Below are 72,089 nucleotides of genomic sequence, written 5' to 3'. Positions count from 1 at the left end.
CACACAAATCTTAGTAAATTCTTAAAATTTATGAAAGCTTAATAATCCAAAGGATTATAAATACACTACCTTGCTGATTGAATCCCAAAATAAAGCTCATTTAGCAAGAAATCATCCTCTACCATGACTTGGATGATAAAATGTAACACCCGTCTCCCGTATATGTTTCCGTACATAAGTAACAATATCACATAACTTTTAAAACATTCGCTTTTAAAAAAATAGTAAAATTTTGTTTCTATTCATAAAATATTTTAATTTAATAATAATAAAGCATTCATTAACTTTTAATATGTAAACAAATCTTAAAGTTCAAACATATTAAATATTACCTCATCGTAAGTCAAATACTTTTCAGAGCATTATCATAAGTACATTACATGCCAGCTAATAAAATAAAAGTAGACATAGTTGTCGTACAATTACTGATGAGGTGACCTTTGATTGACAATGTCAGCTACACTCCTTACTCCGCTCGTACTAATACCTACGCGTGAAATCAACACACACTAAGTAATCACTTAGTGAGGCATAATAATAATGAGGTGAATTTAAAACATAAGTATATCATAACTATCAAAATAAGAATTGAATATTACAACTCATTATAAATTCTGTGGGTTGCACATAGTGCCGATACGGTAATTTACAAACTCATTATGAATTACGTGAGTTGCACATATAGTGCTGATACGGTAATTCACAAAATCATTTTGAATTACGTGGGTTACACACATAGTGATACGGTAATTCACAAACTCATTATGAATTACGTGGGTTGCACACATAGTGCCGATACGGTAATTCACAAATTCATTATGAATTACGTGGGTTGCACACATAGTGCCGATACGGTAATTCACAAATTCATTATGAATTACGTGGGTTGCACACATAGTGGCGATACGGTAATTCACAAACTCATTATGAATTACGTGGGTTGCACACATAGTGTCGATATGGTAATTCACAAACTTATTATGAATTACGTGGGTTGCACATATAGTGCCGATACGGTAATTCAAAAACTCATTATGAATTATGTGGGTTGCACACATAGTGTCGATACGGTAAAATGAAATATATACATTAAACAAAATGCATCTATGACTATCATAACATATAAGTACATAATAAATGCACTCACCTGGTTAGCCTCACTATTATGCCCAAAATGTAGTCCGACTATTCGGCGACTTTATCCTTGCCTTTCTATTTTCTTGACTCAGGAGCTTGATTATGATCTGCACAAGCATCCATAATCACACATTAAAATATGATGTTAGTATACTTACTAACATTTATTTAAAGTAATAATACCCAAAAGTACTATAAATTTTGAAATCTACTAAAATTCACCCTAACTTAACATTTCAAACTGAATAGTACTGATATCCCTCATATGGTATCGATACTTCTCTTCTATGGTATCAATACCCACTTCAGTATCAATACCATTTTAGCATTATGGAATTTTATTTCTAATTACGATATCGATACCTTACTCTTGGTATCGATACCTACACTTCAATATTGATACTTCTTTAAATCAGTATCGATACTGTTCATCTAAATCCTCCGATTTAACTAATAATATCGACACTATTCTTCCAGTACCGGTACTATTGCCCAGATTTTACCACTTTTACTTTGAATTTTACATAAATTTCACCTAAATCTCTTACTTTTATCTCCAACCATACCATTAAACTCATTATCACTTGTCCCAACTAACTTACTTCCATAAATTTCTTTATAACATCTAAAATCTCCAAAGAACACTCAAAACTAAGAATCACACCCAAATTTCAAACATTTTTCAAACACTTCTCAGCCTCAAAATCTCTTATTTACCTCTTTGATAAGTCAAATATGCCTTAAACTTCAATAATTGACCCTATTTTATCAAATCACTTAAAACCCCATTTTATTAGTTCTCTAATAAATCATTATTCTCATAGTTTTATTCACTCTTAAGCTTTTCTTAAGCTTCTATATCACGTAAAGTTTCAAAATCATACCATAACTGAAAGGAAAAACCAACTTGAAGGAAATATTACCTTTGCTATGGAGGGCACAAGGACGACGGGAAGAAGAAGAAGAGAACAAAGTTTCAGTTTTTACCATTTTCCCCTTATCCCCTTAATAAATATCCCAAGAAAAAATTAAATATTATATTCATTTTCTTCTAAAAGACCATAATGCCCCTCAATTTATTTTATTCTTAGTAATAGGTTTTAAACAAACTTTCTTAAATAAATCCTTGTACTTTTCAATTTATTCAAATTAACCCACCAAATTTTAAATCATTTCACGATAGTCACTGACTCGATGTTTGGAGTATTACATAAAACCTCTTTTTTTCTTGCAAAATAAAACCAAAACTTGAATCTTTACAACTACGCTGCTGGGGTTTAATTAGGACAAATTTGAAATATAAAAGAGGCTCAAAAACCTTACTTTTGCTATTGCTTGGGGAGGAAGAAAAGGGAAAAAAGAAAGAGGAGAAATGAAGAGAATGAGAAGATGAAGAAATAAAAATGTTCATCTTTTTAAAAATGGGCTAATTACTCTACTTGTAACACCTACGACCCATATACTTATACCAATATAGGTTATAGATGTCACATGAGTATTTAAAACGTTTACCAACTAAAAAGTGATTAATTTTTTTTCCAAATTGTAGTTAACAACACAAAATCTTAAATCACAAAAAACTGTTGCATAATAATTTAAAACTTATATTATCGTAAAATACATCCATTTATAAAAGTAATACTGGTTAATATCATCCATTATGAAATAGAGTAAAACAATTGAGTTTAGCCAGTACAATCTGTTTCCAAAATATTTCAACAAATCAAATAAGACAATTATAAGTACATGCCACTAAGTTAAAATCACATCAAAGGATGTCTTACTAATATTGTAATATACTCCTCGATTTTCTTGGTGTTTCTTAGTACTCCTTACTCCTACTCCTGATCTTTACCTATACGTGAAAATCATCACACGCTAAATATATACTTAGTGAGGTCATTAAAATAATAAACAATGTAATACAACTCATGCATGAAATTAAATGTCTTTTTCCATTTTCAATAAGATCACCTTACTAGAATGACTAATATTTTACCATAATCACAAGATAATAATATCATTATAATCATTTATACCAATAACCATAGCCCAAATGTAAACCCATGAAGACTCTAGGTATTCGAGTAAAATATATAAACCGTAGTGCTAAACCTGCACTAAGTTTACGCTCTAGTGCAAATCTGGATATGATACGTAGGGTTGTACCCACCACCTACACTAGGTTTATACTCTAGTGCTAATCCAGATATGACACATAAGGTCGTGCCTACCACCTGCACTTAGTGTCCTTAGACACTAGTGCTAATATAAACCTGCAACTGCTATACTTTATGGCATGCCAACTATACCTTGTCCTTCAATGAATTACTTAGGCATATAGTATAATTTATTTCATCCATGGTATCACATATCCATATAATTAACATTAGTGTAGTTCATACCCAAAATAAATTCATGGAAAATATCATATTTGTTAGTGATCAATGCATTATGATTCCACACTTTGACATATCAAGGTCATTTCGATATTATGAATAATGACATAATATCATGCTGATATAAACAAGGTAGACTCATCACAAGTCTTCCTGATGATGTATAAAACATCCATGTACAATGTTATACATGCATTGCACTCATCTTGACACTTTATAATTTTCAAAAGATTTGCTCCACTATGCTCCAAACTTAATCCTTTTTATATTCAATTTACTTCGAACGCAAAGTCAGTTACGATCTGTACAAAACCATAAATTTATATTGATACATATGTTAGTATTGTACTAACATAAATACATTTTCAAAACCAAATCCGTAATCATACTTGAAACTTATTCACCACCAAATACTTCAACACTTATTAATTCTTTTAATTTTGGCATAAACTTTCCAACTCATATAAAATTATCCTTCACTATTTTACCACTTAAGTTTCAATACCAAAATTCAAGCATTGAAATAATTACCATCCAAGTACATTTACAAACTTATAATTACATATGAACACCCCAAACTATTCGAATATCATATAATTCACTGAACTTTACAAACTTCCATAATGATCCAATTTCATATCCTAACACTCATTTCAATTCCCAAATAACAATATCCAGTATAGTACATCAATTAAAGAACAATTACACAACAACTCATCATTTCCAAAAAATATTGATTTGGTCCTCAACTTTTTAAAAATTACATAATGATCCCCAAATTCTAAAGATTGTAGAATACTTCCTACATCATTTCTAGTTTTCACATAATTTTTCTCACACATTTAAGCCATGATCGTACTTCAAAGTTCCAAAACTAGGGTTTTCATGATTTTGCTCTTTTTTATTCGATTCAAGCATGAAATCAACCTCCATCCAACCTTACAACATCTCTACAATCAAAGACCTAATTAAATTTCATCAAAACACTAAGTTTATAACTCAATAATTTGGCCGAATTTTAAAGAACAATTTTTAGGAAGATTGAACATGTTTTAATCATCATGAAAGCTTGAAAATAAATCTACAACTTCAAAAACATCAAGATTCATCTTCAATTCCATAAACCCTAATATGAACACAAACCCTAGAATTTTGGATCTTTGAAATCAAGCAGGATTAGCAAGCATAAATGGTACCAAAATATAGCATTTTTCGCGTAGAAAAAAAAATTCTATTTCATGGCATAACCCGAAACACAAAGGAAATTACTCAAAAATTAAAAAAAAACAAATTCTCACATTTGTAGGAGCTCACAGCTTGGGAGGTGGAAAATGAACAAAATAACATGAAATTTTAGATTAATTTCATGTTAATTTACCTTTAATTTAAGCTTAAATAAATAGTTTATTCATTTAATGGAGAAAAGACCAATTTACCCTTAATGAAACTTCATGTTTACCATGAAACCAAGACACCTCAACCTTATCATATTCCAAAAGTCAAAGATGAACAAAATATTTCCCACTTTACCATTTTGCCCTTGAATCTTCCCAAAAATTACAATCATGCCACTTTTATCCAACGATCTAGATTTAACATGTAATTAAATCCTCAAACCCAATGGTTTATATTATTTTCCAACATTTAAAAATGTGAAAATAAATTTTTAAGCCTAATTTATCATCCTTCAATTTTTCTTGAAATTTCTATTCGATTCGATTTACTAAATTTTTTTCTCAAACTTTATCACTTTTAATACAAAATCCGTACAAAAAATATGACTCCCAGAGAAATGTCATTCTTGTGGTAAACTATTTATTTACGGGGACGGATTGTAATTTTCTAAAATTACCATTTTAGTCCCTAAACATTTCTAAAGTTTATACTTTGATCAATTAACTTTTAAAATTTACATTTTGGTCACTATCTAAAATTTGGGGTATTACACTGCTGGTCTCTCCTCATCTTTCTACTATGAAAAAAATCCCCTTTTTATGGTTAATTGTCTAATATCCCATATATCAGGTCAATGACTTTATTAGAAAGATTTAAAATTTGAGGATTTATTTGAATAAATGATAAAAAGTAAGGACTGATTGGGAATAGTTTTCAAGACCAATTAGTAACAATAGATGAATAAAGAGGGCATTTTGGTCTATAAAGGAGAAATGAATTTAAAATTCATTTCTATTAGGGTATAAAAGTATAGGAAAAAGGGGGAAAGTGAAAAACACTAGTTATCTTCTTTCCTTCTTTCCCGTGAAAGAGCTCTCTTGCATAGCCAAATGTAAGGTTTCATTTGCCTAGATTATCCTTTTGTTTTTGGTTGGTTTTTGAAACATTGAGTATTATAGAGGCTTAAGGAAAGGTTAAATAATATTAAAACTAAGAGATGAATGAATTATTTGAGATTAAAGAAATGGGTTTTTAAATGATTTGTTGGAATATGAGTTTTTACTGATGTTTGTTAGTATATTTGACTTGTCAAAGAAGTAAATAAGACATTATAAACTTTAGGTATGATTAAAAACATGTTGGATAAAGTAGTATGATTCTTGGTTTGAATGTTCTTGGGAGATTTTAGACGTTTAAGAAGCTAAATGAAGGGAAGTTAGTTGGGATAAGTAAAGAAGAGTTTAATAGTATTGTTGGGGGTAAACATAAGGAAATTTGACCAAATTTGGGTAAAAATCGGGCTGAAAAATGGAAAATCTGGGTAAGGGTATCGTACTATAAGAACAATACCCATACTATAGATTTAATTTGGGGAAATTAGATGAATGGTATCGATACTGAAAGAGAGTATCAATACCAAAATATAGAAGTATCAGTACTAGAAGAAAGGTATCGATACCTGGATCCAGAATGTAAAAATGGTATAGATACTGAAAGGGAGTATCGATACCATGATAAGGGTACCGATACTATTGAGACAAGAGTTATAGGATAGACTAAAATTGTTATAGAGATTTAAATAATAGTACTTGTGGGTATTATTAAAGTATACTAACATTGGGTATGGTATGTGTATATCCTAAATATCAGATCAGGGACTATATCAAAAAGATTTGAAAATTTAAGATTTAATTGAAAAGTGGTAAAAGATGAGAAAAATGATTTGGAATAGTGTTTAAATTAATTTGTACCAATAGATAAGTTAAGATGGAACGTTGGTCTTTTAAGAGGGAAAATGAATTTAAAAATATATTAGAGATTTTAAATAGTAGGAAAGAGGAAAGTAAAGCATTTCCTACTATTCTTCTTCTTCTTCATGTTGGTGTTTCTCTCCATTCCAGCATAAGGTAAACTTCCATTAGCTAGTGTTTCCTTTAAATTATAGGTTGTGTAATACCCCAAAAATTCAGATAATGACCAAAATGAAATTTTTGAAAGTTTGATGGTCAAAGTAGAAAATTGGGAAAAGTTTGAGGAATTAAGTGATAATTTCCTAAAAGGAATGTTATTCCATTAATAGATAGTTTACTTTTGAGAGTGGAGTTTTATAGAAATCATATTTTTGGATTTGAAATTTTGGTAAAGAAAAATTATAAAGGGGTAAAGCCGGTAAAGAATCGGTAATTCAGATCGAATTGGAATTTTACAAAAATTGGAAGGATGTTATAAAATGGTTGGAAATATTATTCTAATATTTTAGATCATATAAATTTGGTTTAGAAATGTGCAATTTTTCATATGTAACCAAAACAGTGGAATTTAGTGACTAAAATGCAATATTTGAAATATTTAAGGGAAATTTTGAAAATTAAAGTCAAATTAATTCGTATTTGACTTTGGAAGATGATATGGATGAGTTTTCATGGTTTTATGGTGAATAGGAAGATTCATTAAGGGTTATTTGGTCTTATCTCAATTAAATGAATATTTTACTCATTTATAGTGGAATTTATTGGAAACTAAGATGAAATGCACCCAACATTTCATCCAAATTGTTCATCTTCTTCTCCAAGCTGCGTGGGTTTTCTCCAAAGGTGAGAGAAAGCTTCAATTCAATTTTTAATCAAATTCCTTTAGATTTTGAGTATGCCGTAAAAGAGAAAATGTTATATGTGAAAAACGCTATCATTTGGTACCAATATTGCATGATAATCTTGTTGGTGTACAAATATCCCAAATTTTACAGTTTGTGTTCATATAAGGGATCATGAAATTAATGATGGATCTTGATGTTTGTGAGGTAGTTGATTCATATTCAAGCATGAATGATGATTAGAACATGTTTAATCTTTCTAGAACTCATTCTTTAAGTTTCGTCCATGAATTATTTAAGTGAAAAAAATTATGCAAAAATTATATATGGGTTGGAAATGATGAAGGAATTATTCTACAAGCCTTAGAAAAATTGTGGACCATTTCATAAATTTTAAAAAGTTGGGAGATCAATCGGTAATTTTGGAAAATTGATGGGTTGTTGTGTAATTGTTATATAATTGATGTACTAGCTGGAAATTGTTGTTTGAGAATTAAAATGAGTGTTAGAATGTGAAATTTGATTATTTTGGGAAGTTTAGAAAGTTGGTTATTCTAATGCAAATTTCGAATTGTTGGGAGTTTTTATTGTAATTATGTGTTTGTATGGGTAATTGTTTGATAATAATTTCAATACTGGAATTTTTGTATTGAAATATTAAGTGGTAAAATGGTAAAGGACTATTTTATATAAATTGGAAAAGTTGGTTCCAATGTTAAAAGGAATTATTAAGTATTGAGTATTTTGATAGAAAATGAGTTTCAAGTATATTTGGAGTTATTTTGGGATAGGTTTATGTTAGTACAATACTAACATATGTATCATTATGAAATTTGTGATTTATACAGATCGTGGTTGAATTGTGATCGAAGCAAGTCAAATAGAAAAGGGTTTATTGTGGACAATAGTGAGGCACATATTTTTGGAGACATAAAGTGTCAAGGTGAGTGCAATACATGCATGACATTATACATGGATGTTTTATACATCATCAAGAAGACTTGTGATAAGTTGACCTTGTTTATATCAGCATGATATTAGGTCATATTTTTATAAACCGACATGACATTGATATGTCAAAGTATGAAATTATAATGCATTGATTATAGAAAATGTGATAATTTACCATGAATATTATTTCGGGTATGAACTGCCTAATGTTAAATGATATTGATATACTTTGCCATGGATGGATCAAATAAAAAAATAAACTATATACCCAAGTAGGTTATTGAGGATCAGTGGTATTAATGGCATGCTATAGAGTCTAGCAGCTGCATATTAGGTAGTACTAGAGTGTCTAGAAAAGGCACATAGTGCAGGCCTCAAAGTGTCTAGCGAAGAAACAATACAAAAATCTACGGTGTACAAGGTGGGTAAAGCCCGACCTCAGCACTACGGTGCATTATTAGGTGAGCAAAGCTCGACCTCTTCACTTCGGTGCAGTATTTGACTCTTATATCGGGTTCCTCATACAGTTATACTTTGGGTTATGGTTTATTGGTTAATAAATGGTAAACATGAAAATAAGCTTATGAGCTTATGGAATAATGGCAAGTATATTGGTAAAATAAGCTTACGAGCTTATGGAGTAAATGGTAAGTATATTGGTAAAATAAGCAAAATAAGCTTACAAGCTTATGGAATAAATGGTAAGTATATTGGATATATTGGTAACATGATTTTATGGCATTTTGAAATTGACATTGAAATTCATGCATGAATTGTATTGCACTGTTTATTGTTTTAATTGCCTCACTAAGTATATATTTAGCGTGTGATGATTTTCACGCGTAGGTAAAAAAACCAGTAGTGGAATAAAGAGTTTAAAGCGACATCAAGAATAGAAGAGTATATTTCGATATCAGTAAGACATTCTATGATGTAATGTTAACTTTGTTAGTGGCACGTACTTATTAATGTTTTATTTGTTTTGTTGAATAAATTTGGAAACAAAATGGAAATTTTATGAGTTTTATATAATTTGCTAAAATTACTGTAGCAGGGAATAGTAAATGTCTCATTTACTATAGCAGTGAATAGTAATGAACAATACACATGTTTAAAAATTTCCAGAATGCTATAGGGGTACCGATACCCTCACTGTTCACTGTTCATGGTACTATTAATAAAAAATCTTTTGAATTAAATTGGTTATAAAGAAACATAATTCATATGATATGATATTTTTTTTACTATCAGTTACCATTTTAAGAAAATAAATTTTGAATCACTTTTGAATTGAGAAATGGTTTTAGAAATTCGGGTGACATCTATAATCTGTATAGATATAATTATTCGAGTTATGGGTGTTACAGGTTGCTTTGGTAACATTAAGTGATATATTTGCTTAATAAAGGAGTAAAGAAGATTAAAACTAAGTGGTGTATGTTTTATAGGAGATTTAAAGAAATGGGTTTTTGAATGATATCTTGATATATGTGTTTTTATTAAGGATTATTGGTAGAATTGACTTGTCAAAAGATTGAATACGAGATTTGAAGCATGAGATATGAATAAAAACATGTTTAGAAAAATGGTATGATTATTGAGTTGGGATGTTCTATGAAGATGTTAGATGTAAAGGTGGCAAAATGAAGTAAAGTTAGTTGGGTTAAGTAAAGAGGAGTAAAATAATATTGTTGGAGGTAAAGTATAATATTAGAGGGGAATTTAGTGAAATTCGAGTTGAAAAATGGTAATTTTGGGCAATAGTATCGGTACTGATGGAACAATACCGATACTATAGGCGTAAATAGGTAGAAATAAGAAGAACAATATCAGTACCGATGCAAGGGGTATCAATAATGATAAGGTATCGATATTATCAAATAGAAGTATCGATACCATGGATCCAAAATGTCAAAATGGTATCGATACTGAAAAGGAGTATCGATACCATAGTATAGTAGTATCGATACTAAGAGAAGGGTATCGATACCAGGCGACACAGAATATAGAAATGGTATCGATACTGAAAGGGGGTATCGATATCATAGTATAGAAGTATCAGTACCAGGGTAGTAGTATCGATACTATTAAGCTTGGAACGACAAAATAGATTGAAATTCTTGTAGAAATTGAAATTATGATATTTTGAACATTCTGAAAGTATAATGATAAGGAGTATACTAACATTGGTATGTTATGTGTATGCATTGGATATTTGTGTAGATCGTAATCAAGCTCCAGAATCTACCCAAAAAAGGGGAAAAATATAAAGTTGTTGATTAGCCATAAGTCTTTACACTTTATTAGGGGGATTACCAGGTGAGTACATTTATTGTATTCAATCTAGATGAAGATGATTCACAACTAGTCAAGTTAGAATATTTAAATTTTAATGTATGTTTTGCAGTAGTTAATATGTTTTTATTTAATGTATGGAAATGATATTGTGAATGAGTTTTAGAGTATGAACTGCTCTAAAATGAATGAACAAAATAATAATGCATATGGGTGCATTATCAGCATGAAAGGATTCCAAAATAATAATGCATATGGGTGCATTATTGGTATGCAATTATGCCAAAATAATAATACATATGGGTGCATTATCGGCATGAAAGGATGCCATAGTTGAAATGCACATAGGTGCATTACCAGCATAAAAGTATGATGTAATTGAAAATGTATAATGTTAAATTATAAACATGAATGATGTTATTAATGAAAATAAAGAATAATGTTATAATAATTTCAAATGGAATACAGTTTTATTGAGAAGGATTATAGAATCCTTAAAGAATATACAATTTGATGTGAACTAAATAATATGACATACTTATGTATACATAAAGTTACTTTACAATATTATGTATCACTAAGTAAATACTTAACGTGTGTTTCTTTCACGCATAGGTAAAAGTAAAGACTAATCAAGTAAGGAGTGCAGCTGTTGCAGCATATATCATCCATTAAGGTTGACTCATCAGTAACATTAGGACAATAGTGATCATTTTGGAAACTTATATGGCATGTAATTAAATTTAACAAAATATTTTGTAATGTGTCTTCAACGAATACTTACTTATTATGTTAATTCCGGTGGAATTAAGTTTGAAACAAAAATTTAAAGGGTTTCAATTGAGTAAACATTTTTAAAGTGATGTGACATCTGTACTTCATATACGGAAACATATACGGGATATGGGTGTTATATTTATTTATATCAGAGCTACAGGTTTAGCCGATTCTTAGCCAAAACTAGTTCTATTTTAAAATGCAAAACATATTACATACCATTAATATTGTGAATGTTACTGATATGGTGCTATTAGAGGGTGATTGATGACACTCCTTACTAATTGTATTGTTATTATTATGTATGTTTTAATAGATGTTAGAATCCTGGAACTCGCGAAAAGTGGGGAAACAAGGAATGAAAGAAGAAACGAGTTGTGAAAATTATGAGGATAATAGTGCACAACCACTTCCCTATGAAAATGCAAGTGCACTTATACCTCAAGGGATTCTGGTGGCTGAGTTTGGAACTTTCATGCAAGCCCTTGATGCCATACTGACTCAGTTTCAACCTCCTCCTACTCCTCCAGTACCTAGAATGTTGATCCCAAAAGATCTAAAGAGTTTGGGGGCTCCAGAGTTCCAGGGCGATAAGGGTGAGGGTCCTATGGAGGTCGATATGTGGTTAAATGATATTATGTTAATGCTCAAAAGTCTGTAATGCTTGCACCAGAAAAGTTGGGAGGAGTTGTATATTTGCTTAGAGGATCATCTCGAGTATGGTGGTCAATACTACAATGTATGCACCCCTAGAACAAGTGACCTAACAAATCTTCATGGAAGAATTCAAGAACAAGTATGTGGGTGAACAATTGAGACGAACAATGCTGTTAAAGTTCCTTAATCTGAAGCAATGTGATCGAGTTTACATGAGTTTGAGGTTAAGTATAACAAGTTGAGCCGTTTTGCTATACAAGTAGTTCCAAATAATAAAGGAAGACGTGATTGGTTTATAGAGGGTTTAAGACCAAAATTGAAAGAGATGATGTTGGATTTGAACCTGTCGAGTTTACAAAAAGTCATAAATCGAGCCAAAGCTATTGAAAGAGATCAAATGAGATATTAGCTGCAAAGCAGAGTTTACAGATGGGGAAAATAATATAAATGCCTTCAACTCCTCATTATGGTAAAAGAGGAAAGAGCTCGAGTTCTATATATTTGATAGAGATAGTTCTGCAGTAGCTTCACAAAAAATAGACAATCCCATTCTTTTTCTTTTAGCTCAGGTAAAACATCTGGGGAAAGTACTCTATATCAAACCTGTGGAAAATTGCACCGTGGAGTATGTAGATTTATCGGTGGAGCTTGTTTTCAAAGTGGTGATATTGGTCACTTTGCCCGAAAGTTCCCTAAGAAATCTGGGGATAAATTGACACAGTCTGAAAAATCGATGGCAGCCTCAAATAGAAGTAGAGAAAGATGTAGATCCAGGCGACAATCAGATTTAATGTAGAGACAAAAGACTCAGGGAGTCACTAGAATTTATAACATTAAAATTAATGAAGATCGAGAAGACCATGAAATCATAACAGGTATTTTCCATCTTTTTGATGAGCATGCATTTGTTTTAGTTGACCCTGGTTCTACATATTCATACATTAGTAAAAATTTGGTTAGAGCTAGAGGAATTCCTTTAGAACTAATTTTGTGTGAGATGATAGTAGTAAACCCTATGGGTCACAGTGCGAGAGTAACTAGAGTATATAGCAAATGCTCTATAAAGATCCAGGAGATTGTGTTTTTGGCAAACTTGATGGAATTGCCCTTCGATGAATTTGAAATCATTATAGGAATGGATTGGTTGTATTCATATCATGGATGTGTCGATTTTCATAAGAAGTGTTTGTTTTTAAAGGATGTTGAAGGGTCAGAAATTATTGTAATCGATGAAAGAGCGAAATCACCATAAAATGTGATATCAACTATGACTGCAAAGAAGATGGTGTCGAAAGGATGTATAGCCTTTTCTCTCTAATGTGATAGATAATCGGATTTCGGAAGTTAGAGTAAATGATATTCCCATGGTTAGAGAAGTTCCGAATGTTTTTCCTGATGAGTTACCAGGATTGCCTCCAGATCGTGAGGTAGAATTTAGGATTGAGATTTACCCGGGTACAAAACCTGTTTTTATGTCTCCATATCATATGGCTCTGACTGAATTGAGAGAATTAAAAACCCAATTGAAAGAATTACTCGATAAGGGGTTTGTAAGACTTGGTGTTTCTCTTTGGGGAGCACCTGTGTTGTTTGTGAAAAAGAAGGATGAGTCAATGCGATTATGTATCGATTACCTCCAGTTGAATAAGGTAACAATAAAGAACAAGTATCCTCTTTGGAGAATTGATGATCTATTTGACCATTTGAAAGGAGCAACGGTGTTTTCTAAGATAGATCTAGAGTTGGGGTACCATCAGTTAAAGATCAAAGAGGATGATATCTCAAAGATAACTTTTCAAACTCGGTATGGGCATTATGAATTTGTAATGATGCCATTTGGGTTGACTAATGCGAATGCAACATTCATGGACCTGACGAACTGAATATTTCAACCGTATTTAGATTAATTTGTAGTGGTATTTATAGATGATATTTTGGTATATTCCAAGTCAAAAGAGGAACATGCTCATCGTCGAATAGTTCTTCAATCACTTCGCGAAAAGAAATTGTATGCTAAATTGTTCAAGTGAGAATTTTGGTTAGCTGAGATTTCTTTCCTTGGCCATATCGTCTCCACACAAGACATAAGAGTAGATCCTAGGAAGATCCAATCCATAGTGGATTGGCAACCCCCCAAGAATGTTTCTGAAGTTCAAAGTTTCTTGGGGCTTGTTGGTTATTATAGATGATTTGTGAAAAGCTTTTCACTGTTAGCGTTGCCGCTAACCAAGTTGTTACGAAATGATGTACATTTTGTATGGACAGAGAAATGCCAAGAAAGTTTTGAAAGGCTCAAGAGAATATTGACAGAGGCCCCTGTACTTGTACAATCTGAGTCAGGAAAAGACTATGTTGTGATTAGTGATGCATCCCATCAAGGACTGGGTGTGTGCGGATGTAAGATGGAAAGGTTGTGGCTTATGCTTCAAGACAGTTGAAGAATCATGAGAAAAATTATTTGATGCACAATTTAGAATTGGCAGCAGTTGTGTTTACATTGAAAATCTGGCGTCATTATCTGTATGGTGAGCGGTGCAAATTTATACAGATCACAAGAGTTTAAAGTATTTATTAACTCAAAAAAATTGAAGTTGAGGCAAATAAGATGGATTGAGCTTCTAAAGGATTACGATCTAATTATCGATATCATCCCATAAAGGTAAATGTGGTAGCAGATGCACTGAGCCAAAAGATTTTTGCCTCTTTACGATCCTTGGATGTGAGTATGTCATTAAAGGAAGATGGTGCCTTAAGTGTTGAGCTTAAGTTAAAGCCGATGTTTTTGGATCAGATTAAAGAGCTACAACATCAAGATGAGAAATTCTTGGCGAGAATGGCAAAGTCAAAAAGAATGAGACTAAAGACTTCGAAATAAGAGTGGAAGGATGCTTATATTATAGGGGAAGACTTTGCATTCCCGATAATGATGACTTGAAGAAAGATATTCTCTATGAAGCGCATTATAGCCCATTGACGATGCATCTAGGAGGTAATAAGTTTTATCAAGATTTAAAAAGTCGTTATTGGTGGCTTGGTATGAAAAAGCTGTATTAGAGTTTATGGCAAAATGTTTGATATGTCAATAAGTGAAAGCTTAACATCAAATACCCTATGGATTACTTCAACCGATATCCATTCCGAAGTGGAAGTGGGAGTGAGTTACCATGAATTTTGTTTTGGGGCTACTTTTATTGCCAGGTAAAAAGGACTACATAGGGGTTATTGTAGATCGATTGACCAAGACATCTCATTTTATTCCAATTCGAGTAGATTACTCGATAGATAAGTATGCAGAGTTGTATATTAAAGAAATAGTCAGACTTCATGGAGTGCCTATATCAATAATGTTTGATCTAGACCCAAGGTTTACTTTAAGATTTTGGAAGTCGTTGCATGAGACATTGGGTACTCGATTGAACTTCAACACAACTTTTCATAAAAAAATACATGGGAAGTCAGAGCGAGCCATCCAAATACTTGAGGATATACTAAGGGCATGTGTGATTGAGTTTAAAGAATCATAGGAAAGTTATTTTCCTTTAGCCGAATTTGCGTATGATAATGGTTACCTGTCGAGTATTAAGATGACCCCGTATAAAGCTTTACATGGGAGAAAATACCGTACACCATTAAATTGGTTTGAATTGAAAGACCGAGACCTAATTGGGCCGGATTTGATTAAAAAATGGAGGAGAAAGTAAAGATTATTCAGGGAAATCTCAAGATAGCCTCTGATTGGTAAAAATCTTATGCTGATTTGGAAAGAAAAGAAATCGAATTTCAAGTGGGATATAAAGTGTTCCCAAAGGTGTCGCCTTGGAAAAAAGTCTTCAGATTTGGGCGCAAGGAAAAGATGAGTCCGAGATTCATTAGACCTTATGAAATCTTGAAAAGAGTCGGACCAGTAGCATATCAGTTAGCTTTGTCTCCAGATATGGACAAAATCCACAATGTTTTTCATGTATCGATGCTCCAAAGATGTCGATCAGATCCATCCCACATTATTAAACCAAAAGAAATAGAGGTCTGAACCAATTTAACTTATTAAGAAGAACAGTGCATATTCTGGCTAGAGAATTCAAGGAATTTCGTAATAAAAAGTTTCCTTTAGTTAAAGTACTTTGGCAAAATCATAAGGTTGAAGAAGCTACTTGGGAAAGGGATGAGGACATGAGAATGCAATTTCCATACCTTTTCGCTCCAGGTATTTATTTAAATTCGAGGATGAATTTTCTTAAGGGGGAAGAATCGTAATATCCCAAATATCAAATCAGGGACCATATCAAAAAGATTTGAAAATTTAAGATTTAATTGAATAAGTGGTAAAAGATGAGAAAAATGATTTGGAATAGTTTTTAGTTTAATTTGTACCAATAGATAAGTTAAGAGGACACTTTGGTCTTTTAAGAGGGAAAATGAATTTAAAAATATATTAGGGATTTTAAATTGTAGGAAAGAGGAAAGTAAAACATTTCCTACTATTCTTCTTCTTCTCTTCTTCACGTTGGTGTTGTTCTCATCTCCAACATAAGGTAAACTTCTATTAACTAGTGTTTCCTTTAAATTATAGGTTGCTTTGTTAACATTGAGTGATATATATGCTTAATGAATGAGTAAAGAAGATTAAAACTAAGTGGTGGATGTTTTATAGGAGATTTAAAGAAATGAGTTTTTGAATTATATATTGATATATGTGTTTTTATTAAGGATTATTGGTAGAATTGACTTGTCAAAGGATTGAATAAGAGGTTTAAAGCATGAGATATGAATAAAAACATGTTTAGAAAAATGGTATGATTCTTGAGTTGAGATATTCCATGAAGATGTTAGATGTTAAAAGTGGCAAAATGAAGTAAAGTTAGTTGGGTTAAGTAAAGAGGAGTTAAATAGTATGTTGGAGGTAAAGTATAAGATTAGAGGGCAAAATTTAGTAAAATTCGAGCTGAAAAATGGTAATTCTGGGCAATAGTATCGGTACTGATGGAACAATACCGATACTATAGGTGTAAATAGGTAGAAATGGGAAGAACAGTATTGGTATCGATGCAAAGGGTATCGATACTGATAAGGTATCGATACTATCAATGGAAGTATCAATACCATGGATCTAGAATGTCAAAATGGTATCAATACTAAAAAAGAGTATCAGTACCATAGTATAATAGTATCGATACTGAGAGAAGGGTATCTATACCAGACGACACATAATATAGAAATGGTATCAATACCGAAAGGGGGTATCAGTATCATAGTATATAAGTATTGGTACCATGATAGTAGTACCAATACTATTAAGCTTGGAACATCAAAATAGATTGAAATTGTTGTAGAAATTGAAATAATGATATTTTAAACATTCTTAAAGTATAATGATAAGGAGTATACTAAAATTGGTATGTTATGTGTATGTATTGGATATTTGTGTAGATCGTAATCAAGCTCCAGAATCTAGCCAGAAAAGGCATAAAGATAAAGTTGTTGATTAGCCATACGTCTCTACACTTTATTAGCGGGGATTACATTTAATTTATGCAATCTAGATGAAGATGATTCATAATTAGTCAAGTTAGAATATTTAATTTTTAATATATGTTTTGCAGTAGTTACTATGTTTTTATTTAATGTATGGAAATGATATTGTGAATGAGTTTTAGAGTATGAAATGGTCTAGAACGAATGAACAAAATAATAATGCATATGGGTGCATTATCGGCATGAAAGGATGCCAAAATAATAAATCATATGGGTGCATTATCGGCATGAAAGGATGCCAAAATAATAATGCATATGGGTGCATTATTGGCATGAAAGGATGCCATAGTTGAAATGCACATGGGTGCATTACCAGCATAAAAGTATGCTATAATTGAAAATGCATAATGGTACATTATAAACATGAATGGATGTTATTAATGAAAACAAAGAATAGTAGCAAATGATTATGATAATTGCGAATGGAATACATTTTAACTGAGAATGATTATGGAATCCTTAAAGAATATACAATTTGATGTGAAATAAATAATATAACATACTTATGTATACATAAAGTTACTTTACAATATTATGTCTCACTAAGTAAATACTTAACGTGTGTTGCTTTCACGCGTAGGTAAAAGCGGAGACTAACCAAGCAAGGAGTGCAGCCGTAGCAGCAGATATCATCCATTAAGGCTGACTCATCAGTAATTCTAGGACAATAGTGATCATTTTGGAAACTTATATGGCATGTAATTAAATTTAACAAAAATATTTTGTAATGTGTCTTCAACGAATACTTACTTATTATGTTAATTCCGATGGAATTAAGTTTGAAACAAAAATTTAAAGGGTTTTCAAATGAGTAAACATTTTTAAAGTGATGTGACATATATACTTCGTATATGAAAACGTATATGAGATATGAGTGTTATAGTAGGTGTCTTTAATGGATGCTTATGTAGATCGTAATCAAGCTTCCGAGTCAAGCAAACCAAAAAGGAAAAGATAAGGTTGCTACATTGTTGGATTTGCATTTTGGATATATTATTGAGGCAGGCCAGGCGAGTGCATTTATATGTACATTAAGAGTTATATATTGCATGTGGTTAAATGCATATGTTGCATGGTTACATCAATACTAAGTGTGCAACCCACGAAATTTATCATATGTTGATGAATGACCATACATGCACTATGTGTACAACCCACATAATTCAGCATATGTTCATGAACAACCGTATATGTACTATGTGTGCAACCCATGAAATTCATCATATATTCATGAACAACATTATAGGTACTATGTGTGCAACCCATGAAATTCATCATATGTTGATGAATGATCGTATAGACACTATGTGAGCAACCCAGGGAATTCATCATATGTTGATGAACGACTGTATAGGCATGCAACCCACGGAATTCATCATATGTTGATGAACGACCATATAGGCACTAAGTGTACAACCTACGAAATTCATCATATGTTGATGAACGACCGTATAGGCACTAAGTGTGCAACCCACAGAATTCATCATATGTTGATGAACAACCGTATAGGCACTAAGTGTGCAACCCAAGGAATTCATCATATGTTGATGAACGACCATATATGCACTATGTGTGCAACCCACATAATTCATCATATATTGATGAACGACTGTATAGGTACTAAGTGTGCAACCCACGTAATTTATAATAAGTTGTGAATTACCGTATTGGCACTAAGTGTGCAAACTATAGAGTTTATAACGAATTGAAAGAGTTAATTAATATTATGAATAATTATTAGAGTAGAAACTGATCTAAAATAAAAGACTAAATGTCTAGCTGTTCATTTGGCAGAAAGGTGCCAATAATGCCAGTTAGATGAAAGGTTAAAAGCCTTTAGGATAAAAGACTAAATCCCTAGCTGTGCATTTGGCAGAAAGGTGCAAATAATACCACTTAGATGAAAGGTTAAATGCCTTTGGAAATAAAGAATAAATGCCTAGCTGTGCATTTTTGGCAGAAAGGTGTCATTAATGCAAGTTAGATGTCTACTGTGCATTTTTGGTAGAAAGGTACCACTAATGCAGGTTAGATGAGGATCAGTGCATAGATGCCTGAAAGGATGCCACAGATGAAATACATAACGGTGTATTAATAGGATATAAGGTATCAATCATGATAATCATAAAAGATAAAGACCATTTGACACTTTGGTGCAATCCACTTACATTACTTTATCATTTAACGTACATAGAGAAAATAAAGAATAATTGGGAAAATATACAGAAGGATAGGTATGCTGGGCCTACTAAGAGTAATTTTGATGATTGTATGAAAGAAATCTAGTTTAACTGAGAAGGATTTATTTGATCGTTATGGAGTATGTGATTAAATTCATTTTTAAATAGTCATGAGATACTTATGTATAAATTGAAAATTCTTTACAATATTATGTCTCACTAAGTAACTACTTAACGTGTGTTGATTTCACACGTAGGTAAAATCAAAGACTAGCTGGGTAAGGGGTGCAGTAGTAGCTATCACCAATCTAGGATCGACTCTCATCAGTAACGGAATGACAATCATGTTTCTTTTGAAAATTTGCTGGCATGTAATTAAAATTAAGAAAAATGCTCTGGAATGTATTTAAAGTGATAATTTTGGTAATATGTTTCAACGACTGTTTTATTATTGGACTAAAATATTTTGTTTTAAACTTTGAAACAAAATTTTATGGTTTTTACAAAAGGGTGAAAGTTTTTAAAAGTAATGTGATACCTATGACTTGTGTACGGAAACATATACGGGAAATGGGTGTTACAATTATTGGCATCAGAGCTACATGTTTAACTGATTCTCGGCCAAAACCAGGTTTAAATTGAATTGAGAAAAAAAATTTAATGCCATTTAGATTTTCAAAGTTACTGATATGGTGTCAATTAGACTGTGATTGATGATACTCCTTATTAACTTGAGTGCTATTATTATGTATGTTCTAATAGATGTTGGAAACTAAGGATAAAGGTAAGAAAATATATAATATTGAAAAGAAGGTCGAGATCAAGATAGACCCCGAGAGAAGTTGAATCGGATGAGGATCCAGAGGAGATTTTTGAATTTAGTGATGATTCCGAAGGTAAGCTTAAATAATTGAGAAATATTAGTGAAGCATTAAATGTTTTAAAGTAGTGTTAATTTGAATAATAGAAAATGAGCAAGCGGTAAATACATTGACCGCTAAAAACTTATAGAAAGATGAGTTATTAGTGGATCAACTTATTATGAGTTTGTTTTAGAATAAATGTTAAGTTTTATGGACCTAATGAGTTACTTTTTAAAGGTAAATTGTGAAAATGATATTCTACTCATTTCATACTTCAATGAATTATTATTTAAAATTGAGATTAATTCTTGGGAACTTGAAAAAGTGTCAAGTTCGTAATGATATGAAAAAGAGTAAAAATTTGGTTACTAGTGTAATTTTAGCATTAACTGCTATGAGGTTATTGCTACAAAGTTGTCAAGTCTTCTTATTAAATGATTTGGATAATTGGACTTTCATAGTTGAGATAGAAAATGTTTCAATTGCTCGAGAATATTTTATATAGATCCTGAAAAATGACATGGATTACCTCAAGAAAGAAATGAAAGATTTTAAAATAAAAGTATTCTATTCAACTTAATCTCGAGCGAGATAATAACGGTAAACCCTAATGGGTCATGGTACAAGTGTGAGTTGGTCAGGTAGTAAACATTTAATAAAGATTCCAGAGGCTATGTTCCCGGTAAATCTGATGGAATTATCATTTGATGAGTTAATATCATATTGGGTACAGTTTTTTGTCTTTAGAGATGATTAGATCAGAAAGATACAGAGGGTTTGGAAATTATAGTTTTTGAGAGAAAGTATAATCATTGCTCAAGGTGACATTGATAATGATTGTGAAGAAATGATGTTAGAAAGATATTTTATGGCTAATGTGATAGATACTCAAATAATTAAAATAGAATTATTTGATAATTTCATAAAATTGGGAATTTATAGATGTCTTTTCAGGTAAATTTATTGAGTACCTCTAGATCGAGAGGTGGAATTCAAGGTTGATGGTTATTACGGTATTGAACTTGTTTCTATTATTTAGTATCAAATGATTTAAGTGAGTCAAGAGAATTAGGGGCTCAATTATAAGAGTTAATTGATCAAAGTTTTTTCAGTCCGAGTATTTCATATTGGGAAATATTTGTATTATTAGTAAAAGAAAAATAAATCTATATGGTTATGCATAGATTTTAACAGTCATCTTCTTTCATTCTTTCCCGTGAAAGAGCTCTCCTCTATAGCCAAAAGTAAGGTTTCATTTGGCTAGCTTTTCCGTTCGTTTTTGGTTGGTTTTTTGAAACATTGAGTATTATAGATGCTTAGGAATGGTTAAATAAGATTAAAACTAAAAGATGGATGAATTATTTGAGATTAATGAAATGGGTTTTTGAATGATATGTTGGAATATGAGTTTTTACTGATGTTTATTAGTATATTTGACTTGTCAAAGAAGTAAATAAGAGATTAGAAGCTTAAGGTATTATTAAAAACATGTTAGAAAAAATGGTATGATTCTTGGTTTGAGATGTTCTTGGGAGATTTTAGATGTTATAATGAGCTAAATGAAGGGAAGTTAGTTGGGATAAGTAAAGAAGAGTTTAATAGTATTGTTGGGGGTAAACATAAAGAAATTTGACAAAAATTTGACCAAATTTGGTTAAGAATCGGGCTGAAAAATGGAAAATCTGGGTAAGGGTATCAGTACTGTAAGAAAAGTACCGATACTATAGATTTAAATTTGGGGAAATCATATGAATGGTATCGATACTGAAAGGGAGTATCAGTACCATAGTATAGAAGTATCAGTACTAGAAGAAAGGTATCAATACCATGGATCCATAATGTAGAAATGGTATCGATACTGAAAGGGAGTATCAATACCATAGTATAAAGTATCGATACCATGGTAAGGGTACCAATACTATTGAGACATGAATTATAGGATAGGCTGAAATTGTTATAGAGATTTAAATAATAGTACTTGTGGGTATTATTAAAGTGTAAATGTTAGGGAATAGACTAACATTGGGTATGGTATGTGTCTTTAATGGATGCTTCTATAAATCGTAATCAAGCTTCGAGTCAAGCAAACCAAAAAGGCAAAGATAAGGTTGTTGAGTAGTTGGATTTGCATTTTGGATATAATACCGAGGCAAGCCAGGTGAGTGCATTTATATGTACATTAAGAGTTATATATTGTATGTGGTTAAATGCATATGTTGCATGGTTACATCAATACTAAGTGTGCAACCCATGGAATTCATCATATGTTGATGAACGGTCGTATAGGCACTATGTGTGCAACACACATAATTCATCATATGTTGATGAACGACCGTATAGGCACTATGTGTGCAACCCACATAATTCATCATATTTTGATGAACGACCGTATAGGCACTATGTGTGCAACCCACATAATTCATCATATGTTGATGAATGACCGTATAGGCACTATGTGTGCAACCCATGAAATTCATCATATATTGATGAACGACCCTATAGGCACTATGTGTGCAACCCACGAACTTCATCATATGTTGATGAACGACCATATAGGCACTATGTGCAACCCACATAATTCATCATATGTTGATGAACAACCGTATAGGCTCTATGTGTGCAACCCATAAAATTCATCATGTGTTGAGAACGACTGTATAGGCACTAAGTGTTTAACCCACATAATTCATCATATGTTAATGAATGACGTATAGGCACTAAGTGTTCAACCCACGAATTCATCATATGTTGATGAACCACAACATAGGCACTGAGTGTGCAACCCATGGAATTCATCATATGTTGATGAACGTTGGTATAGGCACTATACATGCAACCTACGGAATTCATCATATGTTGATGAACACCGTATAGGCACTAAGTGTGCAACCTACAGAATTCATAATAAGTTGTGAATTACCATATTGGCACTATGTGACTATAGAGTTTACAATGAATTAAAAGAGTTAATTGATATTATGAATAATTATTAGAGTATAAATTGTTCTAAAATAAATAACTAAATGTCTAGCTGTGCATTTAGAAGAAATGTGCCAGTTAGATGAAAGGTTAAATGCCTTTAGGATAAAAGACTAAATGCCTAGCCGTGCATTTGGCAGAAAGGTGCCAATAATGACAGTTAGATTAAAGGTTAAATGCTTTTGGGAATAAAGACTAAATGCCTAGCTGTGCATTTTTGGCAGTAAGGTGTCATTATTGCAAGTTAGATGTCTAACGGTGCACTTTTGGTTGAAAGGTGCCACTAATGGAGGTTAGATGAGGATTAGTGCATAGATGACATAAAATGATGCCACAAATGAAAATACATTATGGTGTATTAACGGGATATAAGTATCGCTCATGATAATTATAAAAGATAAAAGACCATTTGGCACTTTGGTACAATACATGTACATTACTTTCTCATTTAACATACATAGAAAAAATAAAGAATAATTGGGAAAATATACAGAAAGATAGGTATGTTGGGTCTACTAAGAAAAATTTTGATGATTGTATGAAAGAAATCTAGTTTAACTGAGAAGGATTTATCTGATCCTTATGGAGTTTGCGATTAAATTCGTCTTTAAATAGTCATGAGATACTTATGTATAAATTGCAAATTCTTTACAATATTATGTCTCGCTAAGTAAATACTTAACATGTGTTGATTTCACACTTAGTTAAAAGAAAGACTAGCCAGGTAAGGGGTGCAATAGCAACTATCATCAATCTAGGGTCGACTCTCATCATGTAATCGAAATTAAGAAAAATGTTCTCGAATGTATTTAAAGTGATAATTCTGGTAATATGTTTCAAAAACTGTTTTATTGTTGGACTAAAATGTTTTGTTTTAAATTTTGAAACAAAATCTTATTGTTTTTACAAATGGGTGAAATATTTTAAAAGTAATGTGACACCTATGGCTTGTGTACAGAAAAGTAAACATGAAATGGGTGTTACAAATTGGGCCCAAGTCCAACCAAATTATGCCCAACTACTTGAATTATAAATTATGGTGTCCACTTACCTCTCGGGTAAAATCGAAACTACGAGTCTGGATTTTGGGGTGTTACAATACATCTTAGGCATGCCTAAGAGCATTAGATTCATCATTTTAGACAAGAATACATAATTTTTTCTCTTTAGAGTCATGGTTTGAATTCATGGCGAAAGATACTTGATTCTAAAATCCATTCAGGATCAACTATAATTTAGCTAAACTCAGTAGCTAAAAGCTATCTTCCAATCAAGATTTATTCAACACCAATTTTAACTCCACAGCGAAGGATGTTGGATTTAGAAGAACATTCAAATTGACTGCATTCTAGTTGAACAAAATAGCAAGAAGCTAGTTTTCAGTTAAAACGTTAGAGCTCAATTTCAACTTCATGACAAATGATACACAACTTGAGAGCATATTGATTGCATTCTAGTTGAACTCAGTAGTGAAGTACTATCTTCCGGTCAACATTTTTGAAGTCAATTTCAACTCCATAATGGAGGATATTAGATTTGAAAGCATATTTAGAATCAATTGCTATTTAGCTAAACTCGTCGACAATGAGCTAGTTTCCAATTGAAGCTTTCAGGCCAAGTTTCAACTTCACAACAAAAGATATTTGACCCAAGAGCATTTACGAACTGACATAATCTGGCTAAACTCAATGGCGAAGAGCTAGTTTCCAGTCAGAGACTTTCTAACCAAATTTTGAATTATCGATAAAGGATATTTGGATCTAAGGGTAAATTCAAAATTGAATCAGTTCATATCGAAAGTGTAGTCTACAATCTAGCTAAACTCAGCAGGAAGGAGCTAGATTCCATTCAAAACGTTGAGGCCAAGTTTCAACTCCACGATGAAGGATACTTGACCTGAGAACACTTCGACTACAATTTAGCTAAATTCAACAGCGATGAGCAATTTTCTAGTCAAAATTTTTTAAGTCAATTTCAACTCCACAATGGAGGATATTGGGTTCAAAAGCAAATTCAGAAGCAATTGCATTCTAGCTAAACTTAGCATCGAGGAGCTAGTTTCTTAAATTCTTCAAACCAGTTTCCAACTCCACAACGGAGGATATACGACCTGAAGAACATAATACATGGCTTAACACGCATATGGGGGTCATCCAAAGAACATTTCACCTAGCTTAACTTGCAATGGGGAGTCATCTGAAGAACATTTCACCTAGCTTAACCTGAGGAGGGGAGTCATTTGAAGTTTGATCCGTTTCTTAAAGAAATCATATATGCTTCGACATCACATGAGCAGGCTTGCTTTTGGAATCTTTCTATATTAAATACATAACAAAATTTGTGTTTTTTTATCTTTATTCTATTTCGTTACATGAAAATCGACGAAGAGGGACAACTATACACACCTATTTTCGTTTGAGGATTTATTGATTTTATTATATAATATATATTATTTTTATTATATACAATATATATAATTATATATTTTTTGAAAAAATATATAATTATATATATAGTATATATCATTATGTAGTATAAATACAAATATATATTATATATTTGAAAATATATGTAGTTTTCTAAGTATATATATTATATAGTATATTATATATTATATTTGAAAAATATATAATTTTTTAAAATATACATATACTAGTATATTATATAATTATATTATAAATATTATAATATTATATATAATATATATCACATATAATATAGTATTTAAATTATATATTATTAATACTACTATATTATATTATAGTAGAGTAAAATATATTATACATTTATATTTTTATTATCATTATTAATATTATTATTATTTTATTATTCAGGTCCATGTTGGATTTTAGAAAAGGACCATCACAGGAGACCCAATCTGTCTGACCCAGTAGATTAGGGTGCAAAAAGTCCAAGAACGGATCCAAACAAATCTAGTAAGGTCTAAATGACACAACCTAATGAATAAAATTAGGAACGTGCCTGCCAAGCTGAACAAGGAAACATGCTCGCCTAACCCAACGAGCTAGGGCTTTAAGAGTTAGGAGAGGCGTAACACAAAAGGAACCATCAACAATTCAGATTGCAAGTATCTAGGGTCTAAACCCTAAAAAAATAAGGCAAGTATCGCATCAATCTCGACTATTAGATCTAATTGATCCAATGAACCATAAACAGTCAAAAAAACCCAAAGGTTATTTAACCGCCCCAAAAGTCACGCATGAAGACCACACACTGATCGAAAGAAATTTTCTAGTTTTTTTCCCATTTGGTAACCGAATCACCTGATCAAATCAATAAAAAATGAAAACAAATCATTCAAAAAATTGAACCAAATCAAGATCAAACCTAAATCAAAATGAAAAAAAATAAACACAAAAAGAAACTGATATCGATGGGAATCAAAAGGAAACATGTTCATTTTAACATGCAAAGACACTCGAGATCAAAATGAGAAAAGGGGAATAAATCCCCCTTCATATGCAAAATCGAAAGATTTAAATCTCTTTCATGGCTATAAAGTGACATGTAAAAAGGGGAAAAAGGGGGTCAGTTTTCGAAGAGAAAAGATGTAACACCCCAAATTTCAGGTAAGTAGTTTCAGGTTTACCCAAGAGATAAGTGGACCTTGTGAAAGTCATAAGAAAAGTCGTTGGGCTTAATTGGTTTGGATTTGGGCCCAGTTAACCATAAAAAGGGGATTTTATATTGTAGTAAAACAAAGAAGGACTAATTGTGTAATTTACCTATTTTGGAAAGATGAAGGTTTTATATCCAATTCTATTTATATTCTCTTCATTTCTTCTTCTTCTTCACTTCTTCCTTATTTTCCTCTCCAAGTGCCTGCTTAAAGGTAAGTTTTTGGGTATATTTCTTACTTCATTTTCGTCTTAATTTTCCCCAGCAACATCATTTTAAAGGGTTCAAGCTTTAGGTTCTTATTTTACAAGAATAAAAGGGGTTTTCATCCAAATCACCAAGGAAAGGATTGTGGCTAAGCATGTAGCTTAATTTCGGTATTTTAGCATCAATGTAGTGTATTTCTAATCCTTTGGAGTATCAACCTTTCATAAATCTCAAGAAATTGCTAAGATTTGTGTAGTTGAACATTTAGGATTTCACATTTGATTATGCCATAAATCATGAATTTTTTGTTTAGTATCTATTTTATGACACCTTAAGACCCTAAATAACTACCCATAATATTAGTACATGGTTTAGTATGTATTCATAGAACCTTATTCATGTATTCAATTGTTAAACTTTGGGTTTGTATTATTTGATTTTAAATTGTGTGTCACGGAGCTCCAATTTTGTAAAAGCTTTTATAAAACTCATTTATATTTTAATTATGACACCATTCAGTATGTTTAAAGGAAAATGAATAGGTTTTTGGAGATTAGGGGTTGCCTCGGTAGTCTAGTGTAGCACTTTACGCCCAAACAGGTTTAGGGTGTTACAAAAGAAACCCAAAACAATCGTAGAGAACGAACAACTTATCTTTTTCTTCATAAGGAGATTTGTATTTAATTCGTGGAGGTCATCAGTCGCTTAGAGCCAAACGGTCAAGGTAAAGATTTGGTTTAACCTCATAGATCTACGCTAATTAGGGTCTTTTTAGGGATTTAGAGTTAAGATCGGGGATTAGGATAAAAAAGGTTCAAATAGGGTAAGGTTTTAGTTTTTCAACCATCATAGAGGTGGTCAAATGTCATCGGCGGCGGGCACTGGGTTTTGGTAACCGATTTTCTGGGCAGATGATTGTTGAAAGTTGAGAGGTTTTTTTTAATGTGGGGGAATGAAATAAAAAAAGACAATTGTGCTACTTATATATGGGTAACGAGCTTAATTATTAAAATCTTAATTTTTTGCAGCCCTATAATTTTGATGTATAATTCATTTTGATCAATAAACTTGTAATTTGACTTTGAAATTTTATTTTAAATATAATTTGATCCTTGATTCCATGTTAATTATTTTTATTTATTATAAATTATTATTTAATATGATATGTTGTGTTATTTTAAACATTTTTTACTAATTTTAAATTTTGTGCCTCTTAAATATACAAGCATGATTAATTAATATGATTAATAATTCGTGCATGATCATCCTTTTATCTCATAATTAAATTCTTTAATTTCATGAAATTTATTGATCGTATAACATTTTATACTGATAAGTCTGATAGTCTCATTCATATCCTTCAACATTTTCAATAATGAATTAAAAAGCAATGCACATTTACTTTAATTTTTTTTAAAATAGTTATCCTAACCACATGGGTAACTTAATTTGGTAATTTAAAATAAATGGGTGTCTTCTACTGAAACAATAAAAAATTATAAGATTTTAAGTTGATTAGGAGGTAGAGAGGAAATATTCTCATATTTAGGTCTATCGAAAATGAGCCTCTCAACTCTATTCGAAGGTTTAGTTTTGATATTTATAAATATTCAACATCCCCTATCTATATTAAAGGCTCGATAATATTGTTTAATAAAACTTTTGTTTGTTGCATAACTTTAGATAAAATAATACAATGATTATGATATTTCTTGTTTTTTTTGAATAAGGGAAAATTGTCACTCTACCTTATAGTAAGTGGTGTTTCCCTTTAGTTTGAAACGTTGAAATGTTAACAATTTAACTTAAAATTTTCGAGAAAAAATATATTTACTGCTTTAGTTGGAAATGAGAGGGATGTCACTTTACATTATATTAGGTTGTTAGATCTCTCCAGTTAAATGCATAAATTGTAAACTTTTATCTCTAAAATTTTTAATAGGATAAATATCATTGTATTTATTTAAATAAAAGGGATCATTAATTAAATTAAGTCTAAATTCATAAATTTCATTGCAAAGACGTTAATTAATCAATTAAATACGATTCTGGCATTTTGGGGGTGTTAACACTTACCCACACAAATCTACTCCCGAAACAAAGATCGGAAAACTCACACGTAATCGACTCTCGAACCATTTTTTAGAAAAATATACCAAAATTTTATTTTAATAATTTTTAAAATTAAAATTTTACTAAAATGACAAAATCTTTTTGAGTGATCTAATTACACCCTAAACAAAGATTGGTGGCGACACTCGAACCAAATTTTTTATTTTTAAAAGAAAAACTCGATTTTAGTCGAAACGAACCCCTAAAATTATTTTCAATTTTTTGGATGTTACGATAGTCGGATTTTACATGATGAAGTAGAGGCAATGACGAGATCGACCAACCTAAACTGACGACGAAGGGTGAGCAACGACAACGATGGCGCCACAAGAAGAGGTAGCAGCGAACGATGCAGGGGAAAAAGAAAAAGAAAGTGAAAAAGATAAAGATAAAGAAAAGAGGGAAACATTCGGTTGAATCGTGAAATAGAATTAGAATTTGTAATATAAAATAAATTGGGCCAAATACATCATAAATCTCTACACTCTTTAGGGTTTTTGAAAATGGCCCAAAGTTTCTCTCTTTTTGAAAATGGTCATCGCAAATTACCTTTAAGCACTCAAAATTCCTTACAGTTTCAAACTCAAATTTGGGATTTGAAAGAAAATTCCTAAATTTTAGGGTTTTCAATTTGGGGGAAAATGGGGTGTTACAAATCATTTGTCATCACCAAGTACAAATTTAAAAGTCAAAGTTATTATGTTTTTTTTGCACCAATCTTAAGCAGACAAAGTTTTTAGTTCATAAGGTAAAAGCTAATTTAAGAATCACTAGACACAAGTATAGTATAATTAACCCACAGGAAAGAGCAACACAAAAAGAGCTCTCCAAAGGGTTTGAATGCTCCTATGTGAGTTCAAATTAAAAGAAATCTCTAAAGGTTTTGAATGCTTCTACGTGAGCTTTTCCTCAAAATAAATATTCAAAAGGGTTTGAACCCTCCCAAGCAAGCTCACCCTCCAAAGAAATCTCCAAAGTGTTCGAACACTTCTATGCAAGCTTACCCTTCAAAGAAATCTCGAAAGTGTTTGAATGCTCCCAAGCGAGCTCGCCTTCACAAAAAATATCCAAAGGGTTTGAACAATCCCAAAGAGCTCAAATTTTAAAGAAATCTTCAAAAAAGTGATAATAAGTGAGCTCACCCTCCAAAAAATTCTCTGAAGTTTCGAACAATCCCAAGCATTCTCACTGTTAAAAGAAATATCCAAAGCTTTTGAAGGCTCCTATATGAGCTCACCCTCAAAAGAAATCTCCAACGGATTGAACGCTACTATGTGATCTCGCCTTTAAAAAATCTCCAAAGGGTTTGAACACTCCCAAGCAAGCTTGCCCTCCAAAGAAATCGCCAAAGGGTTTGATGCTCCCAAGTGAGCTCACCCTCTAATGATCTCCAAAGGGTTTGACACTCCAAAATGATATCATCCTTTGGAGGAATAAACATTCCCAAATGGTACTAGCTACGATAAACATTGCCAAATGGTACCAACTCCAAAACGAGCTCACTCTCTAATAAAGATCATTGGATCAAACTTGGATCTTGGGAAGAAAATGTGGATTTCACTATTTCCTACATGCATGATTTTGACGTGGTCTTAATGCTCAATTTCATGAATGCAACCAAAGTGGTCATTGTTATCATGTCATGTTGCTTGATGTTCTTATGGAAGCGACCGTGTATAGTACCAACTACGATTCTTCCTCGGCCTAGGAATAAGATATTTTCGACTATATAATTTAAGAAAGGGGTAACAAATGTGAGCCTTAACTTTTTGTTTTCCCATTTCTAAAAAGGGATCTAATTCTAAAAATGCAAGATAATTTTTCAAAAATCTTTTCCTAGAAGGATTGTAGATCATGAGATTGAGCTACTCCCAAGAATAAAACCTCTTGTGAAGTGTTTCTCCGAATAAGTTCCTAGAACTAGTTGACTTAAGGAAGCAGTTGAGTGAATTATTTCAAGAAAGATTTATTTGATCGTTAAAATCCTCTTTTGAGGCACTAGTTTCATTCCAGAAGAAGCATGATGGAAGTTTGAAACCGTGTGTAGATTATCAAGCATTGAACAAAGTGACTGTAAGGAAAAAATATCCAATTCCTCTAATTTTAAGTTTATTTGATCAGTGAAGTAATGCCAAGTATTTCAAAAAGTTGGATCTCAGGTTAGGTTATCATCAAGTAAGAGTGGTTGATGAGGAGTAACCGAAAATAACTTGCATAACTCAGTATGGTGCAATTGAATTTCTTGTTATGCCATTTGGAATAATCAATGCTCTTGTCACTTTTTGTACCCTAATGAACTAGGTGTTCCATGACTACTTGGATAAGTTTGTAGTTATCTCTCTAGACAATATAAAGATTTATAATGCATGCTTAAAGAGCAACATAAGAACCTTCAGTTGGTGTTAGTGAGACTACGAGAAAACCAACTATTTTGTAAAGAATGAAAAATGTGCTTTTGCCCAAACACATGTCCGTTCCTTAGGGCACATCATTAAACAAGCACACATCCGTATGGATAATAAGCTTAGATCTTTTCTTGGCTTAGCTAATTATTATAGATGATTTGTGGAGGGTTTTTCTTGTAGGACAAATTCGCTCACTAACTTGTTGAAGAAAGGTAAAAAAATGGATTTGGTCAAAGGAGTATCAAAAAGTCTTTGAGAAATTAAACAAAGTGATCCAATTCTTTCCTTATCAGGCTTGAAAAAGCCTTTGGAAGTTGTAACTGACGTGTTAGACTATGTGATTGAATGGGTAATTTTATCAGATATACACCATGTGGTATTTGAGAGCAGAAATATAAATAGGACTGAAATAAGATATACATCACCTGAAAAGGAGCTTCTAGAAGTAATTTATTGTTTGAGGATTTGGAGGCATTATTTGTTAGGTTCAAGATTCGTAGTAAAGAAGAATAATGCAAGAGTTAACCCTTTTTTTTATACAACCAAAGCTTATGACTAAATAAGCTAGATGACAATAGTTTCTAGTGGAATTTGATTTCAACTTTGAGCATAAGGCTGGGAAGAAAAATTAAGTGGTCGATGCGCTGACTTTAAGGCTAATCTAGTAGCACTCAGATTTTTGACTCCCATATATACTAGTAGGATGTTTAACGAGGTTCGTCAACTTATCACAAATTATACAAAGAATGAACTATAAATGGTGGCACTCAAATGGTTAAGTCAAAGTGCTTTTAGATATAGAATAATCATTTTATACTAAAATGGTCACAAATGTTTGTTCCTCGAGTATGGGATATTTGATGAAAGTTACTAAAAGAATATCACGACTCCCATTGTGTTAGGCATCCTAGTTAGAGGTGTACTTTTGCTTTGCCGAGATAAGAGTATTATTGGCCTCAAATACGACAAGATATAATGGACTATACAAAGACATGTTTTTATATCATTAAGATAAGATATATCAGAAAAGATAATTAAGTTACTAGAATCATTATTGGTCCTTAAGAGAGTGTTTTGAAATTAATGTGATGCATGAGGTGTAGGGATTGGAGCATTTTTGTCTCAAGGTGGACATCTTATAGCCTATTTTAGTGAGAAATTAAGTGGAGCTACGCTTAACTATCCTAGTTATGACAAGGATATGTATACTTTTGTGAGGGAAATAGAAACATGGAAACACTACCTTTGCCTAAGGAGTTTATCATTCACACTGATTATTAAAATATGATCTCGATTATGTGTGTCGAGTCATATATGAGTGTGCCCGATAGTAATTCTAGTAAGAACTTCACAGTGCTTTGATTGAAGACTGACAATGAACAAACAACGTTACAAGAAGGGAAATATGTATATATAAATATGTATCTGAAAGTAATGGAAGTGATAGAAATGAAATAAGTGTGGTGGTGATAATGGTTGAATGGATATAACGAAAATGGTGAAGGATGTTTGTGGTTGACATGGAGAATAATAGTAATTAAAAGGATAAATTGTGACCCTCTAACTATATATGAGTTAGGAACCAACAATATAATAAGGTGGAAAGGTATAAGTGGTTGGATATGGAACGTGACCCACTATCTATAGATGATCTAGGAACCAACACTATAACGAAAGGAAATGAATGAAGACTACAAAACTATCTTGATGCCAATAAAGTTCTACAAGGGAAGAAAAAAATGAAAGAAAACTCTCAAATATGTTTTATATATTCAAATATGTGTCTATAAATCATCCCAAAGGTGCCTATTTATAGTATTTCTAAGCAGCATATGAAAAGACTCAAAATATGAAAACATTCTCATCAATTTAGCAATAAAATGCAATTAAATGATTTGTCTTCTTATCTTCAAGGTTGGCTGAATATTCTAGATAATTTTGGGGATGAATATAGACAATTTGAAGTTGAATGTGGTCTTAATTTCGTCCAAGGGGTGGAAGACTCTTGCTATTCCATGGTGAAAATTGTCTTAATAAGTGAATTAAATAATCCTTCATTGCATGCTCCCTTGAAGAATATGAATAACCCTTCAATTTAGATGTTAACAATCAGCTTTAAATACCTTGAATGGGTTAATTAAGAGTCCTTAAATGGCTTGTCACTTGGCTGAAGTTAAAAAGACTCTACCTTGGCTCAAACTCATACAAATCATCAATGAATAAAATTTCAATAGCAAAATTCCAGCCTACACTATCTTCAATAAATTGATCATATCTCAAGCACCCGATATTAGATTGAGGTGATTAAAAAGGAGTTGAAAAGATAAGGGAAAGGGAAATAATGCCCAATTGATTTATGAAACCAAAAATGTCTGTATCGCATCCATAATTGGAAGACATTCTGACTGACATTTTTACATCTGATGAAATCGTTCAACTTCTCTCATGCACCTAGACAAAAGGTGATCTTTATTAAATCTTTAATTGTAAACATGCATGACAAAATTAAGATTTAGTTTAATAAATGATCTAGTTTGATGAATGAACTAGTTTAATTAATGAACTAACTTTATTAAATGACTAGATGCTTGAATGAAGCAACTTACTAAATGGCATAAATGAACTACTTCCCTAAATGAACTAGATTATTTAAATGCAATGCATGCTTAAATGAATAACACACTTATTAAATGCAATGAATGTTATGCAAACTTCAAATTCTTAAGCAAATTAATGCATAAGAAATGTAAAGTGTTCCTCCTTTATTATTCCTCCTTCTTCACGTCCCAAGCTTGATGTAAACATACTCTCCATGGCTGCTTGAAACTCCTTAGCCCTTGCTCGTGTGATGGGGCCACTTGGGTACTTCTCTGGGTCTTTACTAGTGGCTATCATATTATTCCCTCCCTCTATAAGGCGATTTGTCCCCAAATCATCACCTATATCATAAGGAGACAAGTCAACAACATTGAAGGTTGCACTGCCATTAAAGTCACCAGGAAGATCTAATTGATAGACGTTGTCATTGATCTTCTTGACTATTTGGAATGGTCCATCTCCCCGAGGCATTAATTTGGACTTTCATTAGCTAGAAACCTTTCCCCTGGCTCAAAAGTAATTCGTTTATGACCCTAATTTGTTTATTGCTCGTATTTCTTAGTTTTCTTTGCAATGTTGTCCCTCAGTTGTTGATGAACCTTCCTTACAAACTTAACTTTTTTAAGTTCATCTTTATTCACAATTTGATCAGCGGGTAATGGTAACAACTCTATATGTGTTATTGAATTGAACCCATACACTACTTCGAAAGACGTGCACACTGTAGTAGCATAGATTGAACGACTGTATGCAAACTCCACATATGGTAAACTCTCCTCCCATGTTCTCAAACTCTTCCGAATGATTGATCAAAGTTACATGGAAAGTACTCGATTCACCACTTCAGTTTGGCCATTCGTTTGAGGGTGACATGTGGTGGAAATAGTAGATTAGTAACAATCTTACTCCATAGGGCTCTCCAAAAGTGGCTTAAGAACTTCACATCTCGATCATACACAATAGTTCTCGGTATGCCATATAGCCTTAAACTTTCCCTAAAAAGCAAAGTAGTAATATGTGAGTCATCATTAGTTTTGTTACAAGGAATAAAATGAGCCATTTTGGAAAATCTATCTACATCTAGAATGTTGGAGTCTTTGTTGTTCTTTGTGCGTCAAAGACCTAGCACAAAATCCATTGAAATATCCATCCATGGTGCTTCTAGTATGGGTAGTGGTGTGTAAAGTCCATGTGGCATGACTTTAGATTTGTCTTTCCTGCAAGTAATGCAACGCTCACATAACCTTTCCACATCTCGTTTCATTTTAGGGAAATATAGGTGTTATTAAAGTATAGCCAAAGTCTTTGATATCCCAAAATGTCCCATTAATCATCTTTCATGGCTTCCTTAGTAAGCAATTCTTGCATGGAACCTTGAGAAATGCATAGTCTCCCTTCCTTGAATAGGAAACCATCATGCTTAAAGTATTTATCAATTGTCCATTTCTCACAAGATTTGTAAACTTATCCAAAATCATATTCAGAAACATATAAGTCTTTAACCCAGCAACTTAGATTCCAAAGTGTTTAAAAGAACATACCATCATGACAATGCATCGAAACTATATTGTCCTTATCTTTCTTAAACTTGATAACATATGGAAAGGTTTCAAGAAACTCTACCCATTTGGCATGCCTTTTGTTGAGTTTATGTTTTCCTCGAAACTATATGTTATCCTACCTATGACAAGGTGAACGATGAAATCCTTAGGCCAAAGGTAGTGTGGCCAAGTTTCCATTGCCCTCACAAGAGCATACATCTCCTTGTTGTAGTAGGATAGTTAAGCGTATCTCTACTTAATTTCTCACTAAAATAGGCTATAAGACATCCATTTGAGATAAAAATTGCTCCAATTCCTACACCTGATGCATCATATACAATTTCATAAGTTAAATTAAAATCAAGTAGAGCAAGTAAAGGGGCATGAATTAAACAACCTTTAATGATATTAAAGGACTTGTCTTGATCTTCCCCCTAAAAGAATTTAGAATTCTTCTTAATAACACTTGTTAGTGGAGTAGCTATGGTGATGAAGTTGGGGAAGAATCTTCGATAAAAACTTGCAAGTCCATGGAAGCTCTTAACTTGATAAATGCTTATTGGACATGGCAATTCTTCAATGGCTTTAACCTTCTCTTTGTTAACCTCCAAGCATTCAAAACTCACAACGAAACCTAGGAATACAACCTTGTCAGTACAAAATGTACATTTTTGTAAATTAGCAAACAATTTTTCCTTCCTTAAAACAAGTAAAACTGACCTCAAATGTTGAACACGTTTTTCCATTGTTTTACTATAGATTATAATGTCATTAAAGTAAACCACACAAAACATACCCAAGAATGGCCTAAGAACATGATTCATTAACCTCATAAATGTGCTTGGTGCATTAGTTAAGCCAAAAGGCATAACAACCACTCATAAAGGCCTTGCTTCATTTTGAATGTTGTTTTCCATTATCACCTTCACACATTCATATTTGGCCGTAATCACTCTTAAGATCAATTTTAGAAAAGAGGTTAAAATCGCTAAGCTCATCTAACATGTCATATAAGCGAAAAATAGGGTGATAATACTTTACCGTAATTTTGTTTATCGCTTGATAATCCACACACATGCACCAAGTTCCATCATTCTTTGACATAAGTAGAACTGATACGACACATGGGTTAAGGTTTTCCCTCATGTAGCCTTTTTCCATCAACTCATATACTTTCCTTTATAATTTCTTAGTTTCTTCGGGGTTGCTTTGGTAAACTGGTCGGTTTGGAATAATGACTCCGAGAATAAAAAATATTTGGTGTTCTATGCCACGAATAGGTGGCAACCCACTTGGTATTTCTTCCGAAAATAGGTTGTCAAAATCCTACAATAAAGATACAACAAAAGCAGGCAAATTTTGATCAAGGTAGTTAGTGTTCAAAAAATTTCCTTTTACATGAGTACAAGTGCTTCCTTTGCCCTCATTAAACACTTTTTTAACTCTCTCTTTAGAAAGAATGATGAATTTTCTTCCCTCATTTTGATCACACTCCTTTTATTTTACCTCCATTTTTGTCTCACTCTTTGGATCTTTCGAATTTTATTCTCAATTGAATTTGGTCTTCATGTATTTGCTTTGGTGAAAATGGAGCTAAAGTGATCTTCCTTCCCCCATGGGTAATGTATACCAGTTGGTATACCTGTCATGGATCACTCACCTATCATGCCAAGGCCTTCCAAGTAGTAAATGGGTTGTGTGCATTGGAATTTACATCACAAAACACATCGTTTTTGCACTTCAATGGAGAAAACAATTCAAACTTGCTTGGTCACGTTGAGTTCTCCTCTATCGTTGAGTCATTGCAGTTTATAAGGTTATGGATGTTTTTTTGTTGACAAGCCAAGTGTATCTACCATTAAGGTACTAGCAACATTAGTGCAACTACCTATATCAATAATAACAAAGCTTACATTTTCTCCAACGTGGCAATGAGTATGGAATATATTTTCACGTTGTTCATATCCTACATTGGATTGTACATTTATGCTCTTTTGACAACAAGAACCTCTCCTTCCATGGCATGCTCTAATTATTCTTCATCAATGGTAGCATCTTCATTATCATCCTCTTCTTTTTCCGATTCAACTTCTCTATCATCTCGAAGAAGCATGGTGTTGTGATTTGGACATTGGCTTGCAATGTGTCCATGCCCCAAACACTTAAAACATTGTATGTCACGGAACAATTTGGAGTGGCGGTAGTCTTAGCCTTGTTTGTTTGAGCAATGGGCTTACTTCCTTTGGGTGGTCTTCCTCTTTCGTGGGATGACAATGGAGGAGTCTTCTTGTATGAAATTTTCCCTCATTTTGATGTTGCACTCCCATAAGATCGTGTGGCACCCTTTCTTTTGAGTTGTTTTTCCACCTTCACGGCCATATGCACCATGTCTTCCATCTCTACATAATGTTGCAACTCGACCACGTTCGCAATGTTCGAATTAAGTCCTACTAGGAATATTTCCATTGTAGCTTCTCGATCCTCATCGATGTTGGCTCGAATCATGGCCACCTCCATATCTTTGTGATAGTCTTCAATACTTCGGTTACCTTGTGAAAGGTTGTGAAGACGGTTGAATAACTCCCAATGGTAGTGATTGGAATGAATCACTTTCACATCAATGCTTTCATTTCATCCCATGTAGTGATAGGATGTTCTCCATTGCGTCTCCTACTTGATGTCAATTGATCCCACCATATTAGTGCATAATTGTAAACTCAAGGGCAGCGAGTTTTACCTTCTTGAGTTCAAATAATCATGGCACCTGAATATGTGGTCTACCTTGTTTTCCCATGCTAGTTAAGCATTTGGATCCGTCTTGCCTTGGAATGGTGGAATGAAAATTTTGATGTTAACTAGATTATCATCCATTAATGGATGAAACCTTTGGGACCTTATACCACGATTTCCCATTTTTTATTATGATGCACGATATTCTTCTGGTCTTTCTACTTCTTCATTTCCTCCTTGATTGACATCTTCTTACTCTCAAAATCCATGAGTACATTCCTCTCCAATACGGTCCATACATTCATGGAGGGGTTCCAACTCTTCCGTCCAAATCTTGGTCAATTCATGCACCACGGCTTGCATCTGTAGGTTTGGTTCAACGTTACTGTAACTTAAGAATTGTATCCCAATAGATGAGACAAAATTATTAATGAAAAAATAACCTCACAAATAAAAGGAAAAACCTCACCAAACAATTCAAGAAAAGTCACTCCCACTCGTGTTTCACTTGGGATGACTTCTTCCCTTGATGATTACTCTTGCCTTTTACCACTTGTTCTTTGATTTCATGTCCTTTTAGGAACTTCCTCAAGCCTTACAAGTGTCTAGCGGACTTTGGTTGAAACAATTACGGCTTAGTAGCAAGGATAGTGAAAATAAATTGGATATAAGGAAAAGAAAAGGTAACAAAATTGAATAATGGAATATAACGATGAAGTAATTATTATTTTGTTTTTCTTTAAAGATGAAAAGAATTACTCCCTCCCTCTTTAAGCTTTTTTTTTAATTTTTAATTTTTTTTAATATTTTTTACTAACCCGGAGAGAAAAAAATGATACGCTTACTGAATCAGCTCGCTCTGATACCAAATGATATTATATCGATTATGTGTTCCAAGTTATATATGAGTGTTCTTGAACTTGATTCTAGTAAGAATTTTGCAGTGCTTTGATTAAAGAGTGAAAATGTACAAACAACTTTACAAGAATTGAAATATGTATATATAAATATGTATATGAAATTAATGGAAATGCTATAATGAAGTTGAAGTGGATTGTAAATGAAAGAAGTGCGATGGTGATAACGGTTGAATGGATGTAACGAAAATGGTGAAGGATGTTTATGGTTGGCATAGAGAATGATATTAATTCAAAGGATGGGTTGTGACCCTCTAACTATATATAAGTTAGGTACCAATAATATAATTAGGTGGAAAGGTAGAAGTTGTAGAATATGGAACGTGACCCACTAGCTATTGATGAACTACGAACCAACGTTATAATAAAAGGAAATGGATAAAGACCACAAGACTATCTTGAAGCCGATAAAGTTATATAAGAGAAAAAGAATGAAAGAAAACTCTCAAAAATGTTTTATATATTCAAATGTGTGTCTACAAATGATCCCAAAGGTGTCTATTTATAGTACTTCTATGCAGCATATGAAAAGACTCAAAACATGAAAACATTCTCATCAATTTAACAATAAAATGCACTTGAATACTTTGTCTTCTTATCTTCAAGGTTGGCTCAATATTCTAGATCATTTTGGGGATGAATCTAGACAATTTGAAGCTGAATTTGAACTTAATTTCATCCAAGGGGTAGAAGACTCTAGCTATTCCATGCTGAAATTTATCTTAATAAGTGAATTAAATCATACTTCATTGCATGCTCCCTTGAAGAATTTGAACAACCCTTGAATTTAGATGATAAAAATCAGCTTTGAATACCTGGAATGGGTGAATTAAGAGTCCTTAAATGTCTTGTCACTTGGATGAAGTTGAAAAGACTCTCCCTTGGCTCAAACTCATCCAAATCATCCATGTATAAAATTCCCGTAACGAAATTCCAGTCTGCACTGTCTTTAATAAATCAATCATATCTCAAACTCTTGATATCAGATTGAGGTGATTCAAAAGGATTTGGAAAGATAAAAGATAGAGGAATAATTCAAAAGTTATTTATGGAACCAAAAAAGTTTGTATAGCATCCATAATTGGAATACTTTCTAACTGACATTCTTGCATCTGATGAAATCGTTCAACTTCTCTCATATGCCTATACACAAAGGTGAGCTTTATTCAATCTTTAATTGAAAACATGCATGAAACAATTAAGAGTTCGTTTAATAAATGAACTAGTTTAATTAGCGAACTAACTTTATTATATGACTAGATGCATGAATGAAGTAGCTTACTAAATGGCATAAATGAGCTAGTTCCCTAGATGAACTAGATGATTTAAATGCAATGAATGCTTAAATGAACATAACACTTATTAAATGCAATGAATGTTATGCAAACTTTAGATTCTTATGAAAATTCATGCATAAGAAACATAAAGGGTTCCTCCCTTATTATTCCTCTTTCTTCACATCCCAAGCTTGATGTAAACACACTCTTTATGGCTTCTTGAAACTCCTTAGCCCTTGATCGTGTGATGGGGCCACTTGGGTACTTATCCGGGTCTTTTCTAGTGGCAATTATATCATCTATCATTAAGATAAGATATATCAAAAGAAGATAATTGAGTTACTAAAACCATTATTGGTTCTTAAGAGGCCTTAACATAGTGTTTCCCTAGATTTTATTGTGAATTTACCATGGGTGGGAGACTTTGGGTCCATTCTCATAATGATGGAAAGATTCTCAAAGTATTTCACCTTTATCCCATCGCCAAAGTATTGTTCTGCAGAGGATACATCTCGGATAATATTCAAACATGTGGTGAAATATTGAGGCATCATAAATAGTATAATCAATGATAGAGATAAGAGAATCATTGGGAAATTTTGGAAATGATTGTTCAAGTTACTTGGAACACAACTCAAATTTCTCATTGAGTTACCACTCTCAGATGGATGGTCATATTAAATGTTTTAATGGACTATTGGAGGAATATCTAAGGCACTTCATTCATGACAATCAGAAAGACTGACCTCCACTGTTTGATTTTGTGCAATTGTGTTTCAATTCCCATAAGAGTTTTTCCACTAATAAAAGTATGTTTTAACTTGTTATAAGTCAGTATATGAGACTACCATATACAATAAATGAATCTTATTAAATGAGATGCCCTCATGTCTCTAACTTTGTAGAGAAATGGAAGCAAAATACTGAGATTGCCAATGTGTACTTGGGGAAAGCTGTAAAACATATGAAAAAAGTGTGCAGACCGTAACAGAAGGAATCTATAACTTCTAGTCGGAGACTTAGTAATGTTGAAACAACTTATATTCTTGTGAAAGAGAGATCATATTTTGGTGTGCAAGTATGAAGGTTCGATCTCAATAGTGGAAAAGGTAGGAAATGTTTCTTATAAGATATACCCTTCTACTTAGATGAAAGTTCACCCAGTCTTTCATGTGATCAATTTGAAGTTGTTTCATGTCGACCTCAATGATAGTTACCGAAGTCAATCAACCAGGGAGTTGATTTGTGCACAACCACCATCACAACATCATGTTGATGAGATTATTGCTGATACAATGGTTGTGGTGGGCGGAAAACCAAGATGTGAATATCTAGTTAAATAAGGAGGCCTATGACATGAAGAGAATAGTTAGGAGAGAGATCAATATCTTAGAGTCTTTAAAGAAAAGATCAAGGAGTTTTAAGAAATGTAGTCGACGAGGGTGTCTATTACTTAAGTGGGGGAGAAAGTCGTGGCCACCCCTTGTATAGTGCACTTCAAGGCCAACCATGTATATGGCCTACTGACATGGTAGAATAAGCTTCTCCTTATTTCAAACATCTCACTGTTTCAAGGTAGGAACATGGGTAGGTTAGATTGTCCATATTTTAAGGATTTTAACATTTTCACATAGACCTTTTTTTTTTATTTTGTTTCTGCATGTGTGTAAGGGGTGGAAAGTCGGTAGGTGGTTCAACTGATCTGCAGGTAAATATATGTGTCTTGTGAACACCATCGAGGTTTACCCTACTACCTCATTAATGGTGTGGGTGAGCCATCTGTAACCCTATTTTATACCATTAATAATATATTTTTCTCGGAGGAGTCTGACGTTGACCGTGTCCATCCGCTATGCCCCACAATCTTGGCCTCAGCATAATTGGACTCATTATGGTGACGATCTATCTCAATGTGTACCTTTGTTTTGATTAGATATTTGAGATTAAGGCTCACTTTACGATAGAACTTTTTTTCAAGTGCTGCATGGGTTAGAAACCGAACAAACTAAGCTAAGTCTGTGACACTATGTACATGGACGGTTCGGTGGATGGAAACCAATTCAAAGCACGAAAAATATATTAATAATGTAAATAAGTCTGATTATTATGTGAGTTAATTTGTAAATTTGGTATAGTTTTAAATTTACTTTTTTTAATATTTATTTATATTTAAATATAAAGTTAATATTTATTTGTAATTCTTTTTATTTCACTCATTAATAATATGATACATTGTGATTTATTGACGATGCATTATATTTTTTATGGTACAAGATGATGCATTATATGTTTTATGGTACAAGACGATGCATTATAGTCGAGACGTTCCTTTTAAAATTTAGTGTCGATTAACAATCAGAATATTTTAAAAACAATTTTAAAATAAAAATCGATTTGTGGAATCGTCACCAATCTTTGATTAGGGTGTGATTGGATACCCAAAATGCATTTTTTTATTTTAATAAAAAAAATAAATTTTAAGTTTATTAAAACAACATTTTGATCCGTGTTACTAACAAATTGAGATTGGTAGTCGATTACACATGGGAAAATATTTAAATTCCTCACAACCCTAAATCGATATCTAATTAACAAATTAGTAGTCTTTGCAATAAAATTATACGTTCGAATATAATTTAATTTGAGACCCCCTTTTAAAAACACATAAAATAAGGTAAACTTTAAATATATACATCAAACGAATACATTTAGTTAATTATTTTACCAACATTTAATGAGAATAAGGATGCTCAATTATTTAAAGACATCGAGACCAGACCTTTGATCCAATCTAACAATATTTTCTCGGTGAATTTAATTAAAATAACACAATCCTTTTTTCAGTCCCGAGTTTTAAATGAAAATAATTTTTTATGGTTACACTTAGCGGTATACCCCCATTATTTTAAAATCATTGGAAGTGACCTTCTTATATCTTAAGACAATCACTTCACCACTATTTTAAAATAAAATAGTATTACCCTTGGTCCCATTAATTTAATCGAGTCAAGTAATGCTTATGAATATGTCATACAAATTGATTCAAATTAAATCCTAGAACTATATGTACCAACTTACACATTTACCTACATGATATTTAAAAGCATGGATAAAAAACCTTTATTATACTATATTATACCTGACATGCAAAAATTAATAATATAAAAATATATGTCATGCAAACTATTATCTATCATTATGGAAAACTATTTGCACGCATATATGTAACACCCATAACACGTATAATTACACCTATACAAATTTTAGATGTTATCCGAATTTCTAAAACCATTTCTCAATTTTCTTGCGCGATTTAAAATTTATTTTCTTAAAATGGTAAATGATATTATAAAAATATCATATCATATAAATCATGTTTCGTTGTAACCAATTTAATTCGAAATATTTTTTTTATGAATACTGAATAGTACCCGTGAACAGTGAACAGTAACAGTGACCAGTGGGGGAATCAGTTCCCTGTATGGGGGAATCGGTACCCCATTTACATACTGAAAAATTTTGCTTAAAACGGGGTTACTGTTCATGCTACAGTACTTTCGAAAATTTCATATAAATCTCATAAAAATTAACCTTTCATCACTATAACAATTTCATAAAAATTTATTCAACAATTAAATTAAACATTTCCAAATTACATGCCACTATCTAAAATCAAATTCCATAGTAGGATGTCTTACTGATATTGAAATATACCTCTCGATGCTTGATGTCGTTCTGAACTCTTTATTCTTAATCTTTTCTTTTTACCTACGCGTGAAAATCATTACACGCTAAGTATAAACTTAGTGAGACAATTAAAACATTTAACAATGCAATACAATTCATGCATGATTTTCAATGTCAAAATCAAATTTCCATAAAATCATTTTACTAATATATATAAAATATTTTACCATGATCAATATAATATAAAAACTCTTACCTTTTTTTTCCATAAGCTCGTAAGCTTATTTTACCAAAATACTTAACATTTAAATTCCATAAGCTCGTAAGCTTATTTTATCAATATACTTGCCATTATTCATAAGCTCGTAAGCTTATTTGCATACTTACCATTTATTAACCAATAAACCATAAATCATAGCCCATAATATAACTGTATGAGGAACCCGGTATAGGAGTCAAATATTGCACCGAAGTGTTGAGGTCGAGCTTTACTCACCTAATAATACACCGTAGTGCTGAGGTCGGGATTCACCCACCTAGTACACCGTAGTGTTTGTATTGTGTCTTCACTAGACACTAAGGCCTGCACTATGTGCCTTCTCTAGACACTAGTGCTACCTAATATTGCAGCTGCTAGACTCTATGGCATACCATTAATACCACTGATCCTCAATAACATACTTGGGCATATATTCAATTTTAGTTAATCCATCCATGGTAAAGTATATTATCATAATTTAACAATGGGGCAGTTCATACCCGAAATAACATTCATGGTAAAAAAATCATATGCAAAAATCAGTGATCAATGCATTTAATTTCATACTCTAACATATCAATGTCAATTTAAAAATGATATAAAATCATGCTGATATAAACAAGGTCGACTTATCGCAAGTCTTCCTGATGATGTATAAAACATTTCTGTATAATTTCATGCATCTATTGCACTCACCTTGACACTTTATAATTTTCCAAATTTGTGCCTCACTATGTTCCAAAATAAACCCTTTTCTTTTATACTCGAATCCTTTTGAACACCGAGTAAATCACGATCTGAATAAATCACAAATTTATAACAATACATATGTTAGTATTGTACTAACATAAACATATCCCAAAATAATTTCGTATTATATTTGATACTCATTATCTATCAAAATACTTAATACTTAATAATTTCCTTTTAACATTAGAACTAATTTTTCCAATTTACACAAAATGGTCCTTCACCATTTTATCAGTTAGAATTTCAATACAAAAATTCCAGTATTGAAATTATTATCAACCCAGTACAAAAAGGCATAATTACAATAACACTCCTAACAATTCGAAATTTGTATTATAATCACCAAACTTTCTAAAATTTCCATATTCTGACAACTTGCACTACCTTTAACGAATCAGTATTCTGTACTAATATACACACTTTAATTCAATTTCGTTTATTCGTTGAAAACTAGACTCGAATACGAATCTATCCATATAAATAACTCCTTCTAATTTATTATATACAATTTATGATGAATTTTCAAAGTTGACCAACAGAATCTGTTTTGCAGAATCTGCTGTCGATTTTTCTGACCTTTCCTTGGTTACAAATTCATATCTTTTTGTACACACCTTGAAATTGATCCACGTTTGTTTCAAACAAAACTATATCAATATATGAGTACAATATATAAAAATAACCTCCAAATTATCTTTATATAATTTCTGATGAATTTTCGAACCTAATGCCAAATTCAGAATCTAACTGTTTCTTTTAACTTCATCCCTAGGTTCTTCATCAATTTTCCAAAATTTACGAATTTATCCCCAATTTTTCCAAACTTACGAAATGATCCCAATTTTTCTGAGGCTTGTAGAATACTTCCTTCATCATTTTCAACCCATCTATAATTTTTCCATAATTTTTCTCACTCAAACCATTCATGGCCGAAATTTAAAGAACAATTTCTAGAAAGATTAAACATGTTCTAATCATCTTTCATGTTAGAATATGAATCAACTACCACACAAACATCAAAATCCATCATTAATTTCATGATCCCTTATATGAACACAAACCCTTAGATTTAGGATCTTTGAACACCAACAAGATTATCATACAATATTGGAACCAAAAGATAGCGTTTTCGAATATAACAATTTTGTTTTTACAACTTACTCAAAATCCTAAGTAAATTGCTTGAAAAATTGAGTTGAAAATTTTCTTACCTTAAGAGAAACCCATCGCTTGAGAAGAAGATGAGCTGAAAATGCTTCCCCATCATAATACTCTAATATTAAATAATTCTAGCACATGTAGAATTATTTTATTCAATTCAATAGGAAATTCCATTTTTTCCATTAATGAATCTCCATAATCACCATAAACCCAAGCCATCTGATTATTATCATATTACAAAGTCAAACATAAATTATTTTGACTTTGACTTCCGAAATTCACCTTGAATTTTCAAATCTTGCGTTTTAGTCACTAAATTCCATTGTTTCGGTTAAATCTGAAAATTTGCACATTTCCAGACCAAATTTCTCTGATCCAAAATATTAAATAATATTTCCAACCATTTTATAACATCCTTCAAATTTTTGTAACATTCCAATCGATCCGAATTACCGATTCCTGATAGGCTTTAACCCTTTCTAGTTTTTCTTTACTAAAATTCCAAATCCAAAAAATATGATTTCTATAACTCCACTATCAAGAGTAAACCATCTATTTATGGAATAAAAATTCTTTTTAGGAAATTATCACTTAATTCCCTAAGCTTTTTTTCCCCAAATTTCTACTTTGACCATCAAACTTTCAAATTTGCATTTTGGTCATTTTTAAATTTTTGGGGTATTACAATTCTCCCCTCCTTAAGAAAATTCATCCTCGAATTTTAAAACTTTCTATGAAAACCGTAACTTCCTTTTTCCCCTGAAAATTCATAACCTTAATTTAAGGTTGTACTGACTGGTGAGACAGTCCCTTGCCTTGTGCGAAAACCTCTTCGGTCTTGCCAACTTCTTGAAATCCGATTTTTTTTCTCCTCAATTTAGGAATTTTGTGAAGATCATGCTAATCATTAGATTTGGAATCTGTTTAATCCAAATCTTCAACTTGATATTAAAATATCTACACATTTACATATCATTCTCTTTTTTCCCAAGTAACGTCATTGACATTATGATTTTGCTAATTCACTTTGACTAGAGAAATCATCTTGTTACGTAGTTCCTTAATTTCTCAAAATAATATCCATATTGGTTCTTCTTCAGAAATCAAATCTATTCAAATCCCAATTTCCTCTATTGACATATAAAAGCTATGGTCGATACTTTCCAAGCATTGACACATGAAAAATATTGTGTACTTTGTCCAACTCTGGATCTCAATTACCTCCATAGTTAATGCTAACTTATAAGCCATCAGTCCAATTTTTTTTTATATCCCATAAGATCCAATGAATCTTAGACTAAAGTTTCCTTTGTGTTTTTTCAAAGCGATACTTTAAGAAAAACTTTATCACCTTTATGAAATTCAATCTCTTTTCACTTCAAGTCTACATAAGACTTTTGCCGATCCAATATCATCTTGAGATTATCTTTACTTCATCTTCAACCTCTTTCAATAAAAATCTAGGTCAACAAAAATTTGATCTTTTAACTCGAACCCACTCAATGGTGTTCGACATTTTCTCCCATATAAAACTTCACACAGAGTTATCTTGATGCTTAATTTAATAATGTCATTGTAGAAAAATTCTACTAAAAATAAATACTTTTCTTTCCCATGATTCCTTAGAATCAATCAAACTTGCACTCAGCATATCTTTCAATATCTGAATAGTACTTTCTGACTTATCATCCGTCTATGGATGAAAAATCATACTGAAATTAAATCAAATACCCAACACTTTATGCAAATATTTCCAAAATCTTTAAGTAACCCTTGGATCTCTATCCAAATTCCATGTAGTTGAACTATCTCCTTGATATACAACTCTTTATATTTATCCAATGCATAATCCATTCACATCGGAATGAAATGTGCCGATTTAATTATCCGGACACTATTACCCAAAAAGAATCCTTTTTATTTGATGTAAAAAATAACCATGTAACAAAATCCATAGTGAATCTTTACTATTCCCATTCTGGAATAATATTTAGTCGCCATAATTACGAAAGCACTTTATTCTCAACTTTTACTTGTTGACATGTCAAACATGTAGCTACAAACTCAATAATGTTTCTTTTCATACCTGGCCACAAAAATGACTCTTTACATCTTGATACATTTTTTCCCACCTGAATGCATAGTCAGTGGACTATAATATACCCGAGAGAGAATATCTTTCTTCAACTCATCATTATGAGGAATACAAATTTTTCCTCGATAAAATAGATATCCATCAGAAGTGACTTCAAAGTCTTTAGTCTCATCTTTTTTTATGTTTCTTTCTTTTTCTTATATAATATTTTTTTAGCTCTTATGCCATCTGCCGAGACAACATGATTAAGAAATTCAACTTCTTATAGCCAAAGCTCACCCTTTGACAATTTAGCATATAACTTTTTATCCTTAAATATTTCAAGTACAATACGAAGATAAGCATCATGCCCTATATTTGTATTCAAGTATACTCAAATGTCATCAATACCTACCACCTCAAATTAATCCAAGTAAAATTGAAATACTCGATTCATCAAGTCTATGAATGTTGCAAGCGCATTTTTCAAACCAAACGGCATTGCTACAAACTCGTAGTGTCCATATCGTTTCTTGAAAACTATATTTGGAAACATCTTCCTCTTGAAAGTTTAACTGGTGATATCCCATTCGAATATCAATTTTAGAGAAAACATCTTCTCCCTTAAGCTGATAAAATAAGTCATCAATCCTCAAAATAGAATATTTGTTCTTGATAGTTACTCTATTTAAATATCAATAATCTTTTCAATAATCTATGCATAATTGCATATATCCATTTTTTTATAACCAATACCGGTTTACCCCAAGGTATAAAATTCAGTCTAACGCATCCTCCCTCTATCAATTCTTGCAATTAGTTTTTTATTCTCTTAACTCAATTGCAACCCTTCGATACGAACTCAAATATACAGGATTAATGCTTTGATAACCATTAATATTGAATTCCACCTCTAAATCTAGAGGTAACCCATAATAATAGATATAAAAAGAAACATATGGAAATTCCCAAGTTAGGGAAATATCATATGATCTTATTTCAGATACTTAAGTGTCTATCATCTTAGCTACAAAAGCTATGCATCCTTTTTACATCATCTTATTCACAACCATTAATTGCAACCATTGATGATATCACTTTAGTGATGACTTCACCTTTTTCATCAATCATTAAATTTTTTATTTCTCTGTATTTTTTCTAAATTAATCGCTTCTTGTGATCATTAACCCAACCTTAATACAGAGGCAACCCACTCATGATCAAAATGATCTTAAACTTCATTAATGATAATCCCATAAGATTCACCATTAACATAAGCTCATGAATCTTTATCGAACATTTACTATTTGTCTGACTAACATTTGTATCATGAACGTGATCTATGGGTCTTCCGCTATAATATCACTCAATATAAAGTAGAATTGACTATTTCTACTTTAGAATTCCTTATTTCATTCTTAAGGAATATTTATAACTTTTCCAGATCCATAGAAATTATTCTTGAATAATTAAAACCTTTTCCATCTCCAAGGAAAGTCTTAATGTTCACATCGTTCAATAATAAAACTTGATAATTTGTAGCAATAACTTCATAGCAGTTAATGCTAAAATCACACTAGTAAACAAATTTACTCTTTTCTTATCATTATGAATTTGACACTTTTCAAGTTCTTGAGAATCCATCTAAATCTATACAATAATTCATTACAGCATGAAATGGTCAGACAACCCATTTTCGCATATTTACCTTCACAAGGTAACTCTGTCCAATTTTATGGATTTAATATATATTCTCAATCCAACCCATAACCATTTGATTCACTAATAACTCAACTTTCTTTAAACTTTTATCAGAAATCATATTTACCGCTTACTCAAATTCTCTTATTTAAATCAACAATGATTTAAACAATTTAATGCTCAGCTTAAATATTCTCACTTATTTAAGCTTACCTGGAGAAACCTCAAAATCATCACTAGATTCAGAAATCTCCTTTGGATCCTTATCCGATTCGACTTTTCTTGTAAGTCATTCAAACTTTTTAATCAATTCTTCCAATTCATAGACTTTGTTAAACACTGGGGCATTTCTTCCACAAAATGGAGAAAAATCCCTTATAACATCCTCCACCCTTCTAAGGTGTTTTACATAAGCCATGTCAGTTCCTTTTTGGTCGATTTCAATCTCGACTTTCTTTTCAACTTTTTCGATTTTCTACCTTTATCTTTAATTCCAACATCTGAACATAGTAAGAATCATCATACATTAGTAAAGAATAACTTTACTCACAATAAGCATCATCACAGTATATATACAACTATCAGTAACTTTCGACATCCTAGTGGCATGTATACACTTTTTAACTCAAAACAACCTCGGTTTAGTCCTAGAATCGGCTAAACCTGTAGCTCTGATGCCAATAAATGTAACACGCATAACCCTATAACTAAACCTATACAGATTTTAGATGTTATCCGAATTTTTAAAACCATTTCTCAATTTTCTTGCGCGATTTAAAATTTATTTTCTTAAAATGGTAAATGATATTATAAAAATATCATATCATATAAATCATGTTTCGTTGTAACCAATTTAATTCGAAATATTTTTTTATGAATAGTGAACAGTACCCATGAACAGTGAATAGTACCCATGAACAGTGGGGGAATCGGTACCCCATTTACATACTGGAAAAATTTGCTTAAAACGGGGTTACTGTTCACGCTATAGTAACTTTCGAAAATTTCATATAAATTTCATAAAAATTAACCTTTCATCACTATAAAAATTTCATAAAAATTTATTCAACAATTAAATTAAACATTTCCAAATTGCATGCCACTATCTAAAATCAAATTCTATAGTAGGATGTATTACTGATATTGAAATATACCTCTCGATGCTTGGCGTCGTTCTGAAATCTTTATTCTTATTCTTTGCTTTTTACCTACGCGCGAAAATCATCACACGCTAAGTATAAACGTAGTGAGGAAATTAAAACATTTAACAGTGCAATACAATTCATGCATGATTTTCAATGTCAAAATCAAATTTCCATAAAATCATTTTACTAATATATAAAATATTTTACCATGATCAATATAATATAAAAACTCTTACCTTTTTTTCCCATAAGCTCTTAAGCTTATTTTACCAAAATACTTAACATTTAAATTCCATAAGCTCATAAGCTTATTTTACCAATATACTTACCATTATTCATAAGCTCGTAAGCTTATTTGCATACTTACCATTTATTAACCAATAAACCATAAATCATATCCCATAATATAACTGTATGAGGAACCCGATATAGAAGTCAAATATTGCACCGAAGTGTTGAGGTTGAGTTTTGCTCACCTAATAATGCACCGTAGTGCTGAGGTCGGGATTTACCCACCTAGTACACCGTAGTGTTTGTACTGTGTCTTCACTAGACACTAAGGCCTTCACTATGTGCCTTCTCTAGACACTCTAGTGCAACGTAATATTGCAGCTGCTAGACACTATGGCATGCCATTAATACCACTGATCCTCAATAACATACTTGGGCATATAATCAATTTTATTTAATCCATCCATGGCAAAGTATATTATCATAATTTAACAATGGGGCAGTTCATACCGAAATAACATTCATGGTAAAAAAATCATATGCAAAAATCAGTGATCAATGCATTTTAATTTCATACTCTGACATATCAATGTCAATTTATAAAAATGATATAAATCATGCCGAAATAAACAAGGTCGACTTATCGCAAGTCTTCCTGATGATGTATAAAACATCCCTGTAAAATTTCATGCATGTATTGCACTCACCTTGACACTTTATAATTTTCAAATTTGTGCCTCACTATGTTCCAAAATAAACCCTTTTCTTTTATACTCGAATCCTTTTGAACACCGAGTAAATCACGATCTAAATAAATCACAAATTTATAGCAATACATATGTTAGTATTGTACTAACATAAACATATCCCAAAATAATTCTGTATTATATTTGATATTCATTATCTATCAAAATACTTAATACTTAATAATTTCCTTTTAACATTGGAACCAATTTTTCCAATTTACACAAAATGGTCCTTCACCATTTTATCACTTAGAATTTCAATACAAAAATTCCAGTATTGAAATTATTATCAACTCAGTACACAAAGGCATAATTACAATAACACTCCCAACAATTCGAAATTTGTATTACAATCACCAAACTTTCTAAAATTTCCATATTCTGACAACTTGCACTACCTTTAAAGAATCAGTATTCTGTACTGATATACACACTTTAATTCAATTTCGTTTATTCCGTTGAAAACTAGACTCGAATATGAATCTATCCATATAAAGAACTCCTTCTAATTCATTATGTATAATCTATGATGAATTTTCAAAGTTGTCCAACGGAATCTGTTTTGCAGAATCTGCTGTCCGATTTTTATGACCTTTCCTTGGTTAAAAATTCATATCTTTTTGTACACACCTTGAAATTGATCCACGTTTGTTCCAAACAAAATTAGATCAATATATGAATACAATATATAAAAATAACCTCCAAGTTATCTTTATATAATTTCTGGTGAATTTTCGAACCTAATGCCAAATTCAGAATCTAACAGTTTCTTTTAACTTCATCCCTAGGTTCTTCATCAATTTTCCAAAATTTATGAATTTATCCCCAACTTTTCCAAACTTACGAAATGATCCCCAATTTTTTTGAGGCTTGTAGAATACTTCCTTCATCATTTCCAACCCATCTATAATTTTTCCATAATTTTTCTCACTCAAACCATTCATGGCCGAAATTTAAAGAACAAGTTCTAGAAAGATTAAACATGTTCTAATCATCTTTTAAACTAGAATATGAATCAACTACCACACAAACATCAAAATCCATCATTAATTTCATTATCTCTTATATGAACACAAACCCTTAGATTTAGGATCTTTGAACACCAACAAGATTATCATACAATATTGGTACCAAAAGATAACGTTTTTCGCATATAACAATTTGTTTTTACAACTTACTCAAAATTCTAAGTAAATTGCTTGAAAATTTGAGTTGAAATTTTTCTCTTACCTTAAGAGAAACCCACGGCTTGGAGAAGAAGATGAGCTGAAAATGCTTCCCCATCATAATACTCTAATATTAAATAAATCTAGCACATGTCTTATAATAGAATTATTTTATTCAATTTAATAGGAAATTCTATTTTTGTCATTAATGAATCTCCATAATCACCATAAAACTAAGCCATCTGATTATTATCATATTAAAAAGTCAAACATAAATTATTTTGACTTTGACTTTCGAAATTCACCTTGAATTTTCAAATCTTGCGTTTTAGTCACTAAATTCCACTGTTTAGGTTAAATATGAAAATTTGCACATTTCCAGACCAAATTTCTCTGATCCAAAATATTAAATAATATTTCCAACCATTTTATAACATCCTTCAAATTTTTGTAACATTCCAATTCGATCCGAATTACCGATTCCTTATCAGTTTTAACCCTTTCTAGTTTTTCTTTACTAAAATTCCAAATCCAAAAAATATGATTTCTATAACTCCACTATCAAGAGTAAACCATCTATTTATGGATTAAAAATTCTTTTTAGGAAATTATCACTTAATTCCCTAAGTTTTTTTCCCAAATTTCTACTTTGATCATCAAACTTTCAAAATTTGCATTTTGATCATTGTCTAAATTTTTGGGTTATAATGTGAACATGCAAACTAAAGGAATGCATACGAAGACTAATTGTATTACATCAAAATATGGAAAGCATACTAATAAAAACAAATCACAGTAAAAATGTACATCATCACCAAACAAATAAACACTGAAATTAGGTGAAAATGCAAACTAAAAGGGAAACAAATGGTATAGTACATACAAAAATATTCCATACATACATGCCAACATAAAAAACAGAATTTATAAAGGAAATACAAAGCTACAACATTCCACTTTGACACCTAATTATTTGAAAATTAATACGGAATCATGGAGATACTAAACTAACAGTATAGAACACGAACAAAAAGGAAACAAAATTAATGATTTACAAAAAAAATTAAAGGCTAAATTACATGAATGTTGAACTGTGAAAAAATGCAATGAAATAAATGGTAAATTAAAGGGTACACACATAAATGCTAAAAAATAGACAATAATGTAAAGAGTAAGGGAGTTAAAAAAACAAATGGATAATGACTAAATTGAATAACAAAAATAAAATAGGGAGCAAGATCGAAGTAAAAATAGAGTTTTAGGACTCAAGTAAGAATTTTGTCAAATGAACACTGAAGACTCTAAGAGGACTAAAACAAAATCAATGAAGAACTACAAAAAGAAAAAGAAAATAAATGAAAATAGGACTAAAAAGGACGTGAGGAAAAACAAAAAGGACGAATGACTTGTTCCCTTAAAAACGCAGGCACTTAATGGGCATTTTTGTGGAACGATAAAACTCATTTCAATATAAACAAATCTCATTTTCTTCTTTCAAAATTTTTTGAATTAAAAAATGTTTTAAAATCCTCTGAAAAAACCTTTGATGTTCTTTATATGTTCTTCACTTTCCTCATCGACCACCGTTATCGGCTATGGAAATGAAGAAATATGGTTGCTTTACGATCCTTTAACTCCCCCTAACACAAATCCAAGGGTAGTTTCATCAAAATACCTTGAGAATAGAGTAGATCTAAGGTTTTATTTTCGAAATACCCTTCTCCGTCATTGAGTTTTCCATTGATTTACTCTTTTTGTGTTTTAGCAAAACTAAACTCGAAAGAAAAACCCAACCATCGAGGAGACTTCAGATATATAGAGATGCATTGAAAAAACCTCCCCTTTCCTTGGGTTCAAAAGAAAAAAAAGACTCCATCCACCACCCAAAATGATGCATGCAAGCACGAAATGTGGCAAAAATGATACCTTTGAAGAACAAAATGGCGAGTCATATTTTTTTGAAAAGAGTACAAAGTTTTTCTTTTTTTTTTCCATTTCTTTCCCCTTTACAAATGTTCTCCCCCTTTAAGAATTGATCTCCTTGGTATATATAACCAAATGAAGATTAAATCTCTGAAACAAAACTATACAAATCATCCTAAAATGTTAAACTTTTCTGATCTTTCTTTTTGTTTCTTTTTTTTTCCAACAAATTGAGTCTTGCATGGAAGAGGAAAGGTGACTAGCAGGGTACACGACGCCAAGATTGACGTGGGTAGCCTTGCGTACGTCGTACACGTTAGATTTGAAGTAATTGAATGGTCTGGGAAGTCCAGGGAACTATGCATGCATCACATGGTCCAAATCCGGTTATCCAAAGCATCTAAAATGTTTTGAAGCAATTGGGGCCATGAGATCATAACATAGATCCAAGGGCAGAGATGCAGCGGCGGCTAGGGTTAGAAAATCCTAGGGTTTCCATTTAAACTTTAAAATTTTGGGTCACATGGGCCGATTAATTCTAGGGTCAATTTGTATTGGTGTTTGGGTTATATTTTGGACTGTAATTTTGACATTTTTCAATTATTTGGGCTAAATTAGCCCGAAAAAAGTTGACATGTTACAACTGCCCCTGTTTACTTATTGTCTTATAACAAGAATAGGGTAAATATCAAAAGATATTTAATTTTATCTGGTTGGATATTTTAGGGTTTTAAATAGACATCAAAGTTTAATCCGCTCACTACAACTTCAGGGTATGTCAGATTTGGATGATTCCTTCACTGCAACTTCATGAAGGTCAAATATGGAAAAATAGTATGCTTCGTTGTTCTTTAAGGTAGGTAGATAGGAAAAATAAATGAGATATACTCCGCTGCTATTTAGAGTAGGTTGGATCAGGAAAAGAAATGATATCTGCTCCGCTACTCTTAGGGTAGGTTAGATCAGGAAAAGAAATAAGATCTGCATGCTGCTCTTTAGGGTGGGTTAGATCGGGAAAAAAAGAGATATATGCTGCTCTTCAAGGTAGTGCAGATCGAGAAAAGAAAGGAGATATGCTTTGTTGCTCTTTAGGGTAGGTCAGATCGGGAAAAGAAAAGAGATATTCTCCGCTGCTCTTTAGGGTAGGTCAGATCAGGAAAAGGAAAGAGATATGCTCCGCTTCTCTCTAGGGTAGGTCATATCGGAAAAAGAAAGGATATCTACTCTACTACTCTTCAGGGTAGGTCAGATCAAGAAAGAAAAAGAGATATGCTCTTCTGCTCTTCAGGGTAGGTTAGATCTGGTGTTGAATATCGTCTACTTTAATCATTCTTTCTGGGAATCTTGCACTGGTTATCTTTAATGTCAACCTCAAAAACATTTATTCTATATTTCTTCGAAAAGCCTATAAATATTATTGCATAGAATTCAATCATTTTATGATTATCATGATATATATATGCCTATAATGTATGTAATAATACAATTCTTTATGTATTTTCAATTTTTGAAGAAGAAAAGGTCATTCTCATATTTATTACTTCTTGAGTAGACCACATCTCGAGACAAACATTAATAATTCACCCCGACCCATAAACTTGATCAATGCAGTCTTTTGTTGAATGAGGTCATGTGCCCCTTTTCCTTTGCAAACAACTGTTGGTGGATACCTTTGCAAACAACTGTTGGTGGATACCTTTCACTTTAATCATTTTCTTCATACTGCTTTTGGTTCTTCACTGTTCATTCAAATGCTTTCTACCATGGAAAGTGAATGGTCTTATCTATACAATAACTCAATACATTTCATAATTCATTTTCCCCATAGTAATTTTGAGATCCCACAATATGGCTGGGAAGGTTTAGATGTTTTCAATCACTTCAAGCCTAATATCATACAAGTTTTATATTGAAACCAACTGTCAGCTTTAGAACACTTGTATTTGAACCTTTTGTACGGAAATGCACATTAATCTTATGTTTTGAAGTCAGTTAAACTATATGAATTTAATTTCGACTTAAGACACAAAGAAATGATGGCAAGAAAATACCTCTTTTATTTATTTAAATGTATAAAATTTTTAAGTAACGACATGACAAACTCTTAACACGATAAACAAAAGAAAAGTAAATAGGTGCTCCCAGATATCAAGAGTAAGGATTTCTTTGAACTGGCACACCGTAAAATAGCTCGATTTTAGCTTATGTAGAGGGAATTTCGAGAATTGAAACGACGTATAAGGGTGTGAAGTTCCCCCTAAATTACTAAAACCCCCATAAATTGAATATCATAAAACCAATACTAAATATCAATTTCATTCAATTGAAATTATGGCTTCTTTAACTAGGACTTCTTCTATCACAAGTCCTCAAACCCGAACTCTATCTGAAACTATCAATTAAATTATAAATTCATCAATTCCAAAATTCTTCGAATTCAAAGCATGATTGCCTATTCATCCTCGATTCAGGACTTCCACCTTGCACGTATCCTGAATTTGCTCAAAATTTAAGTTGTCCTTTCTGGGTTTTCAACTTGAACCCCTCTTTTTTGTTTTTTTGTTTTTTAGGAAAAGTACTTTTTGACAGCATCAGAATTTATCGAATTAGGTAACTCTAGTCCATCAATTTCAATAAGAATCAAAGATCCTCCGGAAAATGCCTTTTTTCAATACATAAGGTCTTTCCATATTTGGCATCCATTTCCCTCGAAAATCCTTCAGAATAGGAAGAATTCTCCTACGTTTCTGATAGATTTGGCCATGAAAAATTGCTTTCAATATTTTTTCCTCAATCAAATTCAATTGGTTATATCTAGCTTTTACCCATTATACCTTATCTAACTTCACCTCTGACAACACATGAAGTGACAAAACCTCTAACTGAATAAGTAACAAAGCTTTAATTTCATAAACCAAAGAAAATGGGGTTTTCCCAATCGAAGTGCGCACAGACGTTTGGTAGCCTAGGAGAGCGAAGGGTAATTTCTCATACCAATCTTTGTAAGTCTCAGTCATATTTTTTATGAGTCTTTTGATGTTTTTGTTTATTGCTTCTACTGCCCCATACATCTTTGGATGGTAAGTAGTGAAATTATAATACTTTATGTTGAACTGTGCACAAATTGAATTCATTATTTTATTGTTTAGGTTCAAAGCATTGTCAGTGATGATCCTTTCTAGTAGACCATATCGACAAATAATTTCATTCTTTAAAAACCTACAAATCGTCGATTGAGTTACATTGGCATATGAGGTAGCCTCCACCCACTTTGTAAAGTAATCAATTGCTACTAATATGAAATGATGACAATTAGAAGACTTGGGTGTAATTTGTCCAATAACATCCATGCCCCATATAGAGAAATGCCACAGAGCTGTCATTACATGTAAAAGTAGAGGAGGAACATGGATCCTATCTCCATAGATTTGGCATTTATGACATTTTTTGACATAATTAATACAATCGCTTTCCATCGTTGACCACCAATCTCATTATCTGCCTAGCCAGAGCGTGACCATTAGCGTGAATACCACTATTCCATCATGCACTTCTTCAATAATCATCTTATCCTAAGTGGCACTCATACACCTTAATAAAACTTGGTCTAGACTTTTTCTATACAAGATATAACCATCAAGCACATAACTTACAGCCATCCTTCTAAGGGCTCTTTTATCATTCTCGGTAGTCTATTTGGGATAACTTTGATACTTGATGTATTGAAAAATATCATAGTACCAAGGATTACGATCTTCTTCTACCTCAATACTATAACAATGAGTTGGATATTCATAAGCATGCATCTTGATGGGCCTCATACTAGAATGATCATTTACTTTGAAAGTTGGTGCTAAAGTGGCCAAAGCATTAGCCATTTGGTTTTCTTCACTAGGGAGATAATTGAACGTTACTTCTTTAAATTCTTCAACAAGTTTCATGACTAATTTGCGGTACTCTACCAATTTTGGGACTTAATTGATAAATTACCAAAGTTGAATCTCCAAACACCTTGAGTGACTCCACTTTGTGCTGAATAGCAGCTTTGAGACCCAAAATACAAGTTTCATGTTCAACCATGTTATTTGTACAATCAAAGTTCAGTCGGCTAGTAAAAGAATAATTATATCCTTTAGGTGATACTAGGACTGCTCCTATTTCATTCCCTAATGCGTTTGATGCACTGTCAAAATTCAACTTCCAACATTTACTTGTGGAAGTGTTTGTCTCTTCCTCTGATATAGCCATTAAATTTTCATATGGGAAATCAAAATTCGAAGGCTCATATTCCTCAAATGCCTGACTTGTTATAAAATATGCTTAATGGCCTTTTGACTTACATATTGAATATCAAATTCTGATAGTAATATTTGCCAACGAGCCAGTCTCTCTGATAAAGCTGGTACACCCATCAAATATTTCAAATGATCTAATTTGGAGATCAGCCAGGTGGTTTGACACAACATATACTGCCAGGTGGCGTGATATAATATATACTGTCTGATTCTTCCAGTAACCCAAACCAATGCACAACACAACTTTTCAATTGGTGAATACCTTGCCTCACAATCAACAAAATTTTCAATTGCTTTTTCCTTCTTCTCACCATGGTCATGTTTCCCCAATATACACCCCATTGAGTTCTAAAAAACTAACAGGTATAAAATTAACTGTTTGCTGGGGAATCGGGGCACAAATATCGGGGTACTAGACAAATACAACTTTACTGGTTCAAAGGCCTCTTGACAATCATCACCCCATACACCTAGGTTCTTCTTTCTAAGGAGACAAAGAATAGGATAACATTTCTTGGTCAACTGTGAGATAAATCGAGAAATATAGTTCAATCTTCCTAAAAATCCTTGAACTTCTTTCTGTGTTTGTGGGGGTGGTAAATTTTGAATAGCTTTGACTTTATGTGGGTCAATTTCTATTCTTTTCCTACTCACCATGAAGCCCAACAACTTTCCAGATGTTAACCCAAATATGTACTTATTCATATTAAGATTTAATTGACATTTCCTCAACCTTTGAAAGAGTTTTCTCAAGTTCTCAACACGTTCCTCCTCTTTTTTGGACTTGACAATCATATCATCGACATAAATTTCTACTTCTTTATGCATCGTGTCATAAACAAAGTCACCATGGCTCTTTGGTATGTTGCCCCTGCATTCTTCAGTCCAAACGGCATGACCTTGTATCAAACTGTCCCTTACATGGTAACAAATGTGGTTTTTTCCATATATTCAGGGTGCATATTTATTTGATTATAACCAGATAATCCATCCATAAATGAAAACAAGGAATTTCCAGTTGTATTATCCACTCGGACTTGCCCTATTGAGATCTTTGTAGTCAACGCACATACGTAGTTTTCCACCCTTCTTCTGTATTGAGACAATATTTGCTACCCATTCAGGATATTTAGTCACTTTGAGGAACCTAGAGTCAAACTGATTCTTCACCTCTTCTTTTATTTTCAGTATCATTTCAGGTCTCATCATTCAAAGCTTTTGTTGCACTGGTTTACACTCGAGATTTATTGGCAACTTATGTACTACCAGTTTTGTGTCTAAACCTGACATATCCTCATATGACCAAGCAAGTATATCTTTGTATTCGTGAAGCAACTCGATCAAATTTCGTCCCTTATCTGACAAAGTGGTGCCAATTTTTATCTATTTCCTTTCTTAATTAAATCATAAATTCAAGACATCAATTAGCTCTTCATAAGGCATAATCCGTTTATCTTCCCGTTCAACCATTTTTAGCAATTTAGAAGGTAAATCACATTCCTCTTCATTGTCATAACTCCCAATTTCCCCTTGACATATGGGCATCTCAAAGTCAATTTATGGGTAGAGTCATTGTTATCCATGTTGTTGATATTTGGGGTTCTGAAATAATAACAAAAGAAAGGATATATATACATATACACATATGCGAAAGCATTTAGATAGCCTCAGATTTGGCATTTTCCTTCCCTCAGCCATAAAAGTAGTGTTGACAAATTATACGGTCCTGAAAGAACATTTGATAGCTTACTCACTTACTTCTACGTAATGTGTACTAGTAGAGATAAACACAACTATATCTTCCTCAATGTGGATACATACTAACTTCCCATCAATTACAAACTTGAGCCTTTGATGCACAGTAGATGGAATTACCCCAGTCTAATAAATCCAAGGTCTTCCCAACAAACAATTGTAAGTCGGCATAATATCCATAATAAGAAACTCAACCTCATAAGAAGACAATCCAATTGTTAAAGGAATGTCAATTTTTCCCATCACCTCCCTTTTAGTTCTATCAAAAGCTCGAACACAATCTGACAATTCCTCATATTAGTGCTATCTACTGGTAATTTCTTCAAAGTCACCATGGGCATGACATTCAATACAGATCAATTATCAATCAATACTTGAGATAGAACATGACCTTTACACCTAACAGTAATATGGAGAGCCTTGTGACCACCAATCATCCCGAGGGGATTTCATCATCATAGAAGGAAATGAAGTTATCTGCCTGGATATTAGAAAATAGTTTTCTAACTTTTTTATAAGTAATTCTTGTGGCATGAAAGTTTGATTCAAGATCTTCAATAGGGCATTTTGGTGAGCCTCAAAATTCAATAAGAGTGCTAGAACCGATATACAAGCAGATAACTTATATAGTTGTTCCACAATACTATAATCAATTTGCTTCAAAAACTTCAAAAATTCAACAGTCTCATTTTCAATGACTGGTTCGTTGGTGACGAGCTAATTCTCTTCTAGAAATAATTTATCCACTTTCATTCATTTATCACATGGTGATTGTTTTCAAGCTCATTGGATTGATACGGAGATAACACCTAATGCTTCTTGTAAAATGTCCCACTTCATCTATTTCTCCTTTGTCGATTTCAGATCCCCTAACATTTTCTATTTTGCACTCATATCTCCAAAGAATTTGAGTGTTATCTTTGTTTGAGAAAGGAGATGGGTATAATCACCATCTTAGTGGTTACTTTTTCTACCACCTAAGCTTTCGGTATGATGAGAAGAGGTTGATTAGTATTGTAAACTTCTCGGAATCAACCTTCGAATGTATATACCTCAGCCTCATCTTTCTCACTTTCTTTATAAAATTGTAATTCCTTATCATCCATTATTTTCTACATTATTGTTCAGAACTCAAACTAATCTTGTATGCCATGCCCATCACACTGATGAAACTAACAATCTTTACTCTCAAATTTTTCAAAAGTTGAACTCGAAACCAACAATCCCGTTTGACCATCTAAGACCATACCCACTTCAATAGTGACCTCACCTGAGTTACATAAGTTATGATCACCTTCCCATTTTCCTCAACAACGGCATTGACCCCTGCCACCCATGGTTTGAGAAAGGATTCTGGGCTACATTGGGTTGCTCACTATCACCAAAACTTATGTTATTCTTGTTTCTCAACCATTTGACCACTTTTTTAAAAGTGGTACAACTTTCAATCGAGTGTCCTTGGACCACATGGTATTCAGAATTAGCATTCACATCATACCATTTAGGATACTGAGGTCGTAGAGGTGATACAGGGTAGTGAGTCACTATACTTGATCCAATAACTCTCGGAAAAACTATTTGTAAGTCATAGGAATTGAATCAAACTGCAATTTTTCTCTTTCTTGTATAAGCCCTCTGGAATATTGCCTAGTGGTGTTTTATGAAGATGACCCTAATGCTTGAGGTCGAGACACAGAGACATTGTTGAAATTGTATTTTCCCACAATATTAATCTCATTATCCTTTCTTTTGTAAGGTGGTTTCTTTACAGACTCACCTCCATCTAGTCTCTCACTTTTGATCGCCATATCTATCATCTCTCCAGTGTTAACCAAATTGAAAAAACTTTTAGAAAAATTCCCTATCAAATGCCCTAAGAAAGGCACTCTTTAGGAATTAAAAAACAACATGTTAGTTTCTTCTTCTTTGAGCGGGGGATGAACTTGCACAACCAGATCTCTCCACTTTTGAGCATACCATCTAAAACTCTCATTTGATTGCTTCTCCATACTCTTTAACATGATTTGATTAGGTCTTATACCCTTCATATGCTTATACTGCTCCAAAAATGCCTTAGCTAGATCTTTCCAAGAGCGAATGTGAAATCTACTCAATTGATTATACCAACAGGTAGCTGAACCAGTTAAACTTTCTTAGAAACAATGGATTAATAGTTGGTCATACCCTATATACCCCGTAATCTTTCTACAGAACATTGTTATATGAGCAGAGTAATATTTTTTCCATCCAACTTCTTAAAATCATGCATCTTAAATTTGGGTGGCAATATTAGGTCGGGAACCAAACTCAGTTCTTTGGCATCGACCTCATATACGTCATTGTCTTCTTTCATAGATTTTATTTGCTATTCTGATTGTTTTCACTTATCCTTAGATTGTTTGTTTTGTTCATTTTAAACTTCTTTGTCAAAATCTGGGATATATTCAGATTGGTGTGTGTTTGCGGAAGTGCCATGTAAGATTATGTATACTCTTCCTAGTTGAGCGATTGTTCCTTATTATGTTATGACATGAGGTGATGTATATCCTGGAGGGTATGAAGTCTCTTCAATGGTAACACCAACAGTTGGAGCCTTTACACACGGTGCAAAGCCAGGAGGATACATGGGTTCTTCAATGGTAGCACCGACAGTTGAAGTCTCTTCATGATTTGAATTTTTCCCCCTAACATACTTGTGATTTTCTCCATCATCTCGTTCTGAGACTTTAATATCTGTTTGCGCATCTCTTCTTGAGCTTTCCTCATATTCTCTTGTATTTCTAACTAAGTTTTTTCAATCTAGACGATTTTCTCATCCATTTCCTCTTTTCTGGTGTTGTATCGATGTTTTAAAGTGTCTAGTATTCTATCATACACCCTTTTATAAATTAATATCAATGTTTCCTTAATGAATGCAATATGTAATGTAAATAATGTAACATACAAAATGCAAGAAGTAAAAATATACAAAATGCAAGGTAATGATTCAAGAACGACTCCTTAGAATAACTTTTTATATTAGAAACGAAGTTCGATTAAAAGGTTTTGCAAATACATCACATATAATACTAAATTGTGCCCTTTAACTCTTGAATATGTGCAAGTAGCTCCAAAGTCTTCCTTACTTATTCAGTTTTAGGCTCTAGTTTTCTATTTATAGCAGCAGCCTTGTGTGCTAGACCAATTAAATGGTAAGTCATTACTTTTCATGAGATCATTACTTAGGATTCTGCCAATGACAACGCCATTGCGCTCCTCCATCATAAGGAATAATTAAGAGTTTTTTCGTATTCGTCTAAAAATTATGGACCATACCCTCAAGTTCACATACACGCTTCCTTAGACTCTCTACCTCTCCATAGTTAGAAGACACTTCTCTGCTTTGGTAATTGCGTACCGTTGATTCTAACCTCAGAACCTTATCTTTAAAAAACATCCAGGCCTGACTTTCTTGAAGTAGTTGTTCCACCATTTTCTTATCTCTTGATAACATTCTCACCCTATTCTTACTTTTCATGAGATCATTTTGAATTTTTTCAACTTCTCTTCTCAAATTGGTCACATCTTTCTTCCATTCAGCTGGTGATCAACTCGAACCTACAGTTATTTGAGCTTTCACCATCTTTTGGCATGTTGATTGTAAATCATCAAAATCTACACGAAGTTGGCTCTCAATCTTTTTAATCCTATCAGCTCACTTTTTTCAATGTCATATTTAACCTCTTTTTGGTATTTGTCCCATTCTAATTTCCTTATCAAGTCAGTCAACTACTTCTTCTCGACTTCAAAATCTCTTCTAGCTATAGCAAACTTAGAAGACACAACTCTAACTTATTATTCCATTGTCCTAGTATTCTCAGGATTAGCTACTGTGATATTATCATTGATTTGGGTGCTTCTCCACCCCAGGTATTCTCATGAAAACTCTAAATTAGCGATGAAGAAGTTCACTCGGTGAGTTTGCTTCCAAGTGTCAACAACTTTTTTAACTCTAGTCTTGTAATTGTCCCCTTTGAATACACAATTTGATCTACTCAAACCTTTGGTTGCAGGAACAAATTGTCTGGACCCATATTGTCTTGAGACTAACAAATAAGCATATCCTCCCCAAATATCTAGTAAAGAAACCTAATTGTAGTCTTTATATCTATAAAGTATACATGAAGAAGTATTCCAGGAAACACACCATGCGATGTCATCGTCTTGAATATCTTTGAAAATAACCTTCCATCTATCCTCAATGATGCCTTATGGCCACTCTTGCTTAAGGAAGTCTTTTAATGGGGAATAACCTTCTAAGTAAACTCGTATGGGTGCTCTTTCAGCATGCTTGAAGTGACTTTGAATCCACACTAACAAAAGTGGTGCACATCTTATAAACCGCACATCCCTTTGTTGTCTGCAAAGAGTTAAAGAGTGGAAAGGTTCTTCCAGTATCGCCAAAATGAGATCCACACCTTTATCTAATCATTCAAACAAATCCAACGCTGATACATTGACATGCCCTAGAGCCTTTATAAATATGACCAACCCGTAAATACCCAAAGCTAGTAAGTCAATCTTCTTTCTCTAGTTAGGGGGATGATTGATTACTTCTTGTAGGGTGTTCCAAGTGGCACACTCGTTATCGCCTTTCTTATTGATGTTTTTAGGATCCCACTCTTTACTCATCCCAGTCATGAGAATTAACTTCTTCTTGAAGCAAGCAGTACTCGGTGGTTTTGTTTACACTTTATCAATTTGGAACCTCGGACAATGGATTGAGGCATGATACTCTTCTATTATAGGTGTCATATCCACTCGACCAAAGGTGAAAAAATTGTAGGTGGGATTCCAAAAATGTGCAAGAGCTCTAAGAATATCTCTATCCACAAGGACATCCAAAAGATATAATATGTCACCATACAATTGATAAAACGTCTGTCAGTCAACCTCTTTCCATTTTCTCCAGATTTCCTTTAATTTTCTCAGATCATTCTGATGAGTAATAATATGGGTGTATTCGACATGCTTTGACACGTACCCAAGTGCTAAATTATCTCCATTAGCGAGTTGAGATTGCTCATACCACCTTAAAATATTTGCATTGTTTTCCACCTCATTTTGGACCCTTCGTTCCATATTACTAGCCTTCTATATGGACATCTAGCATGGATCAACACCATGAAATGAATGATGTAATGAGAAATAAAACAAGAAGGGAAAATCAATTAGTAATAATGACATAATCAATCAAATATAAATAAACTTATTAATGAATCATACCCTCATATGTTATCTACCCAAACATAATGTAGTATATCCTACCATACATGTTTTCTACTCCCATGCTTTGTTTTTTTAAATAAAAGAATTCCTAGCCACAATATATCTAATTCGTAAGCCTGTTCGAAATAAACCTAACCGCGTGATATCTAGTTCTCAGACATTTATTTAGAACGTCAAATTATCCAAGACTCGTAAAAGATTTCTAAGGTCTCGTAAGGTTATATTTAAGTCATGGGTTTACTATATGCTAGGTTCATTTCTAAGGTAAAATATGCTCGAATTATCCTTGTTGGTGCCCCCTTAGGCTGCTAGATCCTCAATGCTAGCCCATCACATGCTTATACAAATGGATTTCAATTCGAGGAGGTACACTTCCCAATGTCCACACAGAGGTGATTACCATCACGAGGACCATAAGGCATGTTCCCCGGGAGTGATTAGCTATCCTATGCAAAGGTCAAAACCATCATGAGAGAGTAGTTTCTTACTCCCACTTAAGTGGGACGGAGCGGGGTTTTAGCTCATGTTATGCAAATGTAGTTGTGTAGTGTGCGAGGAAAAGGGACAACGATATAAACAAACAACACAAAAGATTTCTGAACTCCTTTAACACTTATTTAATCTGAAATCATTAAAAAACAAATTAGTCTAACTATTTAGTGGTTAATCAAAATTATAAACACAAAGTTATGCTAAAAACAAAAGGGATCAGAAATTAAATTAAGGTGAATTTATAACTTTCATTGCAAAGACAACTAATTAATTAACTAATGGCCTGACTATCTAAATGTCCTTAGTGGAGTCACCAAGCATTTGAGATGTTCCTTTTAAAATCTAGTGTCGATTAAAAATCAAAATTTTGTAGAAAAATGTTTACCTCAAAAAATTTGGGACTCAAGTATAAAATAAAAATTGGTTTGTGGAGTCGCCATCAATCTTTGATTAGGGTGTGATTGGGCACCCAAAATGCGTTTGTCATTTTAATAAAAAATAAATTTTAAGTTTATTAAAACAATGCGTTACCAAAAATTCGAGATCGGTAGTCGATTACGCATGAGAAAATATTTAGATTCCCCACAGTGCCCTAAATCGGTACCTAATTAACTAATTAGATATCTTTACAATAAAACTTATACGTTCAAATATAATTTAATTTGAGACCCCTTTTAAAAACACACAAAATAAGACAAAATTTAAATATATACATCAAACGAATACAATTAGTTAATTATTTTACCAACCTTTAATGAGAATAAAGATGTTCAATTATTTAAAGACATCGAGACCAGACCTTTGATCCAATCTAACAATTTTTTCTTAGTGAATTTAATTAAAAGAACACAATCTCTTTCTCAGTCCCAAGTTTTAAAAGAACAAAGAATAAAAGAACTCAGAAAGAATAGAGCAAATGCCTCAGAGCTATATTACTCTTTCACAAAGAGAAGAATTGAATTGGGTGATTACAAATGAGGAGGAGAGCTCTCTATTTATAGTTGAGCTCCCTCTCAATCAATGGCCAAGATCGTTTTACATGAAGGGCTAGGATTGATTACCACCTAACCCACCTCCCTTAATTTAAGGAAATCCCACCTAACATTATCCTTTTAGAATCCTCCAAGGAATGGGCCAGATCTGATGGTTCTAGGCAAGCCAAATAGTCTGTATTATTCTCTTACAGATATCTGCACAGATGTCTCATTCCGAATCCACGAGCCTTGACAATACTGCCCTCGTCGCTTCTCTCGGACGCTTCAAAATAGATCCTTCACGGACTTGTTAAGCATTCTCCAAGAATTGGGCTAAGTCTGGTGGTCTCGGTAAGCTCGATACTCCGTATTGAACCTCTTGGTCAGACGCTTACACCAATGTCTCATACCCAAGTTTCTAGCTCGTGACATTCTCCCCCACCGAACCTAGCGACGCCCTAGTCGTTGCACTCGACGTTCCTGGGCAACACCATCTTAGATACTCTTCAGTGCCTTGGCTGGTTTCGGTCATTCCATACGAACTGTTTGCCTTGGCTTTTGTCCCATATAACTTCACGATCTTTCACGCCATAGTTCTAATCAACTTGGTTTTATTTCGACTCCTCCACTTGCTCACGTCCCCCCATAAGGAATTGGCCTCCCATAATGGTTGTGCTTGCTTCGGCTCTTTCCGCCAAGTGATGAAACAGGCTAACACGCCCACAAGTGCATCTCTACCATATGAACTCTTTCCTACAAGTCTTGATTTGCCTCATCTTGGACCCTCTCGTCCCTTGTGGCAAAGTCATGGATCCCATCCAAACTTTGTTTTCCCCGCGCTAAAGGTTAGGTCTTGCCTGACCTACACTTGCTTAAAACGGCAAATCAAACTCAAAAGAACACAAGAAATGTGTTGGGATATACATTCCCCCTCTTATTTAGTTGGCATTTACTCAAAATATTTGCGTCAGCCCTTCTTGCTCTATGAATTCTGACACTCCCCGCATTCAACCCTTATCATTGGAGTTCTTTGCGCCATCATACATCAGCACTTTCTCACGGAAAAGTCTGATGCCCCTTCTCGCATCCTCCCTTCTAACACGAATGTTGGAGCTTGCTTCCCACCTTTGAAATGGGTGGTGTCTCCTGCACTTGGCCTCTACTCGCCTTGGTAGAAATGAACCGTACTGAGCCAAGTCTTAGCGCCCCTTTGGTCCTGGGTTCATTCTTTTCTCTTGACAACTCAATTCTGGGCTCATCCATTACCTTGGATGACTCGGCTCTTGTCGGGTAGTCTCGCAACACTTCCGGCATCTTAAGTTTGCGCCCCTTCGGTTTCTCGACTCTTACACACGGCTTAACATCTTCGGCACTTGAACTTGTGCCAAGACTGCACACATCTTCACCAGATCCACCGTCTGGTTCATCGTTGAGTGGATCTTCTCTACCACTCGAGGAACAACCTTCCTCATCTTCCGACTTGCCTTCATTTCGGAATCTCTTGCCACTACCCTTGGCTTTTGGCTTGAATTTGGAAGTCTTGTTCTTCTTGACTCCAAACTCTTTGATGGACTCTGCGGTTGTCAAGGCTTTAGATAATTCCTTGACTTCCCTTCGCTCCAACACTTTCTTTGCCCATGGCTTCAATTCGAACATGAAGGTGAAGAACACATCTTCTTCAGTCAAACTCGGGACTTTGTGCATGAGTCTTCTGAATTGGCTCACATACTCCTTGAGTGTCCCCTTATGCCTGAGACACCTCAATTCGGACCACGCCTCCATCCTGACATATTGTGAGCGAATCTGCTCACTTTACACCCTCGGCTTAATGGCTTTATCACTGGCTATCGTACTGGGTCCTTTCTTGTGCTCGACTGCTTTGACACCTGCAGTCTTGTCACATCTCGATCCTGGGTGAACTACTTGACAGCTTGTAGTCGCACCATCCTTGTCCCTTGATTTAGCTACTTTGGAACTTGTAGCCTCATCAAGTCTTGCCCCTGACTTGATTGCTCGAACACTTGGAATCGCATCTGGCTTCCCTCTCGGTTCGACGGCCTCATCATCGATAGCCTTGCTTGGCCACATTGATCCCATTAATCGGACCAAGTCTTTCCCTTGACTTGGCAGCTTTAACTCTTCTCCCTCCGCCAATTTCTGCTACTTCTCCTTCTCCCATCATCTTCATGATGGTTGTAAAGCGACGCTTCTCGGGACATCCTCTAATTAAGTGAAGACCATCATAAAAGTAGCACTTCAGCTTTTCCTTGCTCCCTTTCTTGTTCACACTGGACTTAGCCTTGCCATTCTTTCCCGATGGCTTTCCTCAGCTACGAACAGTCGCTGCTCAACTTGGCCACTCGAAGAGCTTTCTCTACCATCTCCACGCTATACCTTTTCCCGGTCTCCCCCATTATTGCCACTATTCTTGGGCATGGGCTTGGACGACACATCGCTCCTTGGCTTGACATCTGCAAGCTCAGTCTGCGTTCTGGCTATAGCTATGGCTTCCGAAAATCTCTTGGCATCACCTTGCTCTTCCCCGAGGATCGCCCCTGGTCTAAGTCCTTCCAAGAAAGTCTTGAGCGCACCCCATTCACTCATTTCTCCCTTGCATATGAGTAGCTCCCTCTTGAGCTCATCCACCTCGTGTCTCAAAGCCGTTACCTCGGCTTCTTGGGTATTCCTCCCTGGAACCGTCTCCAACTCGTTGAGAACTCGTTGCATCTCGACCTTGAATCTACCCTCCATGGACTCTAATCTATCAAGGCGAGACTCCACAACACCCTAGGTCTCCTTAGCCTCGTCCTCGGCTTGTTCAAGTCTCTTGACCCTCTTTTCTCACGAAGTTGAGATCTCTACTAACTTGATGAACCTTTGCGTGTGGAAAGCCAATCCTTCCATCAAATAGGCCCATTTCTCGTCGATCGTGAATTCATCTCCATGTTCCTCATGAAGACTCTCCTCGTCTTCATGAGAGAATGTGTCGTCTCGCTCAGACATGCCTTCGGGGTCATCCTTGAGCCTATCCACCTCGAGAACTGGCTCCTCTTGGTGTGCTTTTGTTGCCTCAAGCATTCCTTGCGAACTCATCATAGCATCCCCATGCTTGGACACCGACGATGCTCTTGAGCCCACCATACTCTCGTCTTGTTTCCCACCGTGGCACTCATTTCCTTTGCGTGCAAAAACTCCCTTTCTCTTATGCTCCATCTCAATTATCAAGTAAATTGATTGAAAATAAGTAAAACAAACTTACTCGGTTTCGCACCTACCAC

This window comes from Hibiscus syriacus, unplaced genomic scaffold, assembly GCF_006381635.1.
Source record: "Hibiscus syriacus cultivar Baekdansim isolate YM2019G1 unplaced genomic scaffold, ASM638163v2 tig00111254_pilon, whole genome shotgun sequence".
NCBI lineage: Eukaryota > Viridiplantae > Streptophyta > Magnoliopsida > Malvales > Malvaceae > Hibiscus > Hibiscus syriacus.
The sequence above is the reverse complement of the archived record's forward strand: the minus strand, read 5'-3'. Positions refer to the sequence as shown.